Source organism: Diplotaxodon limnothrissa, linkage group LG7 (assembly GCF_057381915.1).
Source record: "Diplotaxodon limnothrissa isolate DT_005_m linkage group LG7, D_limnothrissa_male_GT1.1, whole genome shotgun sequence".
Lineage (NCBI taxonomy): Eukaryota > Metazoa > Chordata > Actinopteri > Cichliformes > Cichlidae > Diplotaxodon > Diplotaxodon limnothrissa.
This window is the reverse complement of record NC_140602.1, coordinates 25,979,874-26,051,962: the sequence shown is the minus strand read 5'-3', so window position 1 is coordinate 26,051,962 and position 72,089 is coordinate 25,979,874. Positions and strand designations below refer to the sequence as shown.

Here is a 72,089-nt window from a genome sequence, read left to right as displayed (position 1 = left end):
AAACCTACACTGCCCTGTGTAAAAAAGTGATTGCACCTCCTGTTATAACATAAATTAACTGTGGTGTATCACATCTTTGGAAAGCTGAGTTCAATTTCTGCAGCCACACCCAGACCTGATTACTGCCACACCTGTTCTCAATCAAGAAATCACTTAAGTAGGACCCACCTCACAAAGTGGAAGAGACCAAAACATCCTCAAATGGCTCCTCAGTTTCATTGGATCGTGGCATGATGTCTGGCCATAATGCCGCAATCCAAGGAAATTCGGGAACAAATGAGAAATAAAGTAATTGAGATCTCTCAGTCTGGAAAGGACTATAAAGATATTTCTAAAGCTCTGGGACTCCAGCAAACCAAGAGTGCAGTGATGAGGTCACAAAAGGCCCCAGAAGAAGATCAGAAGAACTGCAGGCCTTAGTCGCTCAGTTAAGGTCAGTGTTCACGACTCCACCATAAGAAAGAGACCATTAAACATCTTGATGAGCCTCAAGACTTTTGGGAAAATACTCTGTGGACTGATGAGACAAAAGTTTAACATTTTTGAAGGTGTGTGTCCCACAAATGGGAAATATATTTACACTGCCATACACATAGTAAGGGAAAAAAATATTTGAACCCCAGCTGATTTAGTAAATTTGCACACTAACAAAGAAATGATCAGTCTGTAATTTCATATAATTTCAGTGGTAGGTTTATTTGAACAGTGAGAGACAGAACAATAACAAAAAAAATCCAGAAAAATGCATTTCAAAAAAGTTATAAATTAATTTTCATTTTCATGAAGGAAATAAGTATTTGATCCCTTTGCAAAGTGTGCTTTAGTACTTGGTGGAAAAACCTTGTTGTCTTGGTGTGTCTTGTAGTTGGTCGCATTGGGGGATATACCCACCCACAACTCATTTTCAATGGCCTGCTGAGGGAAGAAGGTTCTCAGCCAAGATTTTCCCATCTTCCCTTTGATGCAATACAGCTGTCCTGTTCCCTTGGCAGAAACCCCCCCCCCCCCCAAAGAATAATGCCTCCACCTCCATGTTTGACGGTGGGGACGGTGTTCTTGGAGCCATAGTTCACATTCCTCCTCCTCCAAGCACAGCAAGTTGAGTTAATGCCAGATAGCTCGATTTTGGTCTCACCTCACCACAACATTTTCACCCAGTCCTCCTCTGAATCGTTGCGATGTTCAGTGGCAAACCTCAAACGGGCCTGTACATGTGCTTTCTTGAGTGTATGACCTTCGGTCCTTCACAGCTTAGTGTGTTACCAACTGTTTTCTCGGTGACTATGTTTCCAGCTGCTTTGGGATCATTGACAAGTTCCTCTGGAGTAGTTTTGGGCTGGTTCTACAAACATTGGTCTCATTATCATTAAAACTCCACGAGGTGAGATCTTGCATGGAACACCAGACCGAAGGAGACTGGCAGTTATTTTATGGTTCTTCCATTTGCGAATAACTGCACCAACTGTTGCCACTTTCTCACCCAGCTGCTTGGCGATGCTCTTGTAGCCCATTTCAGCCTTGTGTAGGCCCACAGTCTTGTCCCTGACATCCTTGGAAAGCTCTTTGGTCTTGGCCATGGTGCAGAGTTAGGAATCTGGATGGACAGATTGCTTCTATGGACATCTGTCTTTTATACGTGTGTGTGTGTATATAATACATATTAAAATTTTTAAGCAGTGCACCTTAATACCAATTATATTTTCTTTGCTTTTTTGCTTTTCAAATTTGCGTTACACTGGGATGGAAATCTGTTACCAGCTATTACAAGTTAATATTAAATGACACATAATTCAATTAATAACAAATGGCAAAATATTTTTCTCCCTCATTTTTTGTTGACTGATTATTATAAGAAAACTTGCAATAAGGATTCACTATTGACATTGTTCTGAAGTCTGCACACCTGCGAAAGTCCTCAGAAAATAAATTGAGGTTGTTTGCAGACTCAGACTTGCTAGAAATGTGCCTGTGAAGGTCACAAGTCTGCAAGGGCAGCAAAGTCTAGACAGCAGTATTCAGCTCTTGTATGAGATAAAACCCAAGATTTACTGGCTTAATGTTTACAGTTTTCTCCAGCTGCTGCTCCACATAAATACCATCCAGTGATAACTTCCCACCAGCCCTCCCTTTACTTTATTTCACCAAACAGTTAATAAAGAGAATCATCTTTCTGATTATTTTCTGTTCTGTGTATAAAAGTGGGTTATTACTGCTGAGGAGTTGAAGTAGGGCAGAATATAGAGTTAATAAATAAAGGATAATCTAAGAGCAGTGAGGCCTCGGAGAGCTCACCCTACATTCTGCTCAGTATTTTTAGTTCATCTGAACTCTGAAAGTTGCATTCACTCCATGTATTCAGCAGTAAGGCTGCTTTTTGACAGAAACACAGCTAAGCTTGTTTCTGTCAAAAAACAAGCTTAGCTGTGTTTTGCCTGTCAGTCTGAGGGATGAAGGAGGGATCTGTGGATACAAATCTGTATACAAACTAATACGTTACTGGCTTTGTGAAGGTATTTCAAGGTTTTTCTTTGAATATTGGTGGCTTTTACACTCATTTTTAGCCCTTGTACCTGATGATTTTAATAGGAATAAAAAAAACCCAACCCAAAAACCTTTCAGCTGAAAACTTAGTGTACAGTGTTTCCTTGAAATGAGGAAACTAGAAGTCAGAAGTGGCAGGCAAAATCATGTCCTTGAGAAAAATCCTTAGAGACGATTGTAGCCCTTATATCGTGGTTATTGTCATGTCATAACAGAAGTAGTTTGGTACAGACAAGTACTGTTGGATTTTTAATCAATCTGGAAAACACCTGATTGGGAACCGCTTCATTTTTCAGCATGACACGGACCCAAACACACTGAAAATGCAGTAGAACAATATCTGGAGAGAAAAACTTACTTCCATCGATCCATTTTCCTCTTCCCAACTCTGAGATATATTCCCTTCAGCTTCACTCTGCAGCAAAGTTCAGGTTGTTTCTTCCACTTCTACTATTTCTACAGTAACCGTAACAGTAACTGTAATTGTTGTAATTGATGTAATTGGAGTCCACATATGTGGACATCACATTTTGGGTTGTCTAGACCAAAATATGGGTGAACAGCTACCCTGAGGTACCCCTGAGCAAGGTACCGTCCCTACACACTGCTCCCTGGGCGCCCAATAGCTGCCCACTGCTTCACTGAGTGAATGGGTTAAATGGGAGAGAGGAATTTCCCCATGAGGATCAATAAAGTACACTTTCTTTCTTTTCTAAAATACTAAATTTTTTTGCTCTTCAAGGGCCTGATATCCACTTACGAGGACATTATACTGTCAGTGTTCTATCAAAATTTAAAACGAATGTCCCTTATATGTGGATCTCATTTTTCTCAGAAGTAATTTTCACATCTGAAGACAGTATGTTTGAATGCAAAGTAGAAGGCCAGTTGCAATTATAGGTTTAAAATGGTGATAATGACTCCCATTTTCAGACAGACACTCGTGGAAATATTGTGATAGTGTAACATAAAAGTGCCATGACACAGAGTAAACGAATGAATAAAGACCTGGAAAGAAGCTCCTGTCTCACCTCCAAGCACCTGGTAAGTCCCAGTAGAAATTTGATTTGAATATCAGATTTAGTATTGCATTTGATTCATGCAGCATTATACACCCACTACAATTCTAGTTGCTGATTGTGAACATTAGTGCTAGTAATGTGCAGCTCTTCATACAGAAGGAGAGAGGAGGGAGACAGAGAGACACATGAGAGATTATATCCCATTTCCAGCATGAAGAGAAAACAACATAAACCAGAGAACTGAATAACAGCTGACCTCATTCATATACATACAATCATTTAACAAGCCTTAATTAATGGACATAAGTGGATGTTTATCAGCTGTTTTATATGTTTGAAAATGGAAACAGTAATAACATAATAGCAAACTTATTGGTTGTTGTTATTCTGTATATTAAATAAATAACTACTTACATACATAGATAAAAATGCAAGAGCTTATGCTGGAAACAATTAGAAACAATACCATCATCCTGAGAATTCAAGTAAACCCTGTTAAAGGATAAATTCTATTTCAGCCAGGAGTTTCCTTTTTTTTTTTTTTAACTCTTTGGAGAAATGAGTTGGACAGTATATACTGAAAAACAGAAGCTCATCTCTGAAAAGAAAAACACATTTTTATTTTATTTTGACCCAAAGAAAACAGAGGATAGTCATAAGCTTCCCACATTCATCTTTGCACACTGGTTTGTTGTCCCACATAGGTATTATTGTCAGGGTGCTGGGTCACTGACCCAGCATTTTTGTTTATTTTGCAATCATGATTCTTTTGCTGAGTATTCGCCCTCTGTGCGTGTTAGTCGTGTTGCTGTGATTTGTCTCCTGTGCACGCCTTGTTCCCATGTCTGTTTCTTCCCTGACCCCAGTGTCAAGCCTGTCTGTCTCAGTCTCAGTGTGTTTCCTGTTTTATTTTGACGGTCTCCTGTCCTGTGTTCAATGTGTTCAGTTTTGCTTACCTCGTCTCATTATGTTCGTTCACCTCAGCTATGTTCCCATGCTGAGATGAACAGCCTTTCCCTATTCACCCTTGTGTGTGTTTGTGCCATGTATCTTTTTTACCTTGTTGGATTGTCTGTCCATCTTCCTACCATCTTTCAGGTTTTCCATGCCTCTTGTTTGGTGTTGTATGCCTTATGTGCCATGTTCTTAGTGTTTAGCTTTCTGTTCAGTTTAGTGTCTTAACCTCCTTTTTCCCGTGTGTGTGTGTGTGTGTGTGTGTGTGTGTGTGTGTGTGTGTGTGTGTGTGTGTGTGTGTGTGTGTGTGTGTGTGTGTTTGTCCTGCCTTTAATAAACTGCTTGCCTTTAGTTAAGCTCTGCCCTGCCTTGAGTGTCTGCTTTTGGATCCTCTCTGCAAATACTGTCTGAAGCCACAGCCCGTGACAATTATCCCTATTACCATGTAAATTTTGATAACACTGAAAGGCAAAGACAGAATTCCCTTGTTCTTTCATCTGCAATTAAAGTTTAAAATGAGAAACCTGAAGCTAACATTATTCCCACCTCATGTCAAGACCAATGTTCCCTCTAATTTTTTATTTGTCTGAGCGAACACACAAACTCCCTGAGCGATCCCGTGGACCACTGTGAGCAACATTAGACGTGTGCACTGTGGTCACGCCAGCATCGAATCCATCCAAGTTACATGGTTTATTAAAATAATCAAATTACAGCATTTACATTTCTGTTAGACTACTTTTAATTAACTGCTTTAGCCCACTTACAATGAAAATTAAAAAAAAATCTTGTTCATGTGGCAGGATGAACATTATTCCTTGGTTCAACCCACTTTCAGCCTGGCACATTAGGGGGCGCTAGTATAAATAGTGGCCATTTGAGCATTCCTGGATCGCTTACCTGTGATCTCCTTTTTGGTCACCTGACTTCCCTTTGGTGTTGTAGAGATCATTCTGAAGCCTCCATCGTGGCTGGTAGGTGTTCACTCATTGTAGTGTGTACATTACCTTACTTGGTGGTAAACAGATATTGTTTTTAGGTCATAGCTGTAGAAGCCTCCTATGAGCCACTCTGCTCATGTTTCATGACGCGGTTTACTCGGTACGTAATTCAATTTTGTTACAATCTCTGCCTTTTATTCTTTTATAGTAATAACTTATTATGCTTTGCAGGAAGTGTGGGCCTTAGTTTTACGCAATGCCACGCTAACTGAAGTGCTGCTGCTTTGCTTTGCTTTTACCGTCTGTTCCCGTTGCGAAGAGTATTTACTTTATTCTCACCTCGTGCTGCCACATTCATGACCTGTGTAGTATGTTAACATTATTAGAAGTAAAAATAACTTGAACTCCAATTTTGAAAACACAACTTTTTTTTTTTTTTTTTTAAATAGAGCTCTGACTTGTATTATGAGTCTGTGGTCTGGGAGAGAGTCCTGTAACCCTGTCTGCCAAATAAAGTATATAATGACCAATGTTGGGCAATTAATTATATAGTTCTTCAAAAAAGTTACTGAGTTTTGGAAACAAAGTTTTTTGCAGCTGTTTACCTAAAAATGCAGCCAAGGTGTTTTTTTTTGTTTTTTTAAATAAACATTTCGAACTATTTACAGAACAATCAGCTGTTCTGCATCAAATTTGATGCCACACAAATTCTTTGTGCCACTCCAAAAAATTTCTGTCCACTATGAGATAAAGGAGAACAACATGATACCTGCAGGCCTGCAGTGTTGGGGAGTAACGGAATACATGTACCGCCGTTACGTATTTAAAATACAAAATATGAGTAACTGTATTCCGTTACAGTTACCGTTTAAAAAGGTGGTATTCAGAATACAGTTACTTTGTTGAAATAAATGGATTACACTGCGATACTTTCCTGTTTCATTTTGTCGCGGGTCAGGACTGTTTGGGTTTTGTTTGACAGCTACGTTCTGTTGTTCCAGGCGGCAGCGTTACGGTTGCCATGGTTACAGGGCGACGCTCGCTCTCTCTCTGCGACTGTGTGTTTCCTGGGTGAGAGAGCGCCTTTTCGTTGTTGTTGTTGTTGTTGTTGTGCTAAGCTAACAGGCAGAATGCTACAAGCATAGCTCTAAAGAATGTAGCATCATGGGCAGTGTAGTCCGTGTTGCAGGGAGAATGGACTGCCATACCCGTTATGTGTCTGTGAGCGCGAGGAGGGAGAGAGAAAAAGGGGAGTGGAAAGGTACGAGTTGTCATCGAGGAAAAACGGGAGCTGGAAGCATGTAAATATAATAATAACCACTTCAGCCAAGAAGAGTGCCTGACGAGCCCAGTTGTAAGTAAGCTATTAAGACTCGACTGTACACCGTGTTCGTGTTTTCATCCGAAAACAATAAGTTCCGTTGGAGCAGTCTTTCAACGCCTCTCTCTGTCTCTCGCAAGAAAAGTTGACCCACACAACAAAGTAAAGCTATTTTTCGGCTACGAGCCGACAGGGACCCCGCCGTATTAGTCAGAGGTCCCTTTACTACAGTTCGGAGTCGCGGACCTTCAGTAATAGTAATAAATCACACAGCAATAGTACATTCACGTTGTTGTAAAAAGCATGATAATATATTAAGTAATCCAAAGTATTCAGAATACGTTACTCTCATTCAGTAACGTAATGGAATACGTTACAGAATACATTTTGGGGCATGTATTCTGTATTCTGTAATGGAATACATTTTAAAAGTAACCTTCCCAACACTGCAGGCCTGACAGCAGGAGATGTATCACTCCTGTAACACCTGTAACATTCAGCAGTCGCCTCATTGTTCTGACACACACAACAAAACTATTGACTACACTACACGCTAACTACACAAGATTTGCGCTAAACGTTGCAAATCTCTCACAACTCAAAACACCGCTGTCACTCCTAAAACTTCCCGTTTCTTAACAACTAAATGCCATGTTTTGATTGGTCGACATGGTACATTTTTCGACCAATGGGAAAGGGTGGGGTGTTTTGGTTTCGTCTTTGCTCACAGGTGGAGAGCGCTTTCGAGCGTTTTCCTTATAAAACGCCGTTTTTACCGTTTCTCCCCGCAATAAATATAAAGAACGATAGTATTCAGGAAGAAAACCAAACATTGCATTTTTTTTTTAATCATAACTCTGGTTTTACGTGGCCTATCAACACAATTTAAAAGCTGGTATAAAGTCCACACACTCCGTCAATTGTTCCGTCTGTCCTGCTCACATCTCCAATGGTTGTACACATTGTCATTAACGTGGCTTCACTCCACATCAGCCACGCCGCTTTGCTAGCTAAAACACTAGCACATATTTACTTTAATTTCAATTCAGGTTAGAATTCTTTTTGTGTGCGTAACACAGACTTTCTCTGCGCAGAGATCGTGCAAACAGTGCGCAATTGCACACGTGCGCAGCTTAGAGGGAACATTGGTCAAGACCCTAAAAATAGTGAATATTGAGATAGTTGCGGATTTGTTCCCTGCACTTGTTATTTTCCATATAAAAGTATTTAATTTGTCACCAGAAGAAAACATTTGGGAAGATAGGCAATTAAACTGCATTTTCTATTTAGTGAAAAAATGGTTCCATAAGGACAGAACAAGGGAACAACAACTTAATTTCCCATTGCTGAATAAGAGTGAGATAAGGCGATGACCTACAGAAACATGGAATTGTTAGAGTTGGTATACATTTAGCTGTTGAAGGGGGAAAATAAATCAATGTCACTTTTTTGTTTATTTTTTGTTTTTGCTTTTTTCTTTTTTTTACTTAGTGTATAGTTGTATAATAACTGATTTTAATTCCTATAAATTAGCTTGCCCAGGTTTGAAACATCTCTTTCACATAACACTTCATATTTGTCTTCTGCTATCTGTAAAGAGCTGGTGTCAACCAGTTTTTGTTTACTACTGTAGATTTATTGGCTTAATGCACAACTTGATTTTTAATGACAGTACGTGGAAAAATGTAGGTAATATTTCATAACTGATGTAAACAAATGATCAGTTATTACTTTAAGTATTACTTATGATATGTAAGTATTTGAAAGGTAACCCATCAGAAAGTGGTCAAAATGAAAACACCTTCTCAGTCCCAGCTTAAAAACAATATAACTGTCAGACCAAGCTTTGAATAACAACAGGTTTCAAACATGAGTCAAGCATGGCTTTCTACTAACATACAATGTATAAAACTGTTAACTTTGGAACTTGAAAATCTATTGTGTTCTTATGTGTTGTGCTCTCAAACAGAAATAGTGTGTGGTATGAAATTCCTTGCTTAACTGAAATCGTCATTGCAAATTGCATGTTGGCCAAATATAGAAAAATGTAGAAGAATACACAATGTAGTCTGGTGGAATGGCCAGGAATCCTCTATAAATCTGTAGTTTGATGGGGTTTTTTAATGAGGGATAGTGACCTGTAACCATCGGGAGCTACTACACTGCATTGTTTTATCTGAAGAGACAATATTATGTTCCTGAAATATCTGATGTTACTTATCCATCCCATCCATTCACTTCCGCTTATCCTTTTTCAGGGTCGCGGGGGGCGCTGGAGCCTATCCCAGCTGTCATAGGGCGAGAGGCGGGGTACACTCTGGACAGGTCGCCAGTCTGTCGCAAGGCTAACACACAGGGACAAACAACCATTCGCACTCACATTCATTTGCACATTCACACCTAGTGACAATTTGGGTTATCCAATTAACCTATCCCCACAAGCTGCATGTCTTTGGACGGTGGGAGGAAGCCGGAGTACCCGGAGGGAACCCACGCAAACACGGGGAGAACATGCAAACTCCACACAGAAAGACCCCGGCCTGATGTTGGAATTGAACTCAGGACCTTCTTGCTGTGCGGCAACAGTGCTAACCACCATGCCACCGTGCTGCCTAATTTAATTTATGTCCTAATTTAATTTATGTCTAAATTAAATTTATGTCTAAATTAAATTAGGCTAATCACCTAATTTATGTCTAAATTAAATTAGGTGAGTTCACATTGCTGAAGTTCCATGCATTTATCAGCATCACTGCCTCAGTTGTTACCTGCACAATAAAACTGAAATCTTTGACAATTGTAATGTCTGATATAACATAAAAGTGAACCCAAAGAGGTTCAAAATCAAGTACTATAAAAACTGTCTGAGGTTCACTTAGTTCCATTGTTTTAAGTATGCGCATCAGTTTGAACAGTTACTGTATATTTTTCTACTTGTTACCACACTCAAAGTGTTCCTGCCTGGTCGATGGAAATTTCTATCTGTAAAACAACATTTCAAATGTCTACATAAAGTGCAAGTCTTGATGTTTCTATCATAAAAATGTCAGATATGATTTTTTATCCTCTCTACCAGACTGATGTCCAGCACATAGCCAGAGTGTCTCAACAGAAACAACAGCTTCATCTCTCTTCATCCAGAAACACATTTTTTTTTTAAAATAACTCTTTATAACTTTTTTTTAAAACTTTTCTTAGTTAAGCCATGTAGTAGATAATTATACAATATTTTCATTTCTATGCAAAGATATAGTAGGTATAGTGGCATTCTGAATGTCTCATCCCCTCCAAAAACATGTCTTCGTGGGCTCTGTTCATCTTTGGTATGTAAAAATGAAACAGAGTTTTGTGCCACAAAAAAGATATCCATCCAATGCACTAAAATTGCTTTTCAAATCTCTTGGAAAATGAACACAGTCACTGTTTTTCCCCAAAAGAAGTTTAAGCTTCAGTTTCCAGAGTTCACCGATGCATCAAACAGGAAGTGCTGGTGCTTTGACCTGCGACTCTGAAGGCTGCGGTGTTCTGTGATTGGTCTTCAGCAACTGAAGCTGGAGAGGATGGTCCGCTAGCTGATGATGGGTAATGGATGATGGGAACCTGTCTTTCTGGTGAGTTGTAGTTGTTGTAGTTGTCAGTGTCAGGAGACCTAGAGGACAGATTTAAGCAACATTAGGAATATTTCTCTTTTAGGAGACATAAAGAGGGGCCATTGATCAAGAAAGAAATTCCAAGTCAACAGACATTCAGAAGTTCTCTGAAGAGATGAGAGAACCTGATTAAAGGATCTCAACAGCAATTCTTGCCACCACAGGGAGAGGACTTGTTAGTAAAACGATATGGCAGCTTGTCAAATTGCTTTTTAAAAAACTACGAGGAACTATGAGCATGAGGAAGACATTATCTGATCTGATGAGCCCAAGACTGAACTGTGAGGGTGGAATTCCAAGATTCCAAGATTCCAATATTATGTTATTACATTACGTTATTTCTGTAATCTATAATCCCAAATTTTGGCGTAGCTTTCATGGGTACCTTTTATCATAACTCTTCAATGTCTGGATTGAAAGAGCCTACTGAGAACCAGATCACAATCTTTTCCTTACCCTTACCTAATCATTACCAAGCAGTTATGGTGTTTAAACCTAACAAAACAGTCAATGAAAATAAAACCAAATACAGCATGAAATCAGCAACTGAATTCCTTATTTCCTGTATAAGAATCGCTGTAACTCCTAAACATTTAATGCAATTCAACCCATATGGAAAAGATATATATAAATCTTATAAAGTTTGTATCTGTCTTGTGTGAAACTTGTATGAAAAGCATATAAGTGTGAAAACAGATATAAGATCCCTTGAAAAATTATCTAATAAAACTTGTATGTTTTCTATACTTACTAAAACAATGTATGAAAGTAATGCGAAAGTGGCCACTTTCATGAGTAAATCATGTAAGCCTTATATGATTTACTCATGAAAGTGGCCACTTTCATGAGTAAATCACATATAAGTTTTTACTATTTCTTTTCCGTATGGGAATACTTTTGTTAGATCATTTCATTGATACTTTTTGCCCTTTTAGTAGATTTTCTGACAGTAAGAAAAGCAGCATCACTAGAATTATGAACTGCTTATAATGCTGAACATTACCAGAATAAATCTCATACAGCAGGCATGCCCCCCCCCCAAATAAAGGAGAACATGAAACTTAGTGAAAATAGATATTTACTTTGGAAAAGAAGCCCTTTTGTAATTGCTTCTAGCTGAAGCCTCACAACGAAGTGACGATGAAGTAGCAGCGGCACTACTTCTGAACAGCTCTTCTCTGAATTATTCATGTCCATCCTGTTTGACTGCCGCTGGAATTCTAAAAGAGCTGGAGGAATCAGATTACACTGAGAATGATGTATAACTTTGAAATGACGTCAACATTCAAACTGCTCTTAAAATGCTCTGCTCACAGTTGATTACCATCAAGTGAAGGTGCATTTAGAGCATCTGTTGCCTGCACTCAGAGTAAGCATGGCAGATTTCTTGTAGGTGGAGGAGGCAACTGAGCTCAGAAAGTCGTCCTTGTGCACTCAGCAACTGGATTTTCTTGCGTTAGGCCAAAATACACTGCTGACACAATACCCTTATTACAACCAACTCTTTCCATGAAATTCATCATTTCTGATGGCCAATGAGAAAAAAGCTGCAGTAAAAACTTTAAATGCTGTCTCTTTATCACTGTCTGAAACCAAACAGGGCTACTGGATTATCGCAAAAGTAATAATCAAATGTAAAGGGTGTTATAATTCACAATTCAAAATTGAATGTGGCAAAATGATCATTTTATCTCAGTCATTTTGTTTGCATAATGATGATGATAAACTTCAATATGCTTCTCATAAAAATATTAATTTCAAATTAAAGTTGCAAACAGCATTTATCAGGCCCTCGCTTCTCTGTGCACATCCACTCATGCTGCACTCTATCCATATTACAGGTCGGTTGGGTTGTAGGCGAGGAGTTTCATGTTGTCATGTGAGTGTTTTAAGCCCAACACTAGGTGTTGCTGGAGAATATCTACTAATTATATGCCATGCCACAGTATATCATCTGTGGAACCACCAATGAAAATTTGATGTACATGGGATGATTATCGCCTTCTGCTGATTTCCTGTACCACTACATGGTGCCATAAGTGTTACCTAATATTGGCACATAGACATCTCCAGACTTGGACTTCCGTCAAGCATGTCAAGTTTGGGACAGACTGGATAATGTGCACTTGAGATATAGAATTTTCTATATCTACCTTTGTAAGTTAATCCCTGTAAGTGTCTACTGCTGATAAGCTAAAAACAAGCAGCTGTATTATTTTATGTTTGAAAGAGAAAAGGGGAGAAAAACCCCATAATATTCAGTTTCTAAATTGCATTGTGTCACTTTCACATCCTAAGTAAATGGATTCCCTTCTCTCCAAGGAGAACTGGATTTTTCTCTGAGTGAGTAGACTGTGATTTACTCCTGTCATTTTCTCCCTGTGTGACTGAAAATAGATAAATCCCCCTGCAGGTTGCCACCACATGGCTGCCTTCAATACAACACTTAAGGAAACATAAAGGTATATATATATATATATATATATATATATATATATATATATATATATATATATATATATATATATATATAAACACCCAGCACGCCCCTGCGGGCGGTTTATCCTTCAAGCTCGGGTCCTCTACCAGAGGCCTGGGAGCTTGAGGGTCCTGCGCAGTATCTTAGCTGTTCCCAGGACTGCGCTCTTCTGGACAGAGATCTCCGATGTTGTTCCCGGGATCTGCTGGAGCCACTCCCCTAGCTTGGGAGTCACCGCACCTAGTGCTCCGATTACCACGGGGACCACCGTTACCTTCACCCTCCACATCCTCTCGAGCTCTTCTCTGAGCCCTTGGTATTTCTCCAGCTTCTCGTGTTCCTTCTTCCTGATATTGCTGTCATTCGGAACCGCTACATCGATCACTACGGCCGTTTTCTTCTGTTTGTCTACCACCATTATGTCCGGTTGGTTAGCCACCACCATTTTGGCCGTCTGTATCTGGAAGTCCCACAGGATCTTAGCTCGGTCATTCTTCACCACCCTTGGGGGCATCTCCCATTTTGACCTCGGGACTTCCAGGTTATACTCGGCACAGATGTTCCTGTACACTATGCCGGCCACTTGGTTATGGCGTTCCATGTATGCCTTGCCTGCTAGCATCTTGCACCCTGCTGTTATGTGCTGGATTGTCTCTGGGGCATCTTTACACAGCCTACACCTGGGGTCTTGCCTGGTGTGATAGACCCCGGCCTCTATGGATCTTGTGCTCAGAGCTTGTTCTTGTGCTGCCATGATTAGTGCCTCTGTGCTGTCTTTCAGTCCAGCTTTGTCCAGCCACTGGTAGGATTTCTGGATATCAGCCACCTCCTCTATCTGCCGGTGGTACACATAAAACACCCAGCACGCCCCTGCGGGCGGTTTATCCTTCAAGCTCGGGTCCTCTACCAGAGGCCTGGGAGCTTGAGGGTCCTGCGCAGTATCTTAGCTGTTCCCAGGACTGCGCTCTTCTGGACAGAGATCTCCGATGTTGTTCCTGGGATCTGCTGGAGCCACTCGCCTAGCTTGGGAGTCACCGCACCTAGTGCTCCGATTACCACGGGGACCACCGTTACCTTCACCCTCCACATCCTCTCGAGCTCTTCTCTGAGCCCTTGGTATTTCTCCAGCTTCTCGTGTTCCTTCTTCCTGATATTGCTGTCATTCGGAACCGCTACATCGATCACTACGGCCATCTTCTTCTGTTTGTCTACCACCACTATGTCCGGTTGGTTAGCCACCACCATTTTGTCCGTCTGTATCTGGAAGTCCCACAGGATCTTAGCTCGGTCATTCTCCACCACCCTTGGGGGCATCTCCCATTTTGACCTCGGGACTTCCAGGTTATACTCGGCACAGATGTTCCTGTACACTATGCCGGCCACTTGGTTATGGCGTTCCATGTATGCCTTGCCTGCTAGCATCTTGCACCCTGCTGTTATGTGCTGGATTGTCTCTGGGGCATCTTTACACAGCCTGCACCTGGGGTCTTGCCTGGTGTGATAGACCCCAGCCTCTATGGATCTTGTGCTCAGAGCTTGTTCTTGTGCTGCCATGATTAGTGCCTCTGTGCTGTCTTTCAGTCCAGCTTTGTCCAGCCACTGGTAGGATTTCTGGATATCAGCCACCTCCTCTATCTGCCGGTGGTACATACCGTGCAGGGGCCTGTCCTTCCATGATGGTTCCTCGTCTCCCTCCTCTTTCTTGGGTTTCTGCTGCCTGAGGTATTCACTGAGCACTCGGTCAGTTGGGGCCATCTTCCTAATGTATTCTTGGATGTTCGTTGTCTCATCCTGGACTGTGGTGCTGACACTCACCAGTCCCCGGCCCCCTTCCTTCCGCTTAGCGTACAGCCTCAGGGTGCTGGATTTGGGGTGAAACCCTCCATGCATGGTAAGGAGCTTTCTTGTCTTTATGTCAGTGGCTTCTATCTCCTCCTTTGGCCAGCCTATTACCCCAGCAGGGTACCTGATCACGGGCAGGGCGTACGTGTTGATGGCCCGGATCTTGTTCTTACCATTCAGCTGACTCCTCAGGACTTGCCTGACCCTCTGCAGGTACTTGGTGGTTGCAGCTTTTCTAGCGGCCTCTTCATGGTTCCCATTCGCCTGTGGGATCCCCAAGTACTTGTAACTGTCCTCTATGTCTGCAATGTTGCCTTCTGGTAGTTCAATCCCCTCAGTTCTGACTACCTTCCCTCTCTTTGTTACCATCCGACTACACTTCTCCAGTCCGAACGACATTCCAATGTCATTGCTGTATAGCCTGGTAGTATGGATCAGTGAATCGATGTCTCGTTCACTCTTGGCATACAGCTTGATGTCATCCATGTACAGGAGGTGGCTGACAACTGCTCCGTTCCGTAGTCGGTATCCGTAGCCAGTCTTGTTAATGATCTCACTGAGGGGGTTCAGGCCTATGCAGAACAGCAGTGGGGACAGAGCATCTCCTTGGTAGATCCCGCACTTGATGGTGACTTGTGCTATGGGCTTGGAGTTGGCCTCTAGTGTTGTACGCCACATCCCCATTGAGTTCCTGATGAAGGCTCTTAGGGTCCCATTGATCTTGTACAATTCTAGGCATTCCAGTATCCAGCTGTGGGGCATTGAGTCATAGGCCTTCTTGTAATCAATCCAGGCAGTGCACAGGTTGGTCAGTCTGGTCTTGCAGTCTCGGCTGATTGTTCTGTCTACCAGTAGCTGGTGTTTTGCGCCTCTGGTATTCTTGCCAATTCCTTTCTGTGTCCCGCTCATGTATTGACCCATGTGCCTGTTCATCTTAGCCGATATGATGCCTGACAGGAGCTTCCATGTAGTACTGAGGCAGGTTATTGGTCGGTAGTTGGAGGGGACCGGTCCCTTCTTGGGGTCCTTGGGGATCAGGACCGTCCGACCTTCGGTTAGCCATTCCGGGTGTCTCTCGTTAACTAGCAGCTGGTTCATTTGTGCTGCCAGACGCTCGTGGAGTGCAGTCAGCTTCTTCAGCCAGTAGGCGTGAACCATGTCGGGCCCTGGTGCTGTCCAACTCTTCATACTGGAGACCCTTTCTTGGATATCTGCCACTGTGATGGTTACTGGACCCTGTTCAGGGAGGTCGCTGTGGTCTGCCCTCAGATCCTCTAGCCACTGAGCATTGCCGTTATGGGTTGCATCCTTCTCCCATATGCTCTTCCAGTATTGCTCCGTCTCCAGCCTTGGTGGTGCTGTTCTCTTATTGTTCCCTTGCCACTGAGAGTGGCAAGGGAACAATAAGATATATATATATATATATATATATATATATATATATATATATATATATATATATATATCATATATACATATACACAATTAACAGAAAAGAAATAAAATCCGCCATTCACTGAGAACACGGTGATCCAGGCAGTTGACATAATATAAGTAGAAGCTGAGATGGAGACCTTTACTACGCTTCTTAGATCCAATGAAACAAATACAGACAAATTTTAGAAAGCAGAGTTCTCAGAAATATAAAACTTTCTAAAAAAACCCTCTAAAAATAATCATTAAAACAATCTTGTACTGTTTAGTAGACTTGCAGGTTAGTTATACTTCATTCCTTATTGACTTACAGTGGTCATCTAACATACAACACTAAGTGCAATAATCTTTTCTGGCATCGTTGTATTTTTACTCAGTTGTATATAGCATTCGTATTCTATTTTTATCTTATTGTATATTTTTATTCTATTTTATTCTACTGTATATAGTATATTATTTTATTCTATTCTGTACAGCTGTGTACTGTATTTATTCTTATTGTATTCTAATTTTTGCGTCATAACTTTTGCACTGTCCACTTCCTGCTGTGACAAAACAAATTTCCCACGTGTGGGACTAATAAAGGTTATCTTATCTTATCTTATCTTATACATTACTTCAGCAAACTGTAACCACATATCCTTACATTCAAATGCTCCGACTATAATGTGAAATCTGTATATTGTTTCTTGTGTGTGCCCCTGCAATTTAAACTTGTTTTATTACAAGATGCAATAAAACAAGATTAAATCTACAAATCTTCATGTCTTAATAACATAACAGTGTCATCTGTAGCTTGCACCTGTAAGTGACAGAGATGACAGATATGAGCTTAACTGTGTTACACGCTAGTTTAAAATACATTACTGCTCTACAATGTCATATACCGGCTCCCGTCATTAGTGTCTGTGTGTTTTATCTGCCATTTCCATGATAAACACCACAGCTGAGAGTAAACTGGAAAGCAGGCAGCTTTTTTCCCAACATAATTGCTTTATGATGAATTGTGGCTGGTGATGACAAATAATGAGCTCTGTTTCTATTTATTTCACCTCTAAAGCAAACACAAATCACAACTTATCCCATTAATATTGAATAACTTATAGCATCTTAATTCACCCAACCAACATACAGTGGGGCAAAAAAGTATTTAGTCAGCCACCGATTGTGCAAGTTCCCCCACTTAAAATGATGACAGAGGTCAGTAATTTGCACCAGAGGTACACTTCAACTGTGAGAGACAGAATGTGAAAAAAAAAATCCATGAATCCACATGATAGGATTTGTAAAGAATTTATTCGTAAATCAGGGTGGAAAATAAGTATTTGGTCAATAACAAAAATATAACTCAATACTTTGTAACATAACCTTTGTTGGCAATAACAGAGGTCAAACGTTTACTATAGGTCTTTACCAGGTTTGCACACACAGTAGCTGGTATTTTGGCCCATTCCTCCATGCAGATCTTCTCGAGAGCAGTGATGTTTTGGGGCTGTCGCCGAGCAACACGGACTTTCAACTCCCGCCACAGATTTTCTATGGGGTTGAGGTCTGGAGACTGGCTAGGCCACTCCAGGACTTTCAAATGCTTCTTACGGAGCCACTCCTTTGTTGCCCAGGCGGTGTGTTTTGGATCATTGTCATGTTGGAAGACCCAGCCTCGTTTCATCTTCAAAGTTCTCACTGATGGAAGGAGGTTTTGGCTCAAAATCTCACGATACATGGCCCCATTCATTCTGTCCTTAACACGGATCAGTCGTCCTGTCCCCTTGGCAGAAAAACAGCCCCATAGCATGATGTTTCCACCCCCATGCTTCACAGTAGGTATGGTGTTCTTGGGATGCAACTCAGTATTCTTCTTCCTCCAAACACGACGAGTTGAGTTTATACCAAAAAGTTCTACTTTGGTTTCATCTGACCACATGACATTCTCCCAATCCTCTGCTGTATCATCCATGTGCTCTCTGGCAAACTTCAGACGGGCCTGGACATGCACTGGCTTCAGCAGCGGAACATGTCTGGCACTGCGGGATTTGATTCCCTGCCGTTGTAGTGTGTTACTGATGGTGACCTTTGTTACTTTGGTCCCAGCTCTCTGCAGGTCATTCACCAGGTCCCCCCGTGTGGTTCTGGGATCTTTGCTCACCGTTCTCATGATCATTTTGACCCCACGGGATGAGATCTTGCGTGGAGCCCCAGATCGAGGGAGATTATCAGTGGTCTTGTATGTCTTCCATTTTCTGATGATTGCTCCCACAGTTGATTTTTTCACACCAAGCTGCTTGCCTATTGTAGATTCACTCTTCCCAGTCTGGTGCAGGTCTACAATACTTTTCCTGGTGTCCTTCGAAAGCTCTTTGGTCTTGGCCATGGCAGAGTTTGGAGTCTGACTGTTTGAGGCTGTGGACAGGTGTCTTTTATACAGATGATGAGTTCAAACAGGTGCCATTCATACAGGTAACGAGTGGGGGACAGAAAAGCTTCTTACAGAAGACGTTACAGGTCTGTGAGAGCCAGAGATTTTCCTTGTTTGAGGTGACCAAATACTTATTTTCCACCCTAATTTACGAATAAATTCTTTACAAATCCTACCATGTGAATTCATGGATTTTTTTTTCACATTCTGTCTCTCACAGTTGAAGTGTACCTCTGGTGCAAATTACTGACCTCTGTCATCATTTTAAGTGGGGGAACTTGCACAATCGGTGGCTGACTAAATACTTTTTTGCCCCACTGTATATTTAAATCCTGCTGAGATACAGTGGGGCAAAAAAGTATTTAGTCAGCCACCGATTGTGCAAGTTCCCCCACTTAAAATGATGACAGAGGTCAGTAATTTGCACCAGAGGTACACTTCAACTGTGAGAGACAGAATGTGAAAAAAAAATCCATGAATTCACATGGTAGGATTTGTAAAGAATTTATTCGTAAATTAGGGTGGAAAATAAGTATTTGGTCACCTCAAACAAGGAAAATCTCTGGCTCTCACAGACCTGTAACGTCTTCTGTAAGAAGCTTTTCTGTCCCCCACTCGTTACCTGTATGAATGGCACCTGTTTGAACTCATCATCTGTATAAAAGACACCTGTCCACAGCCTCAAACAGTCAGACTCCAAACTCTGCCATGGCCAAGACCAAAGAGCTTTCGAAGGACACCAGGAAAAGTATTGTAGACCTGCACCAGACTGGGAAGAGTGAATCTACAATAGGCAAGCAGCTTGGTGTGAAAAAATCAACTGTGGGAGCAATCATCAGAAAATGGAAGACATACAAGACCACTGATAATCTCCCTCGATCTGGGGCTCCACGCAAGATCTCATCCCGTGGGGTCAAAATGATCATGAGAACGGTGAGCAAAGATCCCAGAACCACACGGGGGGACCTGGTGAATGACCTGCAGAGAGCTGGGACCAAAGTAACAAAGGTCACCATCAGTAACACACTACAACGGCAGGGAATCAAATCCCGCAGTGCCAGACATGTTCCGCTGCTGAAGCCAGTGCATGTCCAGGCCCGTCTGAAGTTTGCCAGAGAGCACATGGATGATACAGCAGAGGATTGGGAGAATGTCATGTGGTCAGATGAAACCAAAGTAGAACTTTTTGGTATAAACTCAACTCGTCGTGTTTGGAGGAAGAAGAATACTGAGTTGCATCCCAAGAACACCATACCTACTGTGAAGCATGGGGGTGGAAACATCATGCTATGGGGCTGTTTTTCTGCCAAGGGGACAGGACGACTGATCCGTGTTAAGGACAGAATGAATGGGGCCATGTATCGTGAGATTTTGAGCCAAAACCTCCTTCCATCAGTGAGAACTTTGAAGATGAAACGAGGCTGGGTCTTCCAACATGACAATGATCCAAAACACACCGCCCGGGCAACAAAGGAGTGGCTCCGTAAGAAGCATTTGAAAGTCCTGGAGTGGCCTAGCCAGTCTCCAGACCTCAACCCCATAGAAAATCTGTGGCGGGAGTTGAAAGTCCGTGTTGCTCGGCGACAGCCCCAAAACATCACTGCTCTCGAGAAGATCTGCATGGAGGAATGGGCCAAAATACCAGCTACTGTGTGTGCAAACCTGGTAAAGACCTATAGTAAACGTGTGATCTCTGTTATTGCCAACAAAGGTTATGTTACAAAGTATTGAGTTGTATTATTGACCAAATACTTATTTTCCACCCTGATTTACGAATAAATTCTTTACAAATCCTACCATGTGGATTCATGGATTTTTTTTTTTTTCACATTCTGTCTCTCACAGTTGAAGTGTACCTCTGGTGCAAATTACTGACCTCTGTCATCATTTTAGGTGGGGGAACTTGCACAATCGGTGGCTGACTAAATACTTTTTTGCCCCACTGTACATCAGTCCAGCTACCCTATATGGACACAGGTATTGGGCTACAACTCTGAATCTTTGAATTCTGCTCTTTTTAGACCCATTGGCACATAAAATGCCACCCTTGCAACAAGTCAGTTTCCTTCCTCCTACATACTCTGAAATCACCTATTAGTGGTATTATTGCAAAGTGGAAGTCTGTTGGACCATCTCAGCCATGAAGTGACAGACCATTAAAATTTACAAAATAGGATCAAAGAGTGCTGAGACCCAAAGTGCATAAAAGTCACCCACATTCTGTTGACTCAATAGTTGCAGAGTTCAAAACCTTATCTGGCATTAACTAGAGATGGACCGATCCGATATTACATATCGGTATTAGTCCGATACTGACCTAAATTACTGGATCGGATATCAGAGAGAAATAAAAAATGTAATCCGATCCATTAAATATCAGGAAAGCACCTCACAAAACTTGCAACACGCTGTAGCTCGCCTCATAACCTTAGCACTTCGGAGCAGTATGCATCACGTGATAGAGCGGCTGTGGCCTGCCAGACCTGTCAGTGGTCTGGTTGAGCATTTGGAGCTTCGCTAGCAACCCGGCATTTCATCTCCGACAAAGTTATCCCCGAGAGAAGTAAAGCAAGTGTGTAAGTCCATCTCTGAATGTTTGTACAGCATTCCCACGTTAAGCTTAACAACCGATTTATGGAGCTACTGCCTCTTCTCTCTTTCTCCCTCTCCAATCATGAAACTGCTTAATGATCAGCTGATCGGCTTTTCTGTCGCGAGTCCATCTCTCTTGTTTGTTTTTGGCCCACTTTGCACCAGAAAGAGGAAACCAGCGGCTGAACAACAGCAGCACGTTTAAGCTTGATAAGCTGTTGTTAGAATATATTTAATATTACTTTCTACACCAGGATCCTTTTCTACTAGGGGTGCAACGATACTCGTATGGATATTGAACCGTTCGATACAGTGCTTTCGGTTCGGTACGCATATGTATGGAAGCCCGTTTCCGCCACTAAAAAAAAAAGGATCCATAACTCAAAATTTCGAGTTATTTTCTCGAAATTTCGACATATTAACTCAAAATTTTGAGAAAAGCAACTCGAAATTTCGAGTTCGCGCTGCCAATCAGTAATCTACGTGAATGACGTCATTTCCATGTTACCCGGAAGCTGAAGCCCTCAGCTACAAATGCTACAGCTAAGCTACCGGTATTACATCCAGTCGTGAATGCACAGATTGCTGAGTGTTTTCAGCCTGGCTTCACAAATGATGAAATCCCTGTGTTATTAGCTGAATCACATGGTGTTACTATCAGCAAACATACTTTAATTTGTTGGGATCCGTTTTTGAGTGCGCGGTCCTGCGCCATATGCTTCCGTGTAACAAGAAAGCGACCTCATTCACGTATATTTTTGATTGGCAGAGCTAACTCGAAATTTTGAGAAAAGTAACTCGAAATTTCGAGTTATATTTCTCGAAATTTCGAGATAATAACTCGAAATTTCGAGAAAATAACTCGAAATTTCGAGAAAATAACTCGAAATTTCGAGTTATGGATACTAGCTTTTTTTTTTTTTTAGTGGCGGAAACGGGCTTCCATACATATGTATCGAACAATACAAAATTTGTAATTTATTTTATCAACTTTCCTTCTGACGATGCTGTCTGTGTTGAGCGCTCAGTGAATCTGCGTTCGACTACTCTGCCTAGGCTGCACTGTCAAGCGCAGATCCACTGAGCGCTCAACACAGACAGCATCGTCAGAAGGAAGAGCGCAGGGCAAGCTAGCGAGACAGAAGTTAAGCTCTCCTTGCAACATGGAAAATTGAACCTCCCCCACCCTCATTCAGATCTGGCGTTTGGAATTATTTTGGTTTTCATGTGACGTATGACCCTGAAGGTAGGCGCGTCATTGACTAAAGTAAAACAGTATGTTGTCATGGTCGCTGTGTGGCAGGCAGGATGAGGACCCAAAATGCAAACTCACGGACTCAGGGGATAAACTCAAAATGCAGCTTTATTGCTGACAAAAGATAATAGGAAAAACTAATCTGGGAAAAACTAACATAAAGCTCACCAGGAAACACAGGGGGAATCACACACAGCATGAGGGAGAACGCGACACAGAACTGAGGAAGACGCAGACATAAATACACAGAGGGTTAACGATGGAAGTGGGAGCACACGGGGAACACAGGTGACACTGATAATCATAACAAGACACGGCAGGAGTGAACGCAACACTAACGGGAGACGGGCAAAGTAAAACAGGAAGTACAGAGGTTCAGACAGGAGGAGAGAGAGCACGGGGAAAACACCGGGCTGGGGAAAACATAGAATAAAACACAAAGAGAGACGAGGGCTCATAAATACACAGAGGGGCACACAGGGGGTAAGAGTCACGAAGGGAAAACACTTAGGGAACAACACAACAGGGCAACTCAGGAAACATGGCCTAAATAAGGAACGAAATACAAAAATACATGAAAACTAAGAATACTGGGCCCACATGGCCCAGGACCATGGCATATGTTGGATGTGCCACGCACTAGTGTGTTAGCGCAGTTAGCTCGTTAATGTGTTGGCCGTTTAGCCCCACGCACTGAGATTTGCCGTGTTGTGGCGTTAACGTCATTTCAACGAGATTAACGCTGACAGCGCTAGTGGGAACACAACGAATATGACTGCACATTTACACCGACATCATCCTAGTGCAAAGACAAGTGGAAGAAGACAAAAACAACAAGCATGCATGCTACAAACTTTACCTGAGTCATTTAGACAGCCGTTAGCACATGATTCTCCTTATGGGGACCTGATATGTTTAATATTGTGGCGAGCTCAGACAAGGTGGAGACGGAGGTGTCGTTTAGTCTTGCTTCCCGTGAGCTAGCCAGGGAGCACAGCCCTTTATTGACATCTGCAGAAGAACACTGCCGCTAGCTAACTGCTCAGCACGGCAACCGCACAGCAACAACAATACACAGGGCACCCTCTGACCCCGGAAGGACACACCGTCGCAGCGAGAGGGCATCACCCGTCACTATGGCAACATAAACAAAACATAACTGTGCAAACAGAACCCCGAACAGCCCTGACCCGCTACATAGCCCCCAACTAAGGGGTCAGTCATCCCCGACGACCCCATTACCCCACACAAAGTCCTGCAAATGTCCAGGTGCCTTCTTCTGGCGCACCGGCCGGTCACGACCGGCGGGGAAAAGTCACTAGGGTCAGAACATGGGGTGCCACCATCATCCCACTTCTGACACCAATGTGGCGAGCTCAGACAAGGAGGAGACGGAGGTGTCGTTTGGTATTGCTTCCCGTGAGCTAGCCAGGGAGCACAGCCGTTTATTGACATCTGTAGAAGAACACTGCCGCTAGCTAACTACTCAGCGCAGCAACCGCACAGCAACAACAACAACACACAGGGCGCCCTCTGCCCCCAGAAGGACACACCGTCGCAGCGAGAGGGCGTCACCCGTCACTATGGCAACATAAACAAAACATAACTGTACAAACAGAACCCCGAACAGCCCTGACCCGCTACATACAATATGCTGCTGAGAATATAGCCCAGAAGAAGCGTATAGTATAGCTTTTATTTTGGAAAGAGCCATTTCTCTGTAATAAACTCTCTTTTCCAAAGATGAGTGATTCCTCAATCAGATACAGGGCTTGCAAAATCGCTAGCCCGACGTCTGTTTTACAAATTTGGAAGATCCCAAGAAGTTTCTCTAGGTATGTTTGTTTTTTGTAAGCATGTTTGAGATAAATTAGATAAAAAAAAGCTTTCCGTCTTTCTCCAAAAGTCCATGATAATATAATATAATATAATATAATATAATATAATATAATATAATATAATATAATAAAGATATATTAGGTAGTTTTCCCCTCACTCACATTCCTCCAGTTCAAAAAGTCTACATCTGTTGGCTTAAAAAAAAAAAAAACCTTGTTAGAAAGAAAACTTTTTCCTCTGTGATCTGAGGGTAAAATTATGGCTGTAAAGTAAAAGTTCCTCAATGGAAAAGGTTAGAAATGAGAATATTAGAGGGGCAGCTCAGGTTGAGCAGTTAGGACTCAAACTTAGAAAGGCAGGGTTGAGACGGTCTGGGCATGTGCAGAGGGCTGGATGTTGAATATGCAGCTGGTAAGGAGGAGGAAGGTTTATGGATGTGCAGGAGTGAAGGAGAACATGGAGAGGGTTGATGTGGGATGCTTGATGTAGAGATCCCATCCCATAGCAACAACTGTAATGCCAAAGAGGTCATTTCTTGAAGACGTTAAGCTGTTAATTTTCATATTTTTTCTATTCATAAGCAAGATTAGACAAAATAAGTATTAAAGATTAAGTTTCTGAAAATGTCGTAGGTTTCACGAATGGTTATTTCATTACACATCATAAAGGTAAATATGTATTGTATGTATGTAAAATTCACCAATAAGCAAATTTTACATCTAAATAATTGATATAGAAGAAGATAATTATGGAAAAGTCAAAAGTGAATTTTGGATAACAGGTGGCATTAGTTACACTAAAAAAAAAAAAAAAAAAAAAACTACAACAATAAATGAAGAAAAACTCTCACTGCTAAATTTATTGAACAGGTCATTGTCTGCATTTTAAAACTGACCTCAAAATTAGGACACATTTTAATACATTATTTACTGTAAAAGTACAACAGTAAAAGTTTCTCACACCATCTACAACTGCCTGTGCTTCATTGGATATGCAGCCTTTCTCTTTCATTAAGCATCCACAGTGCTGCACCTCAGTCGGCAGCCTTTGAGCCTCTCAGCTTTTCTCCTGTTTGGGACTGAAACCTGTCCGACTTCTGCTCACTTCATCTATGGCTCCCCTGCTGCTCTGTGCAACCAGCAACCTAGGTGTGGCTAGGCAGTCTGGCTAGGCAAAATTACCTTTTTATACCAATTTCTATATGGTCAAAATGACATTGTCATCTTTCTATCCCTATTACCCCCAAATTCACTATATAATGAATAATTCAATTTTTGAAAAAGTAATGAAACATGAGATCATGGAGTTTAATTGCAGAGAGTTACACTATTTTTAAAATGGCCTCAAAATGACCTCCGTCTTGGTTCTTGTGTTAAATATTTAAAACTGTGATGTTTCTCCTTTAAACTGGTTTAAAACATCTGGAGAGAAACAGAAATTGACATTTCTATTGTAAAAGGTTGAAAAGCAAATTTAATTTGAGGCTTATCTTAACATGGTCATGAACTCCAATAGCTAACTGGCAACATTTAACATTTTTAAAATCAGAGATATTCTGAGCATACTTTTATTTTTCTAAAATTAAGAAGGGGCTTTAATTTTTTAAAAGGTTCATAGCATTAACAGTTTCATATTCTTTAACTGTAAAACATGTTTATGCTCATCTAGATTTGCCACAAATTCTATTGAGGTGCTTTAAAGTGTGCAGATCTGAATAATTGTTTTGTTTGCTTAGCATTAAAAATGTGGTCAGGGGAGCGGAAATTAAAAAGGAGGTTGTTTCAACTTTTCTTTACTGTAGCCTTCTCATTTACTTGAATGGAGAAGGAATTTTAAGGATCTTTTATGGTTTTTCCGGGTTTTTTATTTTATTTTTAAAGGCATAAAAGGTTTACTGGAAAAAATGACAGCATTGGTGTAAATAGTGTATCTACAACAAAGGTGTGGAAAGCAATGGGACAAGAGTAAGAAGAGAGACAGATTAAAATCAGTGTTGAATGAATTTTCTGGCAAACATTACATGTGAGTACTGAAAGCTGAAATATTTTGCCTGCAATTGTCTGAAAAGGAAAAAAAGACTGAACAGCATTTGTTGAAATTACTGTTAAAAATGGAAATAATTACAAGAGCTATAATTAGGAGCTACGGGGCATCAAAAACTAGAAGGCTTTGGTCTTAAATTATTTTGTCTCCATGGTACTGAATGACATTACCTCAGGAAAAGTTGAATGAACCCAACAATCATACAACGAAAAACTATCATGGTGCTCTTTGAACTTTTTTGAGGTTTGTTCCTCCTTGTGCCTCTGAGATTGTTATCTATATTTCTGGTTCATGGATTATGTTTGTCTCCCTTTGGTTCCAGTCTGTATTTTTATAAGGTTATGTAGCCTTTTGTTATCATCATCTTTCCCTTTCTGTCTCGTCAGTCAATCATGTCTTCATGTTTATTTATTGCCTGTCACTGTATCACGTTCATATGTTTTATTACTGGTCTCAGTCTTTGTTACTTCCTGTTTTATTTTGATAGCCCCTCATCTCGAGTGGATTGCGTTTAGTTTTGGGTCCCCTTGTCTCGTTAATCAGATTCCATTCAGCTATGTTCCCTGGTGTTTCCCTGATGTGTATATATTGTTTGTAATGTAGTGCCTTGTGGTTGTGTCTTCCCTTGCAGTTTGTGCTCTCTGCTGTGAAGTTTGGATTTTCCTTGTTTTGGACTTTTTAGTTTAATGAAACTACCTTTAATTTACCCTTTGTGTTTCTGAATCATGCATTTGAGTGCTGCTACTTAACCAGCCTTGTTAAAAACTCAATAAACAGAAACTTAATTTGTTGAACCAGGTTAATTTCATTCTGTTACAAAAACATGGGTAAAAGTAGCTGAAGATTGTAATGAATTAAACAAAAAAAACCTGAACAACACAAATTTAGATCTTCATTAGACCAATGAACATTCAGATGGGAAGAATGAAGTTATATTAATTCAAAAATGTTCCCTGTTTTAACTCATTATTGTTGGGTTGTTTTTTTTTTTCCAGTTTCTGCTCAAGGATTGTTAATATAATTCTCAAAATTACTTTTGACAAGACTCACGGTGAACCTGACATTATATTTTTCATGGACAACAAAGCTGAACTGTGTATGAAATATGGGAATTTGTTTTTCATAAGGTATTTAAAAGAGAAAAAAATTATAAAATGATTACTCCAAATTACATCTGTTGGAAGGCTGTTGACAACTGGGGGGAAAAATAGCTCGTCCTTCACAGTAAACTTGCACCAATAAAGACTGCACACCTGAGGTAGGGTGTACAGCTTTCTTCATTCTTACAATTTAAGTTCCCATGTTTGGAGCTTACTTAAACTCTGTGATTCACAGTTTTGTAAAAATAGGACGACTCCTTGAACAATACAACAGGTTTTGCTTCTATACTTTCTGTTACTACATGCAGCTAAAGTGGTGAAATCAATTTCCAGTATGTTTTGCAAATATGTTCAAATCACCATTTTTTCAGTGGTAAGTGTGTTTGTATTTGTCAGCTAAGCTTGTTTTCTCACCGTGGTGGTTTTCACTCTGCCTCCTGGTTGAGTACAGGTCCAGCCTGACTGATTGACCAGGAGATTACAGCCTTCATCCTCTAAGCATGGAGTCATCTCACACCACTGTCGACTCGTGATGATACGAACTGAGGAGGACGACAAGAGGAAGAAGAGGTAAGTATGCTTGAGCTTCAATTTTAAGTTTTTACGTTATTTGTGTTTTTTCATCAGCATCTTATGGCTGAACAACCCCCCCATCTCCTTTATCATAAATGATGATTTTATTCTTGTTGATGTTTCTCCTTTTACTCCTACTGTTAATAATGAAGAAATAAGTGCAGATACACAACTGTATTTGAAAATTCTACATAATCTGTAATCTATATTCTGCAATGGCACTCCGAGTTTGCAGTGTTTGCATAGAGTGTAAATAATTGTTGAACATACCAAGCTACTCATGCACAGTCTTTACAGAACATTGACAATTTTATTAAGATACACATACAAAATATAACAAGAAATACCAAGGGCTTTATGGTAAACATTGGTGAAATAACCCTTTAAAACAATGTTGCAGCAGATGTAGAGTAACAAGGGTTCTGTGATAGTTAACCTCTGTCCAGCATTTTCAGTCAGATGTGTGTGACTCTGGATCATGTCGAAAGAAGACCATCAAACATCTGTTATTAACAGCTGTATGTGTTTTCAATTAAACACTATAAGTGGACAACACAAAATAATTTAATGTTTCTCATTATGCAAAGGAAATGTGAGGAAAAGGTGTCAAGGGTAAAAATAAATAAAGATGAACATTAGTCAGACATTTACATGCACTCATCATGTGCATAAATATCATGGTAATTTGGGCCTTACCAGATGATCAGAATGAAAGGCAAAAGCAGTCACTCTACACTCTACAGCTAATGACATGTGAAAAAGTTTTCAAAGAAACTGGAGTCCAGTTTAAAACTTTGCTCATAATTCAACAGCTCGTAAAACCATCTTTAGCAGCAATAACTCAAAGTAACCATTTTCTTTACAATGTCATCATTGAGTGATAGAGGGATTTTGGTCCACTCCTCTTTACAAAATTGTTTCAGTTCATTGAGGTTTGCGTCATCTGTTTAAATGCAACAATATTTCAGTTGGGTTGAGGTCTGCACATCGCCTGGGCCATTTGAACACTTTGGTTCTTTTTTTTTTGTAGACATTCTTTTCTAGATTTTATTGTGAGGGTTATTTTTTTCTCTCTCTTGGGCATACAACAACAACAACAACAACAACAACAATAAAAATCTCCTTCAAAAACATAACAAAGAACATAAGAGGTTTAACCTAAAAATCCCCCCAATCACAATCTTATTAAATATCCTAAAGGTCTTAAAGGATGTGCTGCTAATACTATTACAGTAGATCTTTAAGAGGTCTTGCAGAGTGCATATCTGGACAAGTGAAAGCAGCTGTGGGAGCATGAGGGTTACTTACCAGGCAAGTGGGTTTAATGTTGTGGCCAATAAATGCAACATAAAGGTAATCTAATGCAGTGTGCATAATTAATGTAGCATGACATAGCATGAACAAAGCTTATGACATGCCATATAATATATTCTAATATATTATGTAAAATAGAATGACCTGAGTTATCAGCACTATGTGGAAAACACACACACACACACACACACACACACACACACACACACACACACACACACACACACACACACACACACACACACACACACACACACACCACTTCACTTGCAGGGATATTCCTGCTGTTTGAAGTGATTCTTTACTGACCCAGTCTTTCAGTTCTTGCTCTCATTCCTGGCACTAAATTACACACACTCTGAGCCATGTCTGGGGAAACACAAAGAAAATGAAAGACTGTAGAGGCCTGTAATACATAACCTGGTAATCAGTTCGCCCATTGGAGCAGTGGTGTGATTGTGATAGCCTGTGAGTCCCCAATTATCAAACCAATTTCCTACTGAACAACAGTAGCATTGCTCAGCCATTCTTACATCCCCTCACACCTCTATCCAGATGGAGAGATCCTTCAGGAGGAGGAAACAGTTCAGCTTCAGCAGCTCATTTTTATTGAAAATCTTATTATTAGAATTTAGGTTTAGGAAAAATTACAAAGATTAGTATGGTTGTAATTTAAAATATAAATCTCTATAAAGATTTCTGGCCTTTGTTGGAAATGGAGTATATTTTCTTGTTCCTGGTATCATTAATAGGAATAAATGAAAAATCATTTGTTGTCATATTGAATGTATACTAGCAATATCATCTGTAGTGTGTAGGATGACTTCGCCTTCTTCTTGATTTCTAAAGTTAAGGATAAATTGGTGGAAGCGGAAGGAAAAATATTGCACAGAGTTCATTGAGGAGTTGAGATGGGCTCTGAGTGGTTACCACGATCGTGGCTCAAGAGTTGGGAGTTCGCCTTGTAATTGGAAGGTTGCTGGTTCAAGCCTCGGCTTGGACAGTCTCGGTCGTTGTGTCCTTGGGCAAGACACTTCACCCGTTGCCTACTGGTGGTGGTTAGAGGGCCCGGTGGCGCCAGTGTCCGGCAGCCTCGCCTCTGTCAGTGCGCCCCAGGGTGGCTGTGGCTACAATGTAGCTTGCCATCACCAGTGTGTGAATGTGTGGATGACTGGATGTGTAAAACGCTTTGGGGTCCTTTGGGACTAGTAAAGCGCTATACAAATACAGGCCATTTACCAGATGACTGGGAAAGTACCCCTGAAGTGCTGAGGGAAACACGGTATTTGATGTATCCTCTGGAAAAAGGAACAAAGACAAGCAGACTTGGTATGGTATGACCAAACAAAGGAAAGGATCTGAAGGAAGAGGAAAAAGCAAAGAAAAAGTCGATTAGCCAAAGAGATGAAAAAAGTAGACAAGAGTACTGGGAGTTTAGGCGTATGGGAAACAGAGAGGTAGCAAAGACAAAGGAAAAGGCTTATATTGAGTTGTATGTGATGTTGAGGAGTAAAGGACTTGTATCAAGCTGGAAAAGATGTGCAGAAGATTAGGGTGATTAACGATGTGGCTATTGAGATGAGCAGTGAGAAGACTGTGTTAAAAAGATGGAAGGAGTACCTTGAGGAGCTGATGAATGAAGAAAATCAGAAGAGGATGGATGGAGGACAGTTTCATGGTCCATAGCTCCATGAATTTGGAAAAACTAAGTGTGAGCTCAGTCGTGCTCCTGACTTAATGCAGCATCTTTGGATTTTGACTCTTACTCTTGAAAAAACCTTTTTTGGTCTCAGGATCATGGGCAGAGACCAAGCTGTCAGCACTAGCATCTGTCTTTGACATGAAATTTGGGTCAGTTCAACATCAAAGTTGACCTCCTCACAAGTTTAACGTCCAAGATGAAATTGTACGTGAAGATTTCCACAACTAGACTTACAGAAAGTGATCAACACAAAATTTGAACATAATAGGAATGCTTCACTTAGAGGTTTGCTTTTTGTAAGTTCAGTAATTTGATAATAATCAGACACTGTATTAGAGCCTAGTTATTTAAATCTAAAACATGAATTGCTTTCTAAATATCTGCTTACTATTATTATGTCTGCATTGTTTTTAAAAAAGGGGGTTTCAAAACTTTAGATTTTTAGATCAAAAAAATGATTGAATTTCTTACTAAATTTTTGTTTAAATTAGTAGTTTTTATTTCCTCATGTATACCACATTCCCCTGAAAGTCTCTTAATGTCTAACCAATAACAACACAGGATGGATGAATGCATTTCAAGGTGAATTACGTTGCAGAGTGTAGAAAACAGGAAAGAGACTTTGAATCAATAGTGTGAAATGGAGAATCAGTGGATTAATAGCATTTATCGGTAAGTACCCGAACACCTGTGAGCGCTGCATCACTACTCTGACAAATTAATGACTGCAATGCAGATCCATCCACCACCGCCAAGCACAGTTCATTTATCCAGAAAGCGAGGAGGCCATTTTGTAATGACTTCATTCATCAAAGAGGGTGACCTGAAGGAGGGTTGCTCCTTTGTCTCTAGAGAATGAGACAATCCTACAGGAAAGAACACGTTAGGACTGAAGTGCAAATGAGGCAAACAAAAAATCCGTGCTAAACTTTAAAGTGGACACATCGACAGTACACTGAGAAAGGGTTTTTTTGTTTTGTTTTGTTTTTTAATTTGCTAGAAATTAAAAAATCTGTGCTAAACTTTTACGTGGACACAGACACCAGTTTTAATAGGATACTGTGGTGGTGAAAGGTATGTCATCACCTGAGTCTCTGCTCTGGAGCAGGTTTTCTTGAAGTATTCCACTATTCACTACAGGGATGCTATTAGCAGGTGATGGGCAGTGTCTGGTGTTAAAAAACATAGTGCTCAGAGGTTGTTTTGTGTGAACACTGTAAAGAATCTTTGTTTGTGGTCTCAAAGATGTCATGCTTTTTCATTTTTAACTTGTAGTTCTATTCCTGTTAACCAGTAAATAATGAGATAAATATCTAAATTTTAAATAAAGTTGATTTTTAAATAAAGTTTTTTTCCCTCAAGAACTGCAGATATTTTTTTTAACCTAAGATTACAAGAGAAAATACAAACTTGCGCTTTCGCCTGCAGTGTGAACGTAGCCAGAGAGACATGACTGACTGGGGAGACAGAGGGAACATGGAGGCAAGAAATGAAATGTGGAGCAAAGGGAGGACACAGAGACCGTAACTAGAAGCTAAAAAACACAATAAATTTAATATGAACAGAAAACCATCTACCAAACTCAAAACCATGAATAACAATAATCAAGGAATACAAATTAAAACGGATACAAAACGCCGTGACAAAAGAGGAGACAGCTACTGATGAAATGCAAAGAAACTTTGGGCTTTATCCATCTAGGCAGTGACTTTCTGAACTCCACATTCAAGAAGACAATTGGAAGAGTGAAAGCTTCACTTATGTTTTCTCATAAAATAGAAGTACTGGACTGATCTGTTGTCTTAGAACAGGGGTGTCGAACTAAAGGCCTCGAGGGCCGGTGTCCTGCAGGTTTTAGATTTCACCCTTGGTCAACACACCTGAATCAAATGATTAGTTCATTAGCAGGCCTCTGGAGAACTTCAAGACATGCTGAGGAGGTAAATTAGCCATTTGAATCAGCTGTGTTGGATCAAAGACACAAAACCTGCAGGACATCGGCCCTCGAGGCCTGGAGTTCGATACCTGTGTCTTTTTTTTTGTATATTCCTAGAAAAACAATTATTCACAGTATGTTATATTATTTTAGTAAATATCTATTGGAGACCTATTCCAACAAATTTGAAATTAAATGATACCCTGTATCTGAAGTTCTTAAGCTAGTAAATACTGTCAAACAAGTCCTTTTTATGTTGACAAACTACCAGTTGTAGTCAATCGCGATGACTAAAGAGAATTTAATAGGCATCGTCAAATTAAAAATCATTGTGGAATCTTCAACACCACTTATTAAAAGACTTAACTGAATGCATATATACAGATTTTAAACGTGTATGTATACTTTTGACCCTGTATAGATTAGAGAAAATCCAAAATAAACCCAAACATGAGCAATACAAATTTAAAGTAAATAAAGATGCGTGCTGTAAGATCATTCCATCCTGGAAAAAAAACAGTTCAAAGAAATAAAAGTCTCAAATAACTATAATGAGTTTACATAAACTTCTGACCACAACTGCACTTTTATTATCTAGTATTCTATTAGACAGATGCAGCCAGCCATAGCAAACAGATTTACCATAGCATGCTCTAAAAATAAATTATACAAATACAATAAAAAACAAAACAAATGTAAACATAATAAAAAATATAGAAAAGTCAAATCAAAGATTATAGATAAGCAAATAAAAGTAAGATCACCAATACTGTCAGAGCTTTGCTATAAAAGCACGCTCATCTTGTCATCCAGCTAACCCTTCATATGTTATAGCTGTAAATTTAGTACAGAAATTTGTATCCAAACACAGAAACATGTTATTCCCATGAGTTAAGTTATATCCTAGAAAGCGGATTCTGTTCATCTGGATGTGGCGTGCTCAGTGGGAGACATATTTCATCACTCATCCAAGTGCCTTCAGCAAGCAGTACTTTTGTATAGCGCACTGTTATGTAATGTTACTTCTACACAAGAAACCAGTTTTTTTTAAGTTCATTTGTAACAGCTAAAAAGTTGTCAAATTAAACCAGGCCAACGTTTCTGTTTGTTTTACTGTTTGCTATTCAGCCTCAAAGCTTTTTTTTTTTTGGATTCATTTGTATTATGACCAAAACAAATGCCACTGCTAATATGAGGTCGGTTTCACGATCATTGACATATGTGTAACCATTGATCAATAGCAATGAGTCTCTGTGGCTTTCAAACTCCAAAGCTTGATTGAGCAAAGAGTTATGGAAGCCATTTATGTGAAAAGGTAACATCCATCTTGGACCAGAGGCCGAGGCCTTATGGTTCAGCAAGGAGAGCATGTTCAGAGTCTGCTGGCAGACGAAGAAAAGGCTGTCTTCCTGCCGGAGCTCTGTTCCCACAATCTGAAAAATGCATATGTTACCCAGTTCCAGTGACACGGAGTTAGTCGATTGGAGTAGGTAAAAACCTCTCTCCCCTGTCTGAACAAAAATGTCTACACAGATGGACACATTTGTGTACACAAATTACACTTAATGGTACATCTTTTACTTACTTACAATGCTATGATTGGACCCATTCCTCAACTCTCTGTGAATGGTTCTCATTGCCATTGATCACTGGGCATATAAATTTGCATATTCATACTCACAAAACTGACCTCACAGCGCATTGTTAGTCATGGAGCAAGTTTTGGTCATCATGTAACTGTGCTGATTATAGGGTTGGGGAAACCTGCAGTCAGCTGAGACTGAAGAAGACACTAAAAACGCTGAGTCCAGATGAACATAACCAACTTTTTGGGATTTCCTTAGTTCATTTGTGGTAGCCAAAAAGGTGTTAAATGAAACCTGGCATTTTCTACCTCTTTTTACAGTTTGATATTCAAAATGTAAACTTTTTTTCCTGATTCACTGATTGTCTTATTTAACATAATATATTTTTATATATTATTCATCGTATTCACCAGTCAGCAGCAGTCGTCTGAGGACAGTGAGGATCTTACCATCCACACAGGCTGGTCTGGCTCTCGTCGTACCAGCAATCTGTTCCTTCTTGCAGGCGCAGCGAGCTGTCTGCCGTGCGATGGTCCTCCTGGGCTGGCTGCTGTCACGGTCCAGAGTCACAATCTCACAGGTCCCTGCTACCAGCTGGCCTGAGGGAAGCGAGCAGGAAAATCCCATAAACTTCATCGGTCAATTTAACTTTGATGACAATGTTTTACATTCTGTTTATTTTAACGATAATTGTACATCTTTAACACTTTATTTTCACTGAATACACTCAGCTTCCAGCTTAAAGTTTCAAAGCTAAGAACATCTCTAAACTTGTTTCCTGAACATGACAGTGACTTCAGGGTACTTAAATGATCTGCACAGTCACAAGCTCAGTCACAAGCTCTAAGTCCAAGAAAGCATCTTTGGGATATGATGGAATAGAAGATTTGGCTGTACAGTTGATGAATGTGAACCTTGCTGCATCTATGCCGCAAAGAATTAAGGTAGTTCTGAAGGTAAAAGGAGTCCCATCTGGTACGAGCAAGTGTACCTAAAGAAAGTTACCGGTGGCTGTATAATAATCAGGCCCCATCTTATCTTAATGACCTTGTAGTACCATATCACCCTATTAGAGCACTTCGCTCTCGCTCTGCAGGCCTACTTGTTGTTCCTAGAGTATTTAAAAGTAGAATGGGAGGCAGAGCCTTCAGTTTTCAGGCCCCTCTTCTGTGGAACCAGCTTCCAGTTTGGATTCGGGAGACAGACACTATCTCTACTTTTAAGATTAGGCTTAAAACTTTCCTTTTTGCTAAAGCATATAGTTAGGGCTGGATCAGGTGACCCTGAATCCTCCCTTAGTTATGCTGCAATAGACGTAGGCTGCCGGGGGATTCCCATGATGCACTGAGTTTTTCCTTTCCAGTCACCTTTCTCACTCACTATGTATTAACAGACCTCTCTGCACTGAATCATATCTGTTATTAACCTCTGTCTCTCTTCCACAGCATGTCTTTATCCTGTCTTCCTTCTCTTACCCCAACCGGTCGCAGCAGATGGCCGCCCCTCCCTGAGCCTGGTTCTGCCGGAGGTTTCTTCCTGTTAAAAGGGAGTTTTTCCTTTCCACTGTCGCCAAAGTGCTTGCTCATAGGGGGTCATATGATTGTTGGGTTTTTCTCTGTATCTATGAAGCGCCTTGAGCCGACTTTTGTTGTGATTTGGCGCTATATAAATAAAATTGAATTGAATTGAATAATCATATCATGTCATGATTTTCATGTGAGAAATGAGCTTTCAAGCTCCTACTTTAACATGAAGGCTTTGAAAAACATTTGTAGGGACCCATACAATTTGCCCATACAACCCCTCACCCCTTCACCTATGCAGATGTATAATTAATCCTCAGAAACAAAATTAAAGTGCCTTTATTACAATAACACATTCTGTCAATTTGTTATTTAAATAAATATTTCTCATGAAAAGGAAAAAATAGAGAGCAGTGGAATCGAATCACAGTAGAAGATTAAAGCCTTGGGATTTGAAGAGGTTGGGTGTATGTGGTTTCTGTGGTGACTGCAGCAGTCCCCCCTGCATGCTGATGAACTGTCATCAATAGGGCTATGGATGGACCATCGCCTTTCCAGAGAGGTCCTGACTCACAACAGCCAGGAGCTCAGAAAAGAGAAAACAAGAGGCTCCGTTCAGAGAGGGGTCAGCAGGGTCACAATATGAAAAACAGCAACGACAATAGAATAGCAGCAGTGCCCACAGCAACAGCCACAAAAACAAGGGGAAAAGTTCATTAAAGATGAGGCATTTTCAAAAGGTTCAGCAGCATTACTCCCTGGGCAGCTGGTCATTTTTGTCAACAGGCATGTCTGGAAAACACCTTTGTGGACACAAATTTTTCCAAAAGAACAAAAGAGAAAAACAGAGAAGGAGATGTTTGTTCTGCCCTATGAGGTTTTTAACAGCTGGGCATAGAATGGGAGGTCAGATATCCACGGCACCTTTGAGGGACCTCCTGAAACGTAATAATTAATTCTTGTATACTATCTGTAATATGTTCTTCTTCATTTATACCTGTTCTTTATGGTTCTTTTGTGATCTATTTATTTAATTTATACACTCATTATATTCGTCATGGGCAGAATGGTGGCACAGTAGTTAGCACTGTTGCTTCACAGAATGTTCTTGAGTTTGATTCTAACATCTGGCGAGGGCCTTTGTGTGAATCACAGAAAAAGTTTCTGGCACAACTTCACCTACTTCCAAGGTGCATGGAGAGGATGAAACAATTCACAATGCAGGAACTCCCGCAACGCTTAAGGGAAGAGGAACAACTTTATTATGTGACCAACGCTTTTCGGCTTGTGGCCTTCATCAGGGTCATAGTAAAACATTGTAGAAGTTTGCTTAAATAAAAGACAGGGAACAGAAAAAAAATTCAAAATAACCAATCACATCTTCATAGATAGATAAGATAATGTATAACAGGTTGGTATTTGGTTAAGTCACACCCAAGTAAACATACTGGACTAGATCATTAATGATGAAGATAATCATCAATAATAAGGGACATAATCCCCAGCTGTCTCAAAATAACACGTGTGAAATACATAAAAAGAATATTATGAATATACAAACAAAAAAAAAAAACATAAAATGGTTACAAATGACAGCATTTCATAAAAAAATAAGGAGGTTGGTGCAGCAGTTAAGAAACAAGAGGAAGTCATAACATGAAAACACATTTGTGGAAAGGTCCTCATTTATGTCTCTACAATGTAAAATCTCTCAAATGTAGACTTAAAACGAGATGTCTAGAATGCTACACCTTCTTTTGCTGATAAAATAAATATAAATAAATAAATAAACATTACCCATGCGAGAATATTGTAACTGGGAAAAAATAATAATAAAAACATTAAAAATATAAAAAGGTTTAAGCTCACAAAAACTCATTGATAGAAAAATCCTCATTCACACCTCTAGGGTGCAGACTTTTAAAACGGAATATCCAAAATGCTTCTCTTTTTTTCCGGATAAAATTAGTATTGGTTTAGTTTAATTGCTTCAATGCCAAGAAAAAATAAAGGTGAACTTGGATGTTTATCATTGAAGCGTCTTGCAACAGGGTTGGTTAGATCATTCCTCTTGATCGAACTTCTGTGTTCATTAATTCGATCTTTTAGAGGGCAGGATGTTTCTCTTATATATATTTTAATGCATGGGCACTGTATCATGTAGATTACATTTTTAGTTCAGCATGTGATAAAGCCCTTTATTGCAATGGTTTTGTTACTTATAGGGTCTTTGAATGATTTTACATTTTTGGTGTATTGACAATTAATGCATGACCCACACTTGAAATTACCTTGTACGTTATGGCTTATTAGGATTTTATCTGAAGTATTAGGGTCCTGGCAAGCTCTATCTTTAATATTCCTTCCTCTCCTATAGGTTATCATTGGTGGTTCCTTATACAGGGAGTGCAGAATTATTAGGCAAATGAGTATTTTGTCCACATCATCCTCTTCATGCATGTTGTCTTACTCCAAGCTGTATAGGCTCGAAAGCCTACTACCAATTAAGCATATTAGGTGATGTGCATCTCTGTAATGAGAAGGGGTGTGGTCTAATGACATCAACACCCTATATCAGGTGTGCATAATTATTAGGCAACGTCCTTTCCTTTGGCAAAATGGGTCAAAAGAAGGACTTGACAGGCTCAGAAAAGTCAAAAATAGTGAGATATCTTGCAGAGGGACGCAGCAGTCTCAAAATTGCAAAGCTTCTGAAGCTTGATCATCCAACAATCAAGCGGTTCATTCAAAATAGTCAACAGGGTCGCAAGAAGCGTGTGGAAAAACCAAGGCGCAAAATAACTGCCCATCAACTGAGAAAAGTCAAGCGTGCAGCTGCCAAGATGCCACTTGCCACCAGTTTGGCCATATTTCAGAGCTGCAACATCACTGGAGTGCCCAAAAGCACAAGCTGTGCAATACTCAGAGACATGGCCAAGGTAAGAAAGGCTGAAAGACGACCACCACTGAACAAGACACACAAGCTGAAACGTCAAGACTGGGCCAAGAAATATCTCAAGACTGGTTTTTCTAAGGTTTTATGGACTGATGACATGAGAGTGAGTCTTGATGGGCCAGATGGATGGGCCCGTGGCTGGATTGGTGAAGGGCAGAGAGCTCCAGTCCGACTCAGATGCCAGCAAGGTGGAGGTGGTGTACTGGTTTGGGCTGGTATCATCAAAGATGAGCTTGTGGGGCCTTTTCGGGTTGAGGATGGAGTCAAGCTCAACTCCCAGTCCTACTGCCAGTTTCTGGAAGACACCTTCTTCAAGCAGTGGTACAGGAAGAAGTCTGCATCCTTCAAGAAAAACATGATTTTCATGCAGGACAATGCTCCATCACACGCGTCCAAGTACTCCACAGCGTGGCTGGCAAGAAAGGGTATAAAAGAAGAAAAACTAATGACATGGCCTCCTTGTTCACCTGATCTGAACCCCATTGAGAACCTGTGGTCCATCATCAAATGTGAGATTTACAAGGAGGGAAAACAGTACACCTCTCTGAACAGTGTCTGGGAGGCTGTGGTTGCTGCTGCACGCAATGTTGATGGTGAACAGATCAAAAAACTGACAGAATCCATGGATGGCAGGCTTTTGAGTGTCCTTGCAAAGAAAGGTGGCTATATTGGTCGCTGATTTGTTTTTGTTTTGTTTTTGAATGTCAGAAATGTATATTTGTGAATGTGGAGATGTTATATTGGTTTCACTGGTAAAAATAAATAATTGAAATGGGTATATATTTGTTTTTTGTTAAGTTGCCTAATAATTATGCACAGTAATAGTCACCTGCACACACAGATATTCCCCTAAAATAGCTAAAACTAAAAACAAACTAAAAACTACTTCCAAAAACATTCAGCTTTGATATTAATGAGTTTTTTGGGTTCATTGAGAACATGGTTGTTGTTGTTCAATAATAAAATTATTCCTCAAAAATACAACTTGCCTAATAATTCTGCACTCCCTGTAGGTACCTAATAGGTTTGGGTCATTTTGAAGTATATGCCAGTGTTTTAAAATGATTTCTTTAATGGTTCTGGTTTTTGGTGTAAAAGTTGTGCAAAAGACAAGGTTAGATTTAAGTTTTGGAGATTTCTTAGTTGCTAAATAGAAATCCCTGCTTACTGAATTCACCTTCTCTTCTGCAGATCTTAACCACTCCTCTTTGTATTTTCTTTCTTTAAATTTGTTCAACATTGTTCTTTGCTCTCATTATATTCATCTGGAATTTCACAGATACGTTTGAGTCTAATCAATTGGCTTGAAGTAATGTATTCCGATCAGTGGGTTTAGAATAGAGACAGGTGGATAGAGATTTGTCTTTTTTTGTTACTTTTATGTCCACAAAGTTAATTTCTTCAGTACTGTAATTGAGGATGAAATGTAAGCCTGCAAAATGTCCATTAAGGAATTCTACGAACTGTAGTAATATAGAGACTGGTCCTTTCTGAGCGGTGAAGTTTGCATGTTCTCCCTGTGTTTGCCTGGGTTCTCTCTGGGTACTCTGGCTTCTTCCCAACTAACCCCACTAACAGGCAGTTAGTGGGGTTTGGTTAATTGGTCATTCTAAATTGCCCATAGGTTTGAATGTGAGTAAAATGGTTGTTTGTCTGTCTCTCTGTGTTAGCCCTGCATCAGGTTGGCGACCTATCGGGGATAGGCTCAAACCCTCCCCAAGGACCCTGATAAGGATAAGTGGAAGAGAATAGATGGATGGATTACAATCATCACATATACCCATTTTATCAAAAAGAAACACAAACATATTTAAGAAATCACAAGTACTAATTGTTTATTTAGTTACATGAAGTGCTTTCAAATGTCTGTTTCTGTTTCTGTTGTCTTTGATCATTCATATAGTTGTTATCAGTGTTGAGTAAGTTACTTTAAATTAGTAACTTAGTTACATTACTAGTTACTTCTATCAAAAGTAACTCAGTTACTTCAAGTTACTCGTTACTTTCAACGTAACTAGTACGGTACTAGGGAAAGTAACTTTGGTTTTAGTCAGAATTCTCTTGTTAATGTGTTGCTTCCATAACTTTGCCAGTCTTCTAGCTTGCTTACTTGCCACAAGTGCACTGTGCCACCTACCAATAGAAAAACAAAGTGCATATTTCCACGAGAGAAATCCCACGCCTGGACCGTCATTGACTGCTGCCATGATTCTAGCCTACGTCACAGCGTCATGTGCGCTTTTTACATCCAACACAAAAACTGCAGTCGTGGTGCTTTCGATTGTAGTCAGAACTCGGAAATTCTGCCTTCCGAATAGGAAGATGTAGGCAACACCAGACTGCAGATGAGCTGCATACAGGGCTGGACTGGGACTATAATCGTTCCAGGCATTTTGACTAGAGACCGGCCCGCCATTATGGGAAAAATCATAAAGCCTTTGAATGAAAATAAACACTGTTGTGACAGTGATGTTCCCTGTTTTGATGGTATATATGTAACAATCTATCAATCGTTTGTTGTAAGATTCAGATAATTATTTTTTAAAAGTAAGACATTTTAAATGAGAATAAGAAAGAAAAGTATTTTTTTGTGCCCTCCTTTCCCTGTTAATGCCCTACTTGGCCCCCTGGCAAAAGCTTTGCTAGACCCGCCCCTGCACAATTACCAGCTGTCAGCTACGTAAAAAAAGATCCTGGTGTTATTTGTCTCTCAGAAACAGTTCATAACTTCCCTTCAACTCATTCATGTCAGCTAAAAGATAAACCTGTTTATAATATAAACCAGATAAACCACTCAGACCAGCGGCCGCCTCGGGTCTCTCCTCCTGCCTCTCCTTTCCCTCATCCACCTGCCATTCTCCACCACTTGCTAATGTTACTGAATCTGTGGAAGCTCCGCGATAGCCACCACACGAAGTAACGAATAACGAGCCTATCTAAATCCCAGTAACGACTAACGCGTTCCTGATTTTTGCATAATAACTAGTTACCGTCCTCGTTACCACAATAATAACGTAGTTACTGTAACGCGTTACTTAATAACGCGTTAGTCCCTACACTGGTTGTTATGGAGATAATATTCAGTTGCACATGTCATTTTGTATATTTAAATTTACATGATCTGTCCTTTAGATCTGATTAACTTGATGGCAGCCAATTATCATGCATTAAATATGCAAAAAACAAAAAGGGCTTTTTTTGTGTGTGTACCTAATAATTTCCTCTGAATGGTGACTGAGAATCTTAGATCCATCACATCTCAGCCACCTGGAATTAGTGTTCCTTCTGATCAGATGTTCAGTTGTTATAGATGTAGCCAGATGGGCTACTCGCCTTCCGTTGTTTTTCTTCTCTCATTCTCTCTCTCTCTCGCTCGCTCTACCACCCTCGCTCTCTTTCCACTGCACTCGCTCCTTGTATCAGGTGATCGGGTTAATTGGGAACCCACCTGCACATTGATTGCAGGGTGGCGCTAGCCTGTATAAAGCTAAGCCGATGTCTTGTTGGATTAATTCCTCCCGAGCTTCTGGTACGATACAGCAGTAAATGCTGGCGTACTGCGACGGACTGATCAGCAAGAGCCGATTATACGACAGCTACAGGTATGCTCTCGCTTAACCTTGGATTCCCTCCGAATACTGGAATTGGTGTTAATATCCTTTTCCGGCCTGTTGTAGCGCAGCAGTCTGTTTAATTCTGCCATTGCGGAGAGAGGTGTTCGTGGTATCTCCACCAATGAGAGTATAGTGCCTCCGGTCCTGGGGTAAGCTGTTAGAACTACTTTTATTAGCATTCATAGCTATAAGAGTTTAAGGTTACACTTATCTGTTTCAGGGTTCACTGCTGTACTCACCTCTCCATGGTAAATTGTCCAACCTAAATTGGAAGAGTGGACTGCCTTCTCAGTTGCTGTTGTGAACGCCTCCTTGGTGGAGTCTGCTGTCTTGTCTTGTTTTGTCTTATCTTGTTTTTATTAAGTAGGCTTACCTTTTTTTGGGTTCGCCTGGTGTTCTATTTTACCCTGGACTGTTGCTCGTACCCACACTTCTGTGATCGGGCTGAAGTGATTCTCTGCCCGAGTGTCGTGCTGGGACTCTAAATCGCCTGGGTGGCCGGTCTCAGCCGGTGGGGAGCCAGACCGGCCTACGCCTGAGAATAATTATTACCAGCACGAGTGGTAGTTTGACCCGTGGGGAATAAGCCTTTCCCGTGTGTGTGTGTGTGTGTGTGTGTGTGTGTGATTTCTTTTATTAAAGTTATTAAAGTGTGTTTTAGTCTTTTTACGATTTGTAGCGAGCCTGACGCTCAGTGTCCTTTTATTCTTTTAACATACTTTTCTGTGTTTTATTTCAGTGAAGGAGGACGAGCCAGTGGCCCTGGGACCTCAGGTGGTGGGTCGTTTTCACACTTTCTTTTGTACAGCACTGGGTGGTCTGCAGTGATTCTTTTGGTGTGATTTTCTTTTGGTTCCACGGCTGCTGGTAAGTCCAAGTTCCACGATTGTTTATTTTTACTGTAGGACACTGTCAATAATGACGCTACATCTTGACTTTTAATATTTTATTTATAAAATATTATTTATAATATTTTATTTATTTCTATAAATAAAACTGTTTTAATATTGGAAGCCAACCTGCCTCAGTGTGCATCCTTGAATCTGTGCGGTCTTCTTTTATTCCTTTTATTTATTTTTCTTAAATATATTTCCTGGGGGTGTAATTCCCCTAGGTGGCGTTGTCAAGTTTATTTATTTTGTTCATAACCCCGCCGACCACTTGGTCACATACTTGGCGTTGTCGACAGGATGCACGTTTGAGGTAGATGTTTGGTTTTGTAAATTGTTTTATTTTTTTGCAACGAGTCTAGTTCACCTGTTTGAAGGCTCTATTTGTTTTAGAGTGTGATTATAGACAAGACAGCAGTATCCAGGTAGAAGGAAGAGTAATAGGATTTTAGCACCTTGCTGATTTAATTTTCTCTTTTTTTGGGTCAAAATTTATTATGGAGGAAGAATTGCAGCAACTTAGAGACTTGGTAGCGCAGTTAAGGGCAGATAATGAGCAATTGCGCCGGGATGGGGGCGCTGTGCTCGAGTCTGGTGGCGGGGCCGCGTCGTCCTCTTTCGTACCAGCTGGTTGCATACCAAATGTTGGTAGCCAGGCCGCCGTTACAGAGCGTCTGGTGGTGGTGCCTAGGGACCGTAAATGTCCCATGTTCAATGGTAGAACAGGCATCAATATAGCTGAATGGGTCGAAGAGGTTCAAGCATGCATGCGTGCCCGGCACCTGTCTGTTGCTGATCAAGCTTTCTTTATTTTTGACCATTTAGAGGGAGAAGCAAGGGAGGAGATCAAATTTCGCCCTAATTTAGAGCGAGGGGATCCTGCTCGGGTGTTGACCATTTTAAAGGAACTGTATGGCAATGCGCAGTCCTATGTCACTCTGCAGCAGGCTTTCTTTTCGAGGAGACAACGGGAGGAAGAGACTTTGCAGGAGTTTTCCTTAGCGCTAATGGCTCTGATAGAGCAAGTAAAACAAAGTGCACCTGATGGTATGCGTAACGCAGAGGTGCTGCTCCGAGACCAATTTGTAGAACATGTTGTTGATAGTGGTCTCCGCAGAGAGCTTAAACAATACGTTCGCCGTGTGCCCACTGCCACCTTGTTAGAGGTGCGCGGGGAAGCAATTAGATGGGAAAGAGAAGGGTTTTCAGGCGGTGTTCGCGACCGTGGCTATTCTCAACCATCGGCATATGGTTTTCAGTGTGGAGTGCACACTAGCCCTAGGTTCGCTCCTGTTGGTACACCCGAGTCCGAGTGGCGTGAGCTAAAGGAACTCCTAAAGCGCCAACAAGAGCAGTTAAATCGGCTCACTGAGACAGTGGCTTCTTTACAGAACCCCCGAAGAAGTGTTCGGCCTTCACGGGCTGGCTCGGTGATTTGTCGCCGGTGTCAGCAGCCAGGACACTTTGCTAGGGAGTGCACTGGGGAGCGGGCTTCACGCCGCCCTAGAGCAGGTTCTGATTCAGGCCCTCCTTATGCCGCAGTTGGCAATCATCTTCCCGCTACCCAGTCGGAAAACTAACGCCATCTGTGCTGCAGAGTCACAGTTCAGGTGGGGAGTTCACTGGCTCACAGAAAGATAGGATTGGCAGGCTAATTTCATCGTGTCCAAAGATGGATGTGCTTATTAGTGGGGTAACTGTCCCTTGTTTGGTGGATACTGGGTCCATGGTTTCCACCATCACAGAAAGTTTCTTTTTGGCACATTTTGCCCCTTGGGGACAAGAACGCCTTCAGTCATGCCATTGGCTACAGCTTCGGGCTGCCAATGGGCTTGCCATCCCTTACATTGGCTATTTGGAGCTCAGTGTACTCCTGTGTGGCAAGGAAATGCCCTCTTGTGGAATCCTTATAGTGAAGGACCCTCCTGGGGCTACGCCCTCTGTCCCTGGCATCTTAGGAATGAACGTAATCCGCCGCTGTTATCAAGAACTGTTTGGGGCTTTCGGTGGCTCCTTGTTTAATTCTCCTTCTGTGTCACAGGCACCGAGACCAGTTTTGGAGGCCTTACATCAGTGTCACCAGTCTGCAGCCCAAGCCCCAGAGGACCCTGTCGGTACCGTTAAGGTACAGGGCCCGCGGGCCGTGCGGATACCTGGTGGTGTTATGCAGCTGGTGGCCACTACTTGTTCTCAGCAGTTGTCAGGTCAGGCTGTGCTTTTTGAACCTTCTGAGTCCGGGTTGCCAGTTGGGTTGCTGGCCTCTCCATGTTTGGTTCAGGTGGATAAGGGCGTTGCCTACATCCCAGTCACCAATGTAGGGACAGCGGAAGCTGTTCTCCACCCGCGGACCCGTTTGGGAGTGATAAGCAAAGCTACTGTTGTTAGCCTCCCTGCCGGTGTTAGCGAGGAACACTCTTTTCCCGTTACCGTTTCCTCCCATACAACCAGCAGCCCTGCTCAAGAGATGGTGGATACGATTGACCTGTCTGCTCTCGCTGAGTCAGAGCAACACGAGGTACGGTTACTTTTGCGGAAGTACCGCTCTGTTTTCTCCACTTATGAGGGAGACTTGGGCTGCACAAACCTCATTTCGCACGACATACCGCTACTCGATGACGCACCTGTCCGGCAGAGGTACAGGCGAATTCCTCCTTCTGATTATGAGGCTGTCAGGGCTCATATCAACCAGCTACTGGAGGCCCAGGTAATTAGGGAAAGTAGCAGCCCTTATGCCTCTCCCATCGTGTTGGTCCGCAAGAAGGATGGAAGCCTCCGGCTGTGCGTTGACTATCGTTTGCTGAATAGCAAAACAAGGAAGGACGCCTTCCCCTTACCTCGCATCGAGGAAAGTCTGGATGCCCTAGCTGGCGCACGCTGGTTTTCTACCATCGACCTGGCCAGCGGGTACAACCAGGTGCCAGTTTCTGAGCAGGATAAGCCCAAGACCGCTTTTTGCACGCCGTTTGGCCTGTTCGAGTGGAATCGTATGCCATTCGGGCTGTGCAATGCTCCTGGTACCTTTCAGCGCCTAATGCAGAGGATGTTCGGGGATCAGCAGTGCCAGTCATTACTGCTGTACCTAGACGACATCATTGTGTTCTCCTCGTCTGTCTCTCAGCACCTGCAACGGCTAGAGATGGTGATGGCAAGGCTGCAGCAACAGGGGCTCAAGGCTAAGTTAGAAAAGTGTGCCTTTTTCCAGCAGAAGGTTAACTACTTGGGCCATGTAATCTCCTGTGAGGGTGTCTCGACCGATCCAGCCAAGGTTGACGCAGTAGCCAAATGGCAGTGTCCTCGTTCCGTGTCAGAGTTGCGATCCTTTTTGGGTTTCGCCAGCTATTACCGGCGCTTTGTGGAGGGGTTTGCCGCATTGGCGGCTCCCCTGCATCAAGTGGTGGCTAAATCGGCTGGCACAAAGACAAAGAAGGGCTCGGGACAGAGTTTGAGTGCTATTTGGACCCCTCAGTGTGAGGAGAGCTTTGAGGCCCTGAAAGCAAAGCTTGTGTCTGCACCTGTGCTAGCATATGCTGACTTTACGCGCCCATTTATCTTGGAGATTGACGCCAGCCACAGTGGTTTAGGTGCAGTTCTCTCCCAAGATGTAGAAGGTGTCGTTAGGCCAGTGGCTTATGCTAGTCGAGGTCTTCGGCCACATGAGCGCAATATGGACAATTACAGCTCCATGAAGCTGGAGTTTCTTGCACTCAAGTGGGCCATGGCCGAGAAGTTCCGGGAGTACGTGCTGGGGCAGAAGTGTGTGGTTTACACCGATAACAATCCACTCAGTTACCTCTCTTCAGCTAAGCTGGGTGCCACCGAGCAGAGGTGGGCCTCCCAGCTGGCGGCATTCGATTTTGAGATCAAGTATCGCTCAGGCCGCAGTAATAGGAATGCTGATGCTCTCTCTCGACAGTATGAGACGGGCTCCAGCTTGGCCGAGGGTGTGTTGCCTGGGACTTGTGTCCCGACTTCACTTCGGCAGGCTCAGTGTCCAGCCGTTTTGCCCTCCGTTACTCAGTTGGAGATTGGGGCCTTTCCATCTCACTCCCTGGAGGATATTCGTGCTTTGCAGGAGGCTGACCCCCTCCTCAAGGATTTCTTGGTACACTGGAGGAGGCACACCCTGCCCTCTTCGGAGGAAAGGAATCAGCTCCCCAAACCAGTCATGGTTCTGCTGCGTCAGTGGGATCGTCTGGTGGAGAAGGATGGCATCCTTTATCGCCGTATTTTGCGTCCAGGTGGAGGTGAGGAAGCCCTCCAACTTGTTCTCCCAGAGGCTCTGAAGCCTGAGACCTTGAGGCAGCTGCACCAGGACCATGGGCACCAAGGTATTGAGCGCACCACTGAACTGGTCAGGCAGCGTTGCTATTGGCCCGGGATGTCCTCTGACATCAAGCAATGGGTTCAGCGTTGTGAACGCTGTCAGGTCGCAAAGGACTCAGGGTTGGGGCCTCATAGTTATATGGGTCACCTGTTGGCGTCTAGGCCAAATGAAATCCTGGCCATAGACTTCACGGTGTTGGAACCTTCCCGTAGTGGAGTTGAAAACGTCTTGGTTATGACTGACGTTTTTAGCAAATACACTGTTGCAGTCCCTACCCGGGACCAGCGGGCCTCTACTGTGGCCCAGGCCTTGTTAACAGAGTAGTTTTTTAAGTTTGGCGTTCCAAGCCGCCTCCACTCTGACCAGGGTAGAAATTTTGAGAGTTTGGTGATGCAACAGTTATGCGAATTGTATCGGGTAGCCAAGTCCCGTACAACCCCTTACCACCCAGCGGGTAATGGGCAGTGCGAACGGTTTAACCGAACCCTCCATAACCTCCTCCGGACTCTGCCATCATCTCAGAAACGCGACTGGGCTGCATGCTTACCGCATGTGCTCTTTTGCTATAATAGCACGCCACATCAGGGCACCGGAGAGTCACCGTTTCTCTTGATGTTTGGCAGGGATCCTAGGCTGCCTATTGATTTCCTTCTAGGCCGCGTTCAGGACCCAGTGCCTGGAGAGGTACAGGACTGGGTGGCCGAGCACCAAGCCAGGTTAATGGTGGCTTTTGAGGGAGCTCGGGCACGGTTGTCGCTGGCCGCTGACCGCCGTAAGGAACGGCATGACCAGAGAGTCCACCCTGTTCCTTTAAAGGTCGGTCAGCTGGTGTATCTTCGAGATCATAGCACCCGGGGCCGGCACAAGATCCAGGACCTTTGTGGTCTATCAGGTGTTGAGGGCACCCCAAGAGAACGGGGCTGTTTATACCATTGCCCCCGTGGGAGACTTGGAGAAGGTTCGACATGTCCATCGTGACATGTTAAAGGCACAGGTCAGCCTAGGGCCACCTACACCTGGTCCACCGGTTCCACCCCCACCTGTACCCGCTGACTCAGAGCAGACCTCTCTGAGTGACGACGAGTTGTGGCTCCTTGTCCCTGAGGTACCCTCACACCCTGTCGCACCTGTGGTGTCACTTCCCGATGCCTCTAGAGTTCCATCGGTGGAGCTCAGGTCTACTCCCAGTGTGATTGTAGCACTCTCGACCTCTGCTCCCCCAGGTTCTTCCTCAGGCTCTGTTGAACAGTCTGAGGTGAGTGGGCCACATTTGCGGAGAACAGCACGTTCAACAGCTGGTCATCACTCAAATGTTTATCACTTGCCACGTCCTGTTGAATCTGCGTCAGTTGCTAATGCTCAGCTTGCCATATTCAGGCCATGGTGTTAGGTTCCTTGAGTTATTGTCGGGGCGCCAATACAAAAAAAGGGGGGTAGATGTAGCCAGATGGGCTACTCGCCTTCCGTTGTTTTTCTTCTCTCATTCTCTCTCTCTCTCGCTCGCTCTACCACCCTCGCTCTCTTTCCACTGCACTCGCTCCTTGTATCAGGTGATCGGGTTAATTGGGAACCCACCTGCACATTGATTGCAGGGTGGCGCTAGCCTGTATAAAGCTAAGCCGATGTCTTGTTGGATTAATTCCTCCCGAGCTTCTGGTACGATACAGCAGTAAATGCTGGCGTACTGCGACGGACTGATCAGCAAGAGCCGATTATACGACAGCTACAGGTATGCTCTCGCTTAACCTTGGATTCCCTCCGAATACTGGAATTGGTGTTAATATCCTTTTCCGGCCTGTTGTAGCGCAGCAGTCTGTTTAATTCTGCCATTGCGGAGAGAGGTGTTCGTGGTATCTCCACCAATGAGAGTATAGTGCCTCCGGTCCTGGGGTAAGCTGTTAGAACTACTTTTATTAGCATTCATAGCTATAAGAGTTTAAGGTTACACTTATCTGTTTCAGGGTTCACTGCTGTACTCACCTTTCCATGGTAAATTGTCCAACCTAAATTGGAAGAGTGGACTGCCTTCTCAGTTGCTGTTGTGAACTCCTCCTTGGTGGAGTCTGCTGTCTTGTCTTGTTTTGTCTTATCTTGTTTTTATTAAGTAGGCTTACCTTTTTTTGGGTTCGCCTGGTGTTCTATTTTACCCTGGACTGTTGCTCGTACCCACACTTCTGTGATCGGGCTGAAGTGATTCTCTGCCCGAGTGTCGTGCTGGGACTCTAAATCGCCTGGGTGGCCGGTCTCAGCCGGTGGGGAGCCAGACCGGCCTACGCCTGAGAATAATTATTACCAGCACGAGTGGTAGTTTGACCCGTGGGGAATAAGCCTTTCCCGTGTGTGTGTGTGTGTGTGTGTGTGTGTGTGTGTGTGTGTGTGTGTGTGATTTCTTTTATTAAAGTTATTAAAGTGTGTTTTAGTCTTTTTACGATTTGTAGCGAGCCTGACGCTCAGTGTCCTTTTATTCTTTTAACATACTTTTCTGTGTTTTATTTCAGTGAAGGAGGACGAGCCAGTGGCCCTGGGACCTCAGGTGGTGGGTCGTTTTCACACTTTCTTTTGTACAGCACTGGGTGGTCTGCAGTGATTCTTTTGGTGTGATTTTCTTTTGGTTCCACGGCTGCTGGTAAGTCCAAGTTCCACGATTGTTTATTTTTACTGTAGGACACTGTCAATAATGACGCTACATCTTGACTTTTAATATTTTATTTATAAAATATTATTTATAATATTTTATTTATTTCTATAAATAAAACTGTTTTAATATTGGAAGCCAACCTGCCTCAGTGTGCATCCTTGAATCTGTGCGGTCTTCTTTTATTCCTTTTATTTATTTTTCTTAAATATATTTCCTGGGGGTGTAATTCCCCTAGGTGGCATTGTCAAGTTTATTTATTTTGTTCATAACCCCGCCGACCACTTGGTCACATACTCATGTTGGTTGTTTTGTACCATCCAGTTTCTATCATCTGCTGAAGAGTGTCCATTTTACAGCTTTACAGTTCAGTTGTTATAAATGACTATTCCTTTGCCCCACCAAATCCCTGGATCACCTAAAAATGACCCCACATGCCCCTGCAAGCCTTCTCACAAGGCTTCTTTACACTGGCCTTCTATAAATTTTAGGGATCAGTTTAAGATTTTGGTGATCACTTTTCTGTAAGCGGTCTATGCAGTTTTAATACTATTTTTCATTGAGTTTAAATAATTCGAGAACAGCTTCACAGCCTCTCTCAGAGGCCACTCTGTCCTTCAGCTGCTTTTGTATTCATTCTGTCATTCTGTGGTTGGGGCTGTTTGAAATACTGGCTGCTGGGGTGAAAAGCCTGTCAGACTGAAACATGGCAGAGTGTCAGAAGTGCTTGGGAGCTCAGAGGTTCTGAAGCAGCATGCAGTGTTTGCTGTCAGCAACGCCTCGATGAAACATGAATAAAGGCGCAGTGCTGTTGTTTCTATCAGCTCGGAGTCATTGCTGCTGTCCGTCACAGAAGTAATCACTCAGGAGGATTAATGTCTTTGTGACAAGGCATACTTTCTCCTCTTCAAAACACACAGGATCCTTTAAGTGCAGGAAAATGGCATTATCGAAACAATAGATGAAAACATCAAATGAGCAACAAAAAGTGTCAGTATGCAAACAAATTACCCCCCTAGTGTAGAGAAGGCTTGCTGTATTACTTCAACTTTGTTAGATAAAAAAAACTACAACATGCTTTCTCCTAAAGTCTTTTAATGGCAGGAGCTCACCCCTCAGTTTACATATAAGTCACAAGTCCACTTGTTTCTGTTTTTTTTTTTGTTTGGTTTTTTTATTCCAAATGTATGGTTCATTACCAGAGTGCAAACTCAGAGTGTCACACTCAAGAGTGAGTCACCACATACAATAATATTGACATTAAGAGTGAAGCTGAGGGCTTGCACTTAAAACACAACAGTATATACTAATAAAACAGGAAATTCGAGAAAAAAAAACCCCACACCGTGTGTCTCTAATACAAGCCTGTCTTTAAATGGAGTTGTGACTTTCTGTACATGAGGTTCATACGGGGCTGGTTATTATTTGAGGACAGACACTAATCAAAAGATGCAATGCTAAAACTGAGCTCTGTGCTGATGAAACACATACAAAGAAAACAGTTTCATAAAAGTGAGTCTAACAGTAACATGATCTTTCCTAACACTAACACTGCACACAACTTTGTGCTGAGACTACACTTTTGATGAAGTTCAGGTGTGCACACAGGTGTACACACAAGTGTTCACACAGGTGTGCACACAGGTGCTCACACACACACACTAAATTGGGCTGCTGTTGCCTCTAAAAATATCTTGCATTATTAGTACTCTGTGCTGCTCAGTAACATTGTCATTGTTATTTATGCTGGTCGTTGCCGTGGTTTCTCTGCTGTTTTTTCCCCTCAACAGGTGTTGAGAAAAAAAAAGTTTCTCTGTGTTTTTCCTCTTCTCCTCTATTTTTCTCTCACTGTCTTTCTCTTAACTTTCTCCCCCAACTTCACTTTCTTTCATTTATTTCCTTTTCTGTTTCCTGGGTTGTAATAATCCAAAACAAAAACTCCTAATAAAGTTCTAATAAAATATGACCATCAAGTGGACCATTATAGTCAATGCCACTATGCTCCACTTGTGAAAGTAAATCTGTTTGGCGTTTTTTGGCCTTCAGACAACAATTCTGATTGCTACACTGGTGGACAGGCCAGGGGGGGGAAATGAAGTTCATAATTACATATGACAGCCTGCATTAATAGCACTCCAGCTATCTCTCTGGTGTGACCTCCCGCTTCTGTTAACCTCAAGGCAGCATGGAAACTGATCACTGCCTGAGAGTTACCATGATAGTAGTTATGACACTTCTCCCTCTTTCTCCTCTCTGTATAAAATCAGGTCTGTAAGATTTGTCAAATCACTGATTTACTTTCCGGTTCCAAAAGGCCAAAGTTAATCTTGGGGAGATGACATTTCTCCATCGCTTTGTTTGCTCTCATACCAACAAATGACACTAATACAGTTAGAAAGTAAGAAAAACTGCTGTCTGTCCGGACTTTCTTTCTGACCTCAGGAATTTTTTCCATCAACCTAATTCATTATGTTTTCTTGGTCTCAGGGATTTCTCTGGTTTTTGAATTTGATATTTTAATTTTGATATTATTCCAGTCATGTTAAACTTCAGGTCTGATTTTTAAAAAATCCTGCTCATTTAATTATCATTGCAATCATTAGTTTTAGTTGAATTTTGATTGTGAATTGTGATTTTGAATTTAAGTTCCTGTTTGTTAATTTCTCCACTGGAAAAACTCTGTTCAAGTTTTACTTTAAAAGTGGACAAGAAAAATAACCTTTTTGTCAAGACATTTCACTGTAAGAGGCACAGTTGTAGCTGAACTTAACAGGACTAAAGCTGACATTCAGCATCATCCTTTGTTTTACAGCAGTACACTTTCTGTGCAGACTACCTGCCAGTGGGTCCTTCCTCTGATCTCTGCTGTTTCTCTCTGCAGTGAAACACTTGTATGATTTTTACTCCACTGTTTGGCCAAACGAATCGCTTTAAACTCGGCTGTAGCAGAAAAGCTCAGATTACAGGAAAATAATAACAGTTACAGGACATTGTTTTTTCCACTTGTATTGCTGTTTCCTTACCAGTGGGAGCTGACACACAATCTATTCATGGAGATGACAAAAGATAAACTGACACCCAGTGGATATGACCTTTTATTATCTATTGTCTTTTTTTCAATTTCCCTGCAAATTGAATTGTTTACCGTAAGAGGGAAGAAAGAAGAATAATGATGAGGGTGAAACTGATTTTGACGTGATAAAGCAGCTGTCTGCTGGCCCTCTGATGACAGTTAATGAGTCTATTATTGTGCACCAGGAAACAAATTCAGAATCCAGCAACGGGTGAGATGGAAGTCTCTAAAGCAGCTTGTTCTCAGACGGCAAACTAGCAAACTATCAAAGAAGTCAGAGGTTGTGTTTAACATGACGTAGAGCAACTTTTGGAGAGGAAGTATTAAAACAAATCTACAGAGACACCAAACTGTTAACTATTTGTTTGTTTGTTTTTTACTTCTTTTTCCTGCCTCCTGTCTTTCTTTGTCTTTTCTTTCCCCTTTCTTCAGTGTAATGCGTGGTTAGCATTACTGTGGAAATTTACAATTACTTTCATTGTGGGTATTTTGTATGTTTTTTTTTTATTTCCTGGATTTATGATTGCTTTCACTGCCCATATTAGTTTCACCAGTGTTCTATCACTCAATGACCTCTCTGTGTATTTATTGTGGCCTTTACTGTAGATTGTATGTTTGATGCTTGATATTTGCCACTGTGGCATCAAATATCCATTAAGCTAATCCATCCACACAAGCTAATAAAGATTTCTAGCAAAATGCATTCATAAACTGTGCAGAACAATGCACAGACACAGAAATCTGCTTATGTGTTCAAGGTAACAGAAGGAATGTCTGTTATTATTGTTATTATTTCCAATTTTAATTAATGACACATTTAATTGATACCTTTGTTGCATCTATTAGGTAGACCATGTAAGTATATTATTAAAGTGCAATGTTAAATATCAGGGAAAACTTTGATTTATAAATATGAAATGTAAAAAGATAAAATGAAATGCATAACTGAAATAATTACATAATTGAAATACAAAAAATATTACTACAATATTATTATATAATATTATTATTATATAATATTCAGCAATATATTATTATTAAAAATTATTATTTGCTTTTTTTAAATATAGAAGCCCATGGATAGTGACAGCGTCTGCTGTAACAACAATCACAGAAAGCATGTTAGCATATGCTGCACACATGTGACATACAACCAGCCAGCTGCAGAGAAGCTACATGACCTGCGAGAACATGACAGAGTGTTGCATGTGCAAAAGAGTGATGTACCACATAGCGTTGGCATCGTGAACATTGGTATTTCAGAAATAAACCTCTCGTTTTGATTGAGTGATGAGACTTTAACCACCCACCCTTCAAAAGAAGCTGCCATCGTCAGTCACATTCAGTGTTGCTTCCAAATAGGATTTTTTTTTAAGGTTTTGAATTGTATATTACCCTTTCTTAAACCCTGGAGTCCGACTCCTCTATTTTGCACAGGAACATATAGTTTAACTTTTTTAAAACGAATGTTTTCAGTTGAGCTCGTGTTTCTGCTGAAGACACTTTTATTTTGGAAATCAAAGCTTGTCAGTGTTTTGTGCACACACGGCAACAGATCCTATCTTGTCTAGCTGAGCCAAGGGGGTTTTGGCTTTTTTTTGTCACACTTCCATGCTTACCGCTGAATCACTCGCTGATGTGCCTCCTCCAGACCCATTTATTCAAATCCAATTACACTCTCTGGAGCTTTTCGCTTTCTTAATTTTTGTTGTGTGTTTTTTTTCCTCAGCTGATGATTCCCTCTTTCATTCAGTTGCTGTGTTCATAATTCCCATGAATATATGCTCAACTTAATGGAGCATTGAAAATTAATTTGGGCTCTGAAGGTTCCTTAGTTAAGCTTTCAACACCGCAGGCACAACAGCGTGTCTGCTGCATAACAGGTTTGTTTCCAGGATCTAAACGAGCTTTATGAGCAGGCAGATAAAAGGAAGGAAACACAAAGTAAACAGACAGCATAAGGAAATTAAACTTGATCTGCGGTTTGTCTTCATTAAAGTGTTTCACACTGTGATGATCAATGAAAAAGAGACAACCAAAACAACGTTCTACAACTGATCTTTTATACTGTGCTTTTTTTACCTTGTGTTTTGATGTCATGTAAACTGGCAGACCGTTTTACAAAAACGACTCTGCAGAATCATTGCAAACGTGCAGCTGCTCACTTGACTCTGTTTGAGCTATGACTGATGAATTTCAATGAGCAGCTGCTGGACTTTATGATTTTCCTCTCTTTGCAGCAGCACTGATTATCTGAAACATCTGCATATGATGAAGAAACTCGGAAGCAGCTGCTGAATAAAAACAAAAAAGCAAGTTTCTGCTTCACGGAGAGCAGAGGGGATTTTATTGTTTTCCTGTCATACATCAGAGACTGAGGAGAACTTTAAATGTGCCAGTGTTATGTTGCATCTGGCTGCCTCAGAAATGCATATTCTACCTGAAATAAAAACAGTAACATCTATGAAACATGACTAATTCCAGGTATCACCCACAGTGTGAAAGAAGTCTGGTATCAGATCAGAAATGTCAAAAATCACTTTCACAAAGAGCCAGAGTGGAATTGTCACATCAAGGACAGTTTCTTTTCGAGGCTTGTACTATGAATCGAGCTCAACATACCGAGGCCAGCTTTCTGTTACGTGAACAGCAGCGATCACATGACTCTGGCTCAACTTGGGTTTCCTTTGTGCATTCACATTAAAGAGGTGGTGTTGTAGTATCTGACCAACCACAATTATTGATAAGTGTACTGGCAACAAAGTGGCTGATTTTTCAACACAAAATAAAACTAGATGAAACGCACAATAACTGAAAACAACACAACAGTGTGTGAGAGAAGAAAAGCACTGTAGTATTAAATGTGTGTGCTTTAAGCACATGGATCAGTAAAACTGGAAATGAGATGCTATAGTAAAATGGCCTGTATTTAGTATAGTATAGTAATACACATTAGCCTATTTTAAGTCATAAAGGAAAACTAGCAAAAATGCTGACTTCTGTGAGTTACTACTCACAGCTTTGTCATTTATATACAAAGAATTATAATGGATTATAAACAAGTAGTTCATTCTCTTCCACCTTTCCTTTTCATGGTCGTGGAGAGGAGTGGAGTTGGGGGGGGGGGACTATCCCAGCTGTCTTAGGGCGTGAGGCAGGGTACACCCTGGACAGGTCACCAGTCTGTCGCAGGGCAGTAGAACCATAAGACTGTTTTAAATGAATAAAGTTGCATATAGAAATATATATTCAATACATCACACAGAATGGGAAATAGACTTTTGACTCTATTAAAAAATGTAAACCTTCCAACTCTCACGGTTCTTCCAGGAATGGAGGTACAACTTTCTAGAGAACTGATCAGCTGATTTCTAATCTGAAACAAGTTTGCTGCAAGTTAAGGTTACCATGGCAATGGACCCCTGTAAAAAGAAATACTGAAAACTTAGAGATGGACGATCCGATATTACGTATCGGTATCGGTCTGATACTGACCTAAATTACTGGATCGGAGAAATAAAAAATGTAATCCGATCCATTAAATATCAAAAAAGCACCTCACAAAACTTGTGACACGGCGTAACTCTGCTCATAACCGTAGCACGTCGGAGCAGTATGCCTCATGTGATAGAGCGGCTTTCATCTGAGGAAGTTATCCCAGAGAGAAGTAAAGCAAGTGTGTAAGTTCATCTCTGAATGTTTGTAAAGCATTCCCACGTTAAGCTTAACAACCGATATATGGAGCGACTGCCTCTCTCTCCCTCCCCTTCCTGCTGCTACTTCAATCGGGAAACTGCTTAATGATCAGCTGATCAGCTTTTCTGTTGCGAGTCCGTCTCTCTTCTTTGTTTTTGGCCCACTTTGCACCAGAAAGAGGAAACCAGCTGCTGAACAACAGCAGCACGTTTAAGCTTGATAAGCTGTTGTTAGAATTTAATGCCGATAGGGCATTAACAGGGAAAAGGGGGCACAAAGACATACTTTTCTTTCTTATTCTCATTTAAAATGTCTAGCTTTTAATAAATAATTATCTGAATCTTACACCCAAAGTTTTAATCTGATGTAAAATGTATAGAAGTCCATTACTCTATATAGTAACTGTTAAGTCTAATATACCCTACACACAAGGCTGGACTGGGACAAAAAATCGGCCCGGGCATTTTGACTAGAGACCGGCCCACCAGGATAAAGATTTAAAATGTGACGTCATTCAGGGGTAAAACCGCAAAAGATTCTGGGAACTTGTGGCAAGAGGTACTAGCGCACGCAGGCTTTCAATTGAACTCAGTTACACAGCAATAAAAAGAAACCCAAAAAAATGGCAAGAAGCTGTTGTATTATTAACTGCAATAGCCGGTCGCATGACAGCCACGGGAAGCCGACGGGCAAAGAGATCGTTTTTTTTATCAGATTACGTCGTTGAAGAGAAATTTTTTAAGCCATGTTTCCGAAGTAAGAGCCGACGGATGGTCTGGATATACCAAATTCTGAGACGTTTAATAATAATAATAAACGTCTCAGAACACTCCAGCTCACATGCTCCAAGCATTCCCACAAAGGTCAGAGTTTTGTAGTAGTTAATACGTCATTTTCATAACATAATTAGTGACATAGGTTACAAGCAAGTCTGGCGCTGAACAGAAATTGTTGCTCTATGCTCCTTTGTTTATTGTGCATAAATAGTGAATTGTCCTGACACAATATTGTGTTTCGCTTCTGTTATTACCATGGTACATTGACAAAAACATATACTTTTATTCACAGGGTAAAACAGTTGTTTTGTATCACTAATTGCCCAGTACGATTACAACATACAATATTATTGTCACTGCTACATTTCTGTAATGCTACCAGAAATTATTTCCACTACTAATTAATTACCGTTGAGCTCAAAGGTTATATTAATAAACGGTTAACGAATGTGTATTTATGACGACGATTTGTGAGACTGGTAAACTTAACCTTTGTTCGTACAATGGTCTTTCGTTCTACACGGTGCATTTCAAGGTCCTGTACCCATCCGTCGGTAAACTGTACCTGGGCTTGTTGCAGTGACCTGAAGTTACTAAACTTCATGAGTGTATGTGTTGTGATGATTTCTGATATGAGGTTCAGTTCTACAGTGGTGATCGCAGGGTGTGCACAGGTCAAGTGCCACTATGACCCTCCAGAAAATAACGAGGACAGGGGATGATCGTTCAGCTCTTTAATGGCAGATTTAGCGTGGGTGTGGGTATGTGTGTGTGTGTGGTTCTACAAACAGAATGGAAAATAGAATACAAATTACAATCAAATTATAGACAACAATAATCACCATATAACATATTACAGCCACATACTTGTCTTATAGGCCCTAATACTAAGCTGGCGGCTTTTACTTATAGTCTGAACCATATTTGACAACAAAGAAAATAAACATCTTCCCATCACTTAACTCTTGTGCCCCACTCACTTATGATGCCAACTAAAGAAGGCAATACACATAACAAATCACCAACTTAAACTGAACTCAGTTTGGCCTAGGCGAACTTAGCTTAGCTTAGCCTGCTTAGCTTAGCGATAACTTAGCTGATAGAAAATGTACAAACAGAGGACGTCCAGAGCAAGAAAACATACAGGCTATCCTTCTTACACAAGAAATATCCTGTAACTCACCAATCTTATGGACGCACACTCTCATTGAACCCACATAAACTGCTCTCGAGCATAACTTGTGATTCACACTGCCTTCATGAACACCATTTTCCATCCCAGTCAAACATTACTCACAAAACGGCCGCGCCCTCTAGTGGCGAGGCAGAAAACTGCATCACAGTCCTGCCTTCAGAACAGTATGCACTCACTCCAAGAACCGTATAATTATAAATATGAGCGTGGTGAAAGTTGGGCAGCACGCTGACGTCTTTTGTCCACTCTGTGTGCTCGTAAGGGTCTGACCCTTTCACTCATTTGATTTTTCCTCGTATCTTTTCTTTGTCTTTTCGTCGAGTCTGTCTTTGTACGGACCGGCATTGTTTTCCTTTTGTTTTGTACATTCCTTTTTTGTGCGCCAAAGAAAAAACAAGAAGGTATTGGAACCGGAGAATGAACGTTTTGCGGTGCTGCAAACGCTTGCATTTGATGCGGTACTTGGATTGTTTTGCCACGAGTTCCCGGCATGCAATGCGCGAAAATCACGTGATTGCTAAACAAGGGGGAGGGTGCATCCGGCCTCCTCTGCTGTAATTGGTCCAGCCCAGAGTCAATCATGACCAATTGGCCAATCCAACACCTTTCATACCTTTTATACCCTTCCTAAAAAAAAAAAAAAAATCCATCGGCCCATAAAAACAAAAAATTGCCAGCGGCCCACCGGGCAAATGCCCGGTATGCCCGATGGCCAGTCCAGCTATGCAAGTTAGTACTTTTTCCTTTGGGAAAGTACCATCGGTAAATTCTGCAATTCTGTTGAAGAAAGATGTTGAATCTATTTAATTATTCTTGAAAAATAATTTATTTCTCTGCATTTTTTTTCACCCTGCATCAAATTAAAGTTGATTACATAGATTAAGCATCATGAGGTGGAGGGTGGGGGGTGGCTCCCTATTTTTTATTTTTTTTTGCTGGGAGTTTGCAACCCTATTAGTTAGGTTGCTTAATATTTCTCTAAGTACTCTTTAAAATACCAGAATAGGGAGGATGGAGTGGGTTTAAGTTTATTAGATTGATCAGTGTTGCTCAACTATGAAATACTTTGGGTGCTGTGTGTTTTTTACATACAGGTATAACAGAATAGCTTTAGTGTTGTTGTTTATTTAAACTTGAGTATGAACTTATACAAAATGCAGCACGATATTAAAAAAACAGTTTTATTGATTAAAAAACACACTATATCGGATTCATATCGGTATCGGCAGATATCCAAATTTATGATATCGGTATCAGTATCGGACATAAAAAAGTGGTATCGTGCCATCTCTACTGAAAACCCAGGGTTAAGCTTGAACTTAACTTCATAAGGAAAAGTCCTGCTTCATAGTACAGTCATCAGGTCTGCCTAAATCCCTGAATCACACACAACTAAAAGAAAATCTTTAATCAAAACAAGCTAACTACCATGCAGCTAGTGCAAAATCATGAAAAGGACATTTTTCAGGCCTTTGCATTTTATTACATAAAATACATCCGGGTGTAAAAGCAATACAACAAATTGTTAAAATTTTACCCTCAACCTTTGAAATCTTATGTGGTTTTTACATACCACACAGACTAGACTTCTGGTGTGAAATTGGTTCCAAGAAAACATAAAAACCTTGGTAAACTTTTCCCCTTCTCAAAAATAAAGTCTCTTTGCATTTCTTTCCCCTCTTCAAGTTTTTGTCTTTACTGGTGTGTGAATTCAAAACAAAACCCAAATCTTTTACAGTCACAGGCCTCTCGTTACACTCAATAAAACAGTGCTCAGTTTCCCACCTCTCTTGGGAAATTTGCCGTTTAACAGTCATCCCACAAACCATAAGGTCTCCTCAGCACACACTCAGATGTACACTACAGTGTTAATTTCCTCAGTCACACCATAAAGACTGTGTGCTCAGCTATAACTGCTCAGCACACCAAACTGCACACAAATCATAACTGAGCTCTTCTTTATTAAGCTGGCTGTAACCTCTCAGTCTGTGTGCAAGAGAGCCTCAAGGTCCCAGCAGGCTACCGCATAACAAGAGAGAGGTGGGATTAGTGAATGTACAACACCTGTGCCGATCAGCCCTCCCTCAGACCGCTCCCTGAGCAAAAACCACAACCTGCCACTATAATCTGCCTTTATGATTAACTTTGTTTTTTGTTTTGTTTTGTTTTTGCTGTTTTTTGTAGCTTAGGGTTGGAGGCGAGTCTGTTTTAATCTGGCATGTCCGTGGGGTGGGCATCATTTTGCAGACAACAGTTAGCAACAATAGTTATCTCAACACACTTTGTGGTAGAAAAACAATATTAAACAGAGACAAGACTAAATTAACAATCTCCTATGAAGGCACTTGGTGATGGTGGTAAGAAAGAACTGCCTTGTAAGAGGAAGAGGACACCAGAGGATTGCATAGGGTAAACACAATAACAAACAGGACATAACACAAATTACAAGCAAGAGTAGATCAAATTTAATGGTGTGCAATAGTAGCACAAAAGGGGGAAGTGGTCAAGCCCAGTGCATTATGGGAAATCACCCAGTCTCTTGAGCCTACAATAATAACAACTTAAGCTGTGAACCTAATCCCAGCACTATCACCGCCAATGACAAAATATTCCAAAACAGTTCTCTGGAAGAGAAAGTCATAAAGGTAGAAAGAGTGTCTGCCTGGTTTCACAGGATAAGGGGCTTGAGCTCAAAGTGGGCATGAAATGCTTGTACTGTCCATAATTTAAAACATAAATGTATTACAGTTTTCACACTGTATGGTCTAAAAAGTGGGCTCAGTTTTGTTGTGTCCTGGCAATAGCAATTACAAAAACCAAGGAAAGACTGTTAGCTTTTACTCCATGCCTCAAAAGTGGCAAGTGGTTCTTCAACACTGGCTAGCTGGAAAAGTGACCTGATGGATGTTAAGACCTACAGTAGCTAAAGATGAGGCCCTGAGAAAAGTCATTAGACCTACCAAGACACTAACTAATGCTACCCTCACTGTACTTTTATTATCGTTGGAATCTTTTTCAGTTCACTCCACAAGTAAACAAAAAATAAGTTCACTTCAATAACTGCAGATTTTATGTGCAGTATTAACCAAAGATGAGAGAACTGAATATGTTCTCACTGTATTCTTGGCTGATGCAAATTGTTATAATATCAGTTCCAGTTTTTGATATTACAGCTGATGATGTCGTTGAGTGTTAATGCAGCTTAACAAAACACTGATTATAATACATCCAGATGTTTCTCTCTGTTTTTCTGCAGGTGAACATGATGCAGCATGACTGTTAGTATGTTAAAATATAAACTTTCTCCTGCAGATTTTCCTCTGCAGAAGCTGCTGATGAAGACTTTTGCAATCATATTTATGGAAAGCCTACAACAACATGGAGGCTGCACTAGGCTGTAGCAAAGACACTGTGCTGGCACAAACTGTATTAAAGATGCATTTTTTAGGCTACATCGACAAAATGTTTGCTCATCAGCTGACCTGTTCACTAGATCTGGCTCCTTGCAACTTTGTCCACTTTTCCAAAATTAAAATTGCTCAACTTACTGGACACGATCCAGCTTACACCATAGAGGCAAAAGACATTGTTTAATTTTTACTGGCCCTTTCTGATCACAACTTATTAACTCATTTTCACTTTTCATTGGAAACGTTTGAGCTTATTAATGTTACTGCTCTCTTGGTATCCCAAAGGAGGGGCATGTTCAACACTGCAGAACCCCCTGATGAGGTGCTTTTTGCAAACTAGTACTGACAACCACAGAAAAATCAGTGCTGCTAGAGATGGAAGCAGAACAGGTTGATTTTTTTTTTTTTTTTGTTCTCTTTAAAGTAAACGCTGTGGTGCTTTTCCACTTGGATCACTGAGCAATTTTATATCAGTGTTTTTAGTGAATGCAAAGTACGAGTGGGACTCCAACACTAAGCTGGAGCATTGTGTGTGTGGTGCTTCAGGGACAAGGCTTCGTAAAAATGCTCTGCACTTCCTTCTTTTCTTTACTATCCACCACAGAACAAACCTGAACACTGAAATTTTCACAGTGTTGGCGACATTTCAGCCAGATGAGTCCGGAAGGAAGTTACAAAAAGAATTTCTCTACTACTGCAGTGCTGCTTGTTTTGGCAAGAATCACTCAGCTAAAGATGTAAATAATGCAATGTTTCAAGAATGACAATTATATTTATTATGTTTTACTGGTGACTGGAGTTTGTAAGCAGTACAATTTATTTGTTAGTACAAACAAAATTAAGACCATTGTCTGTCCTTTCTCTCCCTCTCTCCCTCTCTCCCTCTCTATCTATCTATCTATCTATCTATCTATCTATCTATCTATCTATCTATCTATCTATCTATCTATCTATCTATCTATCTATCTTCTTACTATAATGATCATTATGTATGTTTGCATATATGTACACTATTTCTTCCTCAATGTGCAGGCCAATCTCCACAAAACTGTTCGTGAATATTGTCACACATACAGCAATTATTCAAATCTATAAAAAAAAATTTAAATAAAAGATTTATTATAATATTATATTTGTATAAATCATCCCCCTGCAAATGCAACGTTTTATTCTCTGTTTGTATTTTTTTCCACAGGTCACGTTCAACAGACATCGCCTGCACTTAATGTCACGATCACCAACATCTGTATCCGTGACAGAATTTTGTTCTTGTCGCCACTACATATGGAATAAAGACAGAGCGCTGTAATTTCGAGTAATAATAACTAAAGTAACTTAACCTTTTAACTCTTCAGAACTCTTCAATGTCTCTTTTTACACGAGACATTGTATGTTGAGTTCGGCTTTTGAACCAGCTGCTTAAAGTCCTCCTTTACTACTATGTAACTGCATTACTAATTTCCATGCACTATTTTGTTCTTCCTGTCATATTCAGCCTAACGAGAGAGTTTGATGGAGTAATTTATATACTTTTAGGTCACATACCATCAGCTGCTTGTATCATCTCTTCACATGCCGTCATAGCCTGGTTGTACTGTTTCCACCTTTGGCAGGAACAGTTTTCTCGCATATTTTACAAAGCTTTGTGCTTTGTTAGCAATTGCTGATGAAACTCCTGTTTTCCTGACTTTGTCTCCTGTCACGTGTATTATGCAAGTAAACACTTGGCATTGTTATAACATTGTAATATGACACTTTTATGTCACGTAAATACTTCATATTATCACAAATAATATCACGAATAATCTGATATGATATATGACATATACTGATATAGTGACTGCTAATAAGAGATAGATTCTTCCGACTATCTAGACTACAATATCTGAAGATCCGTTTAAAGTGAAAGATCTCAGAGGCTATAGGAGAATAGAAAAGGAACATTATCAAAGATGAAGAATTTGATAAGTAAAGAAAATAAGGGATCCACCAGCAATGACCCTGTTATAAGAAAGTTGCAGGGGTCTCAGAGGATGAGTAGCAGTATCTAAACCACTTCTTAGGTGGGGAAACAAGATCAAATGCTTAAAGTAAACTAAAAAAAATAGATGATGGTAATATGATGGTTAGAGGTTAAATGCAGTCACAGAGCAGATGAATCCAAGACGAAGTTAACAGGAGAAAGAATGACAGCACACAGTGAAACACGGTACAAGGTTACTGAGTCCTCCAGAGGAGCAAATTAACTCTACCCTCATTGTGTGAGTACCACCCCCCTCAGAAAAGATCAATAACTTCATTCTTTTCATTGCAAATAATAAAAAGCATCAGAAAAACATTTGTTTTCCCGATTGTTGTCTTTTAGAGTTGCAAAGAGACTTTTCTAGTTCCTGCTTGAATCTAATCAAATTTTGGTCAAGTTTTAATTTCTAATCATAATTGTAATAAAAGTGTAATGCCCCTGCATTGAGAGAGTGGAGCTTAGCACAAGCCTAAACCCTGTGTACCGGCGGGGTCACATTATGTCATATATTTTCTTAACACAACAGAGATCAGCATACAAATATCAAAACTACTTTTTAACAAGGATTAAAAATAGTCCAGAACATTAGTAAAATAAACACTTTGTATTATTGTGTCTGTTACTGATAAAACCTGCACATCAGTCTAGAAATGAAACACTGCAATAGTAGAGCGACCAGACCAACAAAATAAATGTCACAATTGCTAAGAATGAAGTTTAATAACTTGCCATGACATTCATTAGATTTCCTTGCACGGTATGTGTACAGAACCGTACAGTCGCTCTGTGTGTGGCACGATGGATAGACAGGTAGAGTGTTTCATCTCTGAGATTGTTTCTGATTGCTTCGGTTTCCTACAGCGAAAAACATCGAAGCTCTGCTGGAGCTCAGACTGCTTCCTGAGCGCCTTATCCCGCCCGGACGTCCCGACCAGGGTCCGTTTCTACTGATGTTGATTCATTTGTTTTACATCTCTGGCCTTAATTTACCATATCATCATCATACCGTAACCATATCACTGCTGCACAAGCGCTGCACAGACGACTAAAACCGCGGGACTGCATGCACAAATGCACTTCCCTGTTAGTGTCTCCGGGTACTGAAACCACAGAGACAGAAACCTTTCAGTACATTTTTTCCCATATTGTATCTGACCTGTTGAAGCACTCTGGCTCCTAAGTTTGACCACAAACATACACAAGCACATATGTATGTAACTATGTAACCAGAAAACAGAAACACTACCTTCCCTCAGGATTTGGCTGTGGAGGAGCAATAGGAGCAGGAAGCAGACCGCGGCGGCAGTCAGAGCCCAGGCCGGCCGAAGGAACTGCATGAGGTGAAGAATGTGTGGGCAAAAAACTCCAAACTGTCCTCAGGCTAGTGCCTCCTCACGACGCCACATCCATCCACATTCGACCAAGAGGAGGACAGAGAGAGGAGACACCTCTCATCTTCGAGATGTGTATTCACAAACGGGCCTGAAGTGACAGATCTTCAGTGGAGGAGATCTGGGATCTGAGATCCACTACACGAGAAATCACAGGGTCCTCACAGAGCTCCCCGGCGGTTTCTGCGGGCAGCAGCAGCTTTTGATGTGGGAAGTCCTCCGCTGCAGAATCACAATCCAATAAGCTTCAAACTAGAAGTTTTCCAGCTTTAACCTGCAACTTACGGCTCGGTGTCCTTTGGATCCATTCACTAACTCGTCCACGTAAAATCCGCCAAAGATTAAACAACAGACACCGGGTCCAAACCGAAGCGCCTCGGGGGGCATACTTTACGCTTCTCCGCGGGGTTTGTGATCCTGGTCGGTGCCTCGGTGCTTGCCTGGCGATAAGTGATGAGCACGGAGAAGGATGAAGAGCAGGTAATGTGTGCAGGTCTGTGTACACCCCCCCCCCAACACACACACACACACACACACACACACACACACACACACACACACACACACACACACACACACACACACACACACGCTCTCGCTCTCTCTCTCTCTCTCAGTCACATACGAGCTGACGTCACACCAGTTACCAGTTACAAAGACCACCATGGAGGAAAATAAAGCGTGCACAGTATTTAAGACAACCAGACTGAGTGAGGCTACTTCATGATGGACAGGAACGGAATCAGAGCGTCCCTGACCTCCGGGGAGGACTCTGACGTTTGTGTGGGGTGGGATTAAATTGAATTTATCGGTCAATAAATTCAGATTCATGAATAAAAAGTCTCATCACTTGTAAAAGATTATTTTAAATTACTGCTATTATTCCATTATTGGTATTTGGTATCTCAGTTTCCACAGGACGCAAACACAACCTGGAAACTGAAAGCGTCTTCTTAAGGCTTCAACTTGTTTTAATAATGTATTTTTTTTGATAATAAACAGAACATTTTTTTATTCATCATTTATTTTATTTTTTTTATTTTCATTGAAATAAAAAAAAATATCACGTGTTCAGAGAAATTAAGAGGAATCTCCATTTCAAGTAAAACTATTTGCAAACCTACTTTAGTTAACATTGGCATGTTGGTATTTTTTAAATTGCAGAACAAAAGTACGTTTACAGTATCGTCCTTATTTTGTTATATATACGACAGTAAACACATGAAAAATAGCAGAAATGTCAGAAATATGTTTTCGTGTATTTATTTATTCATTATACATTCATTTAGAGCAGGGGTGAGATGTTTTCCCAGGGGCCACATGAGCAACTGTGGACTGTCTGATAGGAAAGGCTTCTCGTGTGACTCGCTTTGGTAAACATTATAGTTGGAATGTTCTGCGAAGTTTCGGCGAGCCTTCAGGTCCACCGCTCAAATTAACGGTCCTCGGCAGAGTCTCCAGCCGGAGCTGTCGCCGCTCCGGAGATGTTTTTCAAATCAAATCAAATCAAATCACTTTTTATTGTCACATCACATGTGCAGGCACACTGGCACAGCACATGCGAGTGAAATTCTTGTGTGCGAGCCCCACAAGCAACAGAGATGTGCAAACACAACAACACAAACGAGCAAAATACAAGAATGGCCAACCTGAAACTAATAAATATATGTACAATATATAATAGTGTATGCATTTCTGGATGTGTATACTAAATATTTTCCTACGTGTGTGTGTGTGTGTGTGTGTGTGTGTGTGTGTGTGTGTGTGTGTGTGTGTGTGTGTGTGTGTGTGTGTATACACATTTTTACAAATTAAATAGTAAAAAAATAAAATAAAATAATAATAATAATAATAAAATATATAAAATATACAGAGTTGAATATGTGCAAAACAAGTGGTTTAGTAGTGTGCACCGGTAGCTGCCACAAGCTCGAGCTGTTACACTGCTGTGTTAAAAGTATGCAGTGTCACACAACTCGTGGTATTTTACAAGCCGTTTTTAGCAGCTGGTCAATGTATTTTTCATCTTATTTATTCCCTTTTTTTTTTTTTACAAGTGAATAACTTGTCACTGGCAACACTTCAAGCTCCTCCCCGCCGATCTGCTCCAGTAAAGAGGAATCATGCTCCTAACTCTGAATCACTGTCCATACCACTGCTGCTAATTATTAATCACCTCACAAATATTAGCATCCATCAGCAATCAGTATACAAGAAAAATACTTTTAAACAGATTTAAAAGGTAATCAGTTAAATATAAATACAAAAGTAGCATATATAGGGTTAAGTACACTGTAAAAAAATCGTGATATAAAAGTATTTTACTGTGTATTTTACAGTTTTGTACTGGTCTTCTAGAATATCATTAAATTCACATAAATAGACTGTGATTTTACATTTCAAATGTAAATTAACGTAAAATCACTGTTTTAGTCTGTTTTAGCCTGCTGTGTTAGGATGGACAGCTACAAATAACAAGTATAGCCTAAAAGAAGACAAAAAATAGCTTAAAAAGATACATAAAATCTTTTTTATAATTGAATTTTTCAACTAACTCGATGCATCGTTGCACCCCTGATCATGTTGTGTCATATGAACTAATAATGTCGCTACTATAATGTCGCTACTGATCAATTACATTTTAAAACTTGCTAAAAAGGTCCAAGGAAGTTCCTTTTTCTCTTTTTAAGGAGAGGTCAGTACCACATCATGGTTTTATTAAGTGATTAGTTTCAGTTAAATGACAGGAAACAGAAAAAAACAAACAGCAAATTATTAAAACAAACATCTGTAATGAACACATATACATATACCTATATAGACAACACAAGAACGCTACACTGCAAACCTATTACAGTAAATAATTAGTGAAAGCTATAATGGGAAACAGTGCAGACAACCAAATTTCATTGATTTAGCTGAGCTCATGAATCACAAAAGTGTCTTCATAACTGGGGAGAAAAGAAGAAAAACAAACAAATATGAATGTTTGTGAATGAATGATTCTATTCCACTGAGTAAAGCCTGAAGTTATCTCGGGGGAGATATTTTATCAAATAATTTTTCTTATATTAAGCAGCAATATTTTTTTTTCCAAACTTCCAAACTGATAAATATCACGCAGCAACGTTTCTCCTTTGTGTTCAGTATTTAGAGATGAATGAGGACTAATAAAACTGTTGGTTGATGATGGAAACATTTGAAGACAGTAACAGCAGTGCATCAGTTTTTCAACCTCTCTGAATGAATCCATCCAGCTGATTGATTGCTCAGCTTCAGAGGCTCCAGGTTGCTTTCAAAGACTCTTATCAAAGCTCTCAGCGTCCTGTCAGACAAACTCCATCAGAGCTGCCCTACTGCTCTGATGGAGATCCGTCTTCATCAGGTCACGCTCTCTGGATTTCTGCCGGCAGTGATTATTGCTGATGTTTTCCTGCCATCAATTAGCTTTCCACAGAACTGTCAGTCAGAGGTGTTGTATGAGATGAATCTACAGAGAGAGAGACATCAACAAGAATGCTGCCAGGACCTATCTGGTGTGTGTAACAGCACAGGAAATGAAAAGTGTCTGACAGAAAAGGAACTGAGGAGATGAGGTCAATCAAATCAACCAGAGGTCTAAATTCAACCTGTGCGCAAAGGTTCTGTCTACTCACCAGAGAACCTAGATGCTGCAGAATTAAGTTTTCATTTGTCTGAAGGAAACAAATCTGGCATGGATTTTCCCAAAAAGACCATTTTTTCACTGCCATCTCAGATTCATATTCAGAAAATAAGTCATTACTGCAGCTGTGTAGAGAACTGACTGATCCTGAAAGTATGTATCAATGCAACACATTATCACACATGGACAAGACACAGAACTACACTGTAATCCCAAAAGTTATTTGCATTCAAAGGGTTTAGCTATAATCACTGATGGTAATTAATTTTCTTTGTAAAACTAAAATCATATAACTGTGTCAGACAGAACTCATTGGTGGAAGCTTTTTGCACTTAACCTATATTGTTTTGCATGTGATGCACTAAAATGAATACATTTAACATGGTCCTTTCTATTTTAAGTTTATTCTAATAAATAGTTTAAGTTCAATTTTTTATAAGAGAATAAGTTTTAAACTCAACACTCAAATAATAAAAGTAAATTTGATGTTTACTGATCATGTTTAGTTGAAAGCACTTTCACTATTTTTAAGTTTTTGTTGCCCCTCCCATATTTTTCCCGGCACTGGAACCGAAGAGACGTCTGGACTTGTTTGTCAGGAAAAATTAAGACAAGTCGTTTTTGGTGGTTTTGCCTGGGATTGGACATGTTTGTTTCAGTCTACAGTCGATAGGGAGTACTTTTCCTCAAACCTCCACGCACACTGGTGAGTTAAATCTTTTTATTTCAACTTTAAGCAAAAATAGTTGCATGTTACATTACGCAAATGTGCACGCTAATTCAATCTACAGTGAACCCTCGTTTACCGCGGGGGTTACGTCCCAAAAACAACCCGCAATAAGTGAAATCCGCAAAGTAGTGAAAAGTATTTATTATAAATGTTTTAAGGCTGTAACCCTCACAGCCTTAACCCCTGCTCATGCGTAATGGTTCTAGCATCTTCCTCGTCCATCCAAACCGCGCGGTTCCATTGTGTGATGTGAGCACATCCAAACCGTGTTCAGGGTTAGCCCGGGTCCGGACTCCGGCCCTGGTCAGAGGAGGAGGACCAGAGCACGGCCGGGCACCTCCAGCCGTTCACACGGACAAATAAACCTGTCATTATTCTCTGCACAGCCGAGCTCTGACACTCAGCCCCTCGCTGAGGCTCGAGGGGCTGAACACCGCTCCTCTGCACCTGTACGGCCTCTCGTAAAGTTTACTTTATTAACATGTGCGCCGCTGCAGCGCCATTCTCTTTACGGGTTGCTGCCTTATCAGCATTGAAGAATGGGTCAAATGCAGAGGACAAACTTCATTATACAGTTGTATAATGACAATAAGCCTTACAGATTCCCCAAATTTTCCTGTTTTTTTTTATTTTATTTGAACAATTAACTTGTACTTAAATAATAAACAACATTTATAGAAATACAATACTTTGACCTTTTATACTTGTGTTACTCTCCACCAACAGGTTAACTCACAGTTTTTCCCCCCCTCTGTAGAATGCTGCTGATGGTGACCTTGAAATCCCAATAGGAATCATCTTCAATGGTGAAAACGGAAGTCCAGAGCAAGAACTGAACCCCTGCCAGCTGGGGATCCTTCTAGAGGGCAATGTGGTAATGGATTCCATCTGCAGTCTTCCTTTGGCAATGTGTCTCCTGTTTGGACTGACTTATGCACTCCACTTGGAGTACCCAAAGTGCATGAAGAATACATTCCTGTTTATCCAGCAGATTATGCTGAATCTGGGACGAAACGATCCTCCTCCAAAACTCCAAAGGCTAAAAAATGAGCTTTCAATGTGTGCATAGATACATTGAATGTTCACTCTTCATTGAGCAGCTTTTTCTCAAGTTCAGGAAGTCATTATTGTGTTTGTAATTGTCTTTTTTTGTTTTTAGTGGATGGCAAAACCAGGGCTTAAAGGAGTAGTTCACTGATTTTACATACTGAGATATGTTCTTACCTTAGCTTTGAAGAGTTGATGCATACCTGTCTTGTCTTTGTGCGAGAGAAAGGCTCTCCCATATATTCCAACTACCTCCACTTTTTGCTCCTTTTAGAAGCTACCGAGCTCCTCCACGTTTTCCCTATTTATGTAAAATTACATGAAAGGTTACACTATCTAAGTTTAGATTCACTAAATTTAATGTATAGATTTTTTAAGGCGATAAAAAGGGGCACTATATTACAAGCGCGCAGTAACCCTAGTGCACTCTGGAGCATAGACTGAGTTACTGGGGGGATGAAGAAGTGCTCCTACAGTGTTATTACACCTTGTAATATAGTACCCCTTCTTATCGGCTTAGAAAATCCACACGTTAAATTTAGTTAAACTAAACTTGGAGAGTGTCACTTTTCATGTAATTTTACATAAATAGGGAAAACATG

The 72,089-nt window shown here is 40.9% G+C and overlaps 1 protein-coding gene across 1 annotated transcript; it reads right to left on the bottom strand.

Annotated features, from left to right (window-relative positions):
* Window positions 1–27,825: 27,825 nt before the first annotated feature.
* On the bottom strand, window positions 27,826–65,992 carry LOC146628370 (chemokine-like protein TAFA-5). Its single transcript, XM_085357043.1, has 3 exons — window positions 65,902–65,992; window positions 34,990–35,139; window positions 27,826–27,971 (listed from the first exon to the last, which is right to left on the bottom strand). The coding sequence occupies exons 1-3, from the start codon at window positions 65,990–65,992 to the stop codon at window positions 27,826–27,828; spliced, it is 387 nt and encodes a 128-aa protein (XP_085213169.1).
* Window positions 65,993–72,089: the final 6,097 nt, after the last annotated feature.

Coding starts and splice junctions, on each gene's coding strand:
- LOC146628370 (XM_085357043.1), bottom strand. CDS start 65,992: ATGCAGTTCCTTCGGCCGGCCTGGGCTCTGACTGCCGCCGCGGTCTGC. Junction 35,140..65,901: donor CAGCCAAATCCTGAGGGAAG/GTAGTGTTTCTG, acceptor CGCTTCCCTCAG/GCCAGCTGGTAGCAGGGACC. Junction 27,972..34,989: donor CAGACCAGCCTGTGTGGATG/GTAAGATCCTCA, acceptor CGTCCTCCTCAG/TTCGTATCATCACGAGTCGA.